We start from the raw sequence: 64490 nt of genomic DNA on the forward strand, positions 1-64490 counted from the left end.
CCGAGCGAAATCGAGAGAGACCATTATTTTCCCCCGAGAGAACTGACGTGTTTTTTCTTTTTTTTTCTCCCAAGGTCCGCCGAAACCTAAAGACACACCAGGCTCTTGAAGTCGCACCCTCAGTGCCTCTAAGTACGGCCGCAGCTTCGAGTCGTGCCAAAATATAGCTACGAGTTCGCGCCAAATTGCACTTAAGTATTCTCGCCAATATCGCACCGCTGCAACGTGCAGTTAATAAGAATTTACTGCATCAATTACTTTCTATTTTTTTTTGTGTCTAATTACTTTACATATATATATATATTCTTTTTTGTGCTTTGTTTTATTTCATTAAACACTTTTGTGAACAGTATATTTTGAACATTTCTTTATTCTTTATAATATTCTGGTGTTCGTTCCACCTCACTCTAAACAAAAAATGTACTTACAGTGCTGAGATGTAAATCGGAATTGATGTTGGCGTTGTTCCTTCTAGATCGAAGTATTCTTTCTACGGGCTCGTTTGGTTCGGTGGTCGCGTCCCCATAAAAACACACGTAAAGTGACAGCAAACACATAATTTCTATCAATCTTATTCCATCCATAATTAACAATACTAAACAGTAAATGAAAACAAACAACTTAAAAGAATTTTCTGGAGTATCGGGATATGTATTATCGAAAAAGAAACAGAAAACAAGTGAGCGAAATACATAAAGACTGAGCTGATTAACATATCCTGTCCATTATTTAATAATGCTGCATCAATGATTGTGATATTATATTAATGGAAAAAAAATGAATTACAGATTGATAGAAAGAGCAAAGGATGCACTGCGTTATTTACTACGTTTAGTAGATTCAACAGTTTAACAACAATGACAACGTAAATTAGTAGATTTTTTCATATATTATATACGAAGCTATAATATGTATATAATTTACTGTATATACATGTATAAAAAAAATATAAATTGATAAAATTATATTAATATAATATAATAGGCATAGACAACAAGCGAACAATATTTTTAAATACTTTAAATCACTAAAATATACAATATTATTTATTTATTTATTTACATATTATTTATTTATTTATTTAGTATTTATGTATTTATTTAATTTTTAAACACATAATTTACATCATTAATGTACACTGACCATCAAATGTACACTTACTTATTAATGTACATTGTTTGAATATTTCCCTTTCATGATCTTTAAAACTCTTTCGTACTTATACAATTACTATATACAATACAAATACTATATACGTACTTATACTTATATAATTCTTTTAAACTGCACTCTCAATTTATTCTAACTTTTTATACGAAACAATCTCTACTATAATATTATCTAATTATTATATGAAAAAATACGATAATACGAACAATCTGTACAATAATATTTTCTAATTAATATACAAAACAAACTCTACTATAATATTTGCTAATAATTCTCTTTTTTATAAATTTAAAGTGTAAAACAGGCAATAAGAGCCAAATCGCGGATGACAGTGCGTTATCCCAACGAAACTAAATTTTTTCGTTAGAATTAAATACCTGTGCACAAGGCACCAAATTTTACTTGGATAACGCACTGTCATCCGCGATTTAACTCTTATTGCCTGTCTTATACTTTATATTTATATTTATATTACAGAGCCTTGTTAAACTCTTAATTTATACACGCTGGCTTAAAGGCGTTTGTTTATCAACATTATATATAGCAGAGAAAAGTATAGAATCGAAAGGATCTGAATAACTCACAATCAGTTAAAAGAGCAGTCGCCCGGCAAGCGAAAGGTCTCGGGTTTGATTCCTAATTCTGCGACTTTCGGATCTATATTTTTCTCTCGCATGTATTTCCTTAGGGGAGAACAGGGGATGTATGGAATTAAATCTCTTGTAGAGATTATTCCAATTTTAAATCTTGGCCGTGACCAAGTAAAATTTGGTGCCTTGTGCACAGGTATTTAATTCTAACGAAAAAATTTAGTTTCTTTGGGATAACGCACTGTCATCCGCGATTTGGCTCTTATTGCCTGTCTTACACTTTAAATTTATATTTATATTACAGATCCTTGTTAAACTCTTAATTCTCTTTTTATCAACGTGTATATTTTGCAACGGGATTACCTGTATTCCTTACAATAGAATCGACAATCGTCATTGTTGGCATAAAATATTGCGATCGGTACCGTAATACTCGATAGATCATAATCAGGAGGTTCTATCGAATTATAGATTAAGAGATTTTTGTGGCACCGTAATTGTGTCGACGAAACTTGCTCGATTAAATTCCCTGAGTTATATGGCGCAGTGGTGCACTGCACCATTGTCTTATTCTAAAGGCTGACGGGTATGTGACCCACGATAACAGACACAAGGTTGAGAAAATTATCTATTTTGTAAAGTAATCGGATAAATAAATAAGTTAGAACACGAAAAGAAAAAAATCGTTTGCAATATTCTATCCGAATCTTCTAGTATATCTTTTTATATTGTTGCGTCCTCGGGACGCCTCTCGCTCAGTCACTCACACACAGTCACTCTCACTCGCGCGCGAAATAAAGACACTCGCATAATAGGAAAATGAACTTTAATATGAGGAACCAATACACGAAACCAATGAAATATAACAAATAGTGCATTCGTAATGCAAAGAAGCTCCGGTCTCGGAAAACGTCCGCACGATGCGACCGCTAGACCAAAACAGTCATGTCTCCCAAAAACAGAAGAAGACCCTTAGTTGTTTAACAACAACTCCCTTGACGACGATCTCCCGGAGGCGTAAAGAGTTGATCCCGCGAAAAGTATTACCCGATACAAAGATGTAGATCCAGGGGCGTAACACGGGGGCGCAACACTGCCCCCCTTCTTCAAAATTGTCGTCCCGACAATTCTCACGGAGATTGAAGACCTAGGACTCTGACGCTGCTATCAGGGCACCAATGATACTCCGCTCTCCCTTAGCTGCTGCTACAGGTTACCGAACGAAACGCCTGGTCCCTCTCTTTTTGCGTCTACATTGTCCGGACGAATCCTGCTCTCCCTTAGCTGCTGCTACAGGTTACCGAGCTTCGCCCTCCTCCTCTCCGTACTCGAACTGTTTTTTTGAAGAAAAATTGGCCAGATTTTTCCTATAACAGTCGAGTTAGAAGATATCCCTGCTATCTTCGCGGTTTCACTATACTCGCCGTCTCCCGGAAGGACAACGAAATGGTCCATAAATCTTCAGACAAAGGGGGGGAATATCTTCCGTAGATCCAACGTTCCTCGTGAACACCGTAAGTCTCTGTCCCGGCATTTGCCCTCAGTCTCGTGGGAAAACCACGGATCAAAACCACAGTCTTCAACGTGATGAACCAAATGACCAATCTTCTGAAGATGAGACGGTCTCCTCAATTGAAAGGAGCCAGTTGCCCTCGAGTAATGGTCGCAGGAACTTCCTCAGAGAATTCTCTTGTAACGAAAACTCAGGCAAGCCTCTTCTTAAAAATTTCCAACTAGAAAAGAAAACATTCCTTACGCAGAATAAATTTACCAATTAAAAAAAATGCACTTACAAATATACACACAAACACAACTCTCCAATTTCTAGCAATCTTTATTTGAGTTTTGTACTATTTCTAATTAACAATCAATATTTCTATCTAAAAATGGAGCTAATCTATCTGCATGCACTACTTTCTTCCGATGTCTGGGTGTCTTCTGAATGCAGTACACCACATCGTTGAATTTCTTTACAATAGAGAAAGGTCCTTCTAACACTACAATCAATGAGATCAACAAAATTGGACGTCGGGGCGTTTTCTGTAAGAATTGAATTTTCCCCGAAAAATTCAACTATCTCTAGTTTTTTCTTCGCCTCAGGACATTGAAAACGCAAATGCCCAATCTTCCCGCAAGACCAACATTCTTTCTCTTTGGCCGAAAAGTTGTTCGCTTGCGCTTCCCCTTTCGAGTCAAACCGTTCGCTTTCTTTTTTTCGGAATCGGTTCGCGCGTCGCTCCTCTCTCCTTTTTGATAATTTTGACTTATTTTGCCGTAATTTCCTTTATTACTAAAATTGTCTCTTTTTCTATTAAAACTATCCCCCTGAATTATTTTTATGGCCTTAGCTCTTTCTATAGCCAAATTTAAGGATGTAATTCCCTCCAGTTGAAGGGTTCTTTTGACAAACCCGTCGATTAATGCCGAGACAAATTGCGCGCATGCTATTTTATCGCGGACCGCATATGGACATTCGGGGTAAGCCTGACGCGACAGTCTCTCAAGTTCGGCTCCAAAGGAAGCGAAATCCTCTCCATATTTTTGTTTCCGTGTCGTAAAAAGATAGTAATAATTTTGCGTCAAGTTTCCGTCTTCAAAAAGCAACTCTGATTTTGATTTTAATTCCGCGAATGTTAATTCTTCAAAATTCTCGACATTTTCTAAAACGGACCGAGCTTTTCCCCTTAAATTTGCAGCGAGAGTAATCATTTTTGCTTTCTCATCCCAATTATTCGCGCCGGCTATCAAAAGAAATTGGGAGAGGAACTCCCGCAGCGGAACCCTTCCATCGAATGTATCGGGCTTCAGTTTTAAGTCCGTTTTCGCACGAAAGTCACCGGTCGTCTCGCCCGCGTTTATCACGGCACTCGCGGCTATCGCGGCACTCGCGGCACTCGCGCAAGCTAAATTCAGTCGTGTATCCCCAGAAGCTCTTATATTAGAAGGACTTAGCTGGTTAGCTTGCTGCGAGGAGATCCTCAATTCGAGCTGGTGCAGCTGTTCGTCCTTCTCTCGGAGAAAAGCCTCAAAGCGAGCTTGCTGATGTTCTCGTTCGGCCCGCATTTCTCGTAGTTCTCGCAGTGCGGTCTGCAACGCATCCGTCTCGTCTATCTCCTTCATCGTTGTTCGGGAACGCGTCGCTTTCGGCGAATGTTGAGTCGTCATTTTGGCGTTCTCTCAGGAAGATGCGATTCTTTCGGTTTTGATCCCGGACGAGCCCCCAAAATGTTGCGTCCTCGGGACGCCTCTCGCTCAGTCACTCACACACAGTCACTCTCACTCGCGCGCGAAATAAAGACACTCGCATAATAGGGAAATGAACTTTAATATGAGGAACCAATACACGAAACCAATGAAATATAACAAATAGTGCATTCGTAATGCAAAGAAGCTCCGGTCTCGGAAAACGTCCGCACGATGCGACCGCTAGACCAAAACTGTGTAACGGTTCACCTTTCCCGACGCCGCGGATCGGCTCGCCGGTTCCAGGATTCGGGAGGAAGGGGGAAATTCAGACTCGCTTATTCCTTAATATAAAAACAGTGAGTTTATTCAAATAAAAAGAACAACGAAAAGAATGTTTAACAGCAGGCTACAGGTCATCCTACGGGTTTAGCGGATCGCTGGTATACGTAGTGAACGGTGATCGCACGGAGCGTCCGGTGGCGTGAAGCCTGAACAAAGAACTTAAGAGCTACCCGGTATATGTACAAAGCGTGAGGATCGAACGGAGCGTCCGGTGTATTTACAAGCTCGGAGGCGTATAGCCTATAACGGTGTCCTGATGGGACTTTACAATTTACCCGGTATACGATACTGGAGATACAACAGGTGGAGGCGCATAGCCTATAGCGGTGTCCTGACGGGACTTACAATTTACCCGGTATACGATGCTGGAGATACTAGGTACGGGGCGTAACGCCTTTATTCAAAACGGGGAGCTGTGAAGCCAACGTACGGCGGCATATAGCCTTATAATGATGTCCGGAAACCGGGAAACCCAGTATAACGACGAGAAGCCCGTCGCCCGGATGTCTAGCAGGATGGAACCGGAAACGGGAAACCCCAGTGTAACGACGAGAAACCCGTCGCCCGGCGGATAGCAGGATGGACCGGAAACTGGGAACCCAGTGTAACGACGAGAAGCCCGTCGCCCGGCGTATTACAGGAGGAGAACGGAAACCGGGAAACCCGGTGTTACAACGAGAAACCCGTTGCCCGATACTAACGGTAGGAACCAGCGACCGAGAAACCCGGCACTTTCACAACGAGAAGCCCGTTGCCTGGTCTGGGAGATTTGGACGGGACTGGTCCGGCTCATCCGCCGGCCGGCTTATATACCCGTCCGGCGGTCCCTCACTCCGCGTCGAGTCCGTGGCGGGGGTACCGCGCCGGGATCGCGGTGGGCGCCCCCGGGGTGGGGCGGCCCGTGTGGAACGATTAGGGGCGCCTTTAGGCGCCAAAGCCTCACGTGGCGGGCGGCTGATCGGCCCGCGAGGCGTTAGTAACGGCTGCGCCGTTACATACACCCCCTCTCAAGACGGCGGATCATACGCGGCCGACCGAAACGGTCGAACCGGATGATCCACCGCCCGGAAGGGGGGATGGCCCGGAACTTCCGGGTTATGAGCGCGCAAAACCACGGGACCGTCACCACGTGCCCGTCGTCAAGGAGGAACCTTGACAGGGGGGGCCGCGGGAGGCGGTCCGTGGGTCTCCCGAGTGGGTGGTTGGGAGGAGGGTGCCGCCACTACAGTGACGACCCCCACCCCCGCCACCCCCTCGCGGAGGCCCCGGGTTGGCGGTGTTGGAGGGGCGGCGGGCCGTCGTGACGGTCCGGTCCGGACTCCCCGGCCGTGGTCCTCGGCGGTGGCGGCGGCGCGGACAGCAGGATAGCCCTTCGGCGTTCCTGCCGGCGTCGACCGCTGCACCGAGATCCCCGGCCGCGGGAGCCGGACCGGCGCCGCCGGGGCCTGGTTGTCGTTGGCCCCGTCGGTTCGGCGATCGGTCCGTCGCCCTCATCGGAGGACAGGTCTCCAAAAAGTGCCTGGATGTCAGCGTTATCGCTCATCGTGGCGGTATGTGCCGGGTCTTGACCCGGCTCCCTTATATACCCCTGCGGGGTTTTTCGAGTGCGCGAAACAAATTCCTCCTGCGGATCCTAGCGGCGGGGGGTCGGACTACGCGGTCCGTCGGTGAGCCGTCGCAGGTTGCGTCGGAGGCCGCGAGATGGCGGGGGGTTGGTGTGCCGGAGGGGTTTGTGCCCACGCTAGGCGGTCTTATTTTGTACCGGCCGAGTCGGAGGTTGTTATGGAGAGCCGCGAGATGGCGGGGGGGGGGGCAGGGCGGTGTGCTGGAGGGCTGCGGCTGCTGGTCCGGGGCTAAGTCCCGCTAATGTCCTCGCCCCTTCCTCCGGTGCCGTCTTGAGGTCCTGCACGTGGATGTGACGGTGCCATCGTCCTCGGGCGTCCTTCAGGTCGACGATCACCGGGGATATAATCCGTCGAACCGTCATCGGCCCGCTATATTTGGGGCTACTTGGCGTTAATGCGTCGGCCTTGTTGGATAGGGGCGGTCCCGCTTCCATACGCGGTCGCCCAGCTGGGTCGCCAGTCTCGTCGCCGCATGTTGTATGGTTTTTCTGTCGGTGGAAGGTCCGTGCGAGGTGGATCCGGACCACTTCGTAGGCGTCCTCCAGCTGGGTCTGGCGGGTGCTGGTCCTGGGGCCGGTGCGGTTCCCGGTCGGTCCTCCGGGTGCGGTCGGGCGAGCTCCCGGCCGTGTATTATGTAGGCCGGGGTGTATCCGGTGGCCTCGTGTCGGGCGGTGTTGATGGCGAATTGCAAGGCGGGAATTCGCTCGTTCCAATCCTTGTGCCGTCGGCCGACGTATTGGCTGATCATTGTTTTGATCGTGCGGTTGCTGTCTACCGGGTTACATTGCGGCGTGTATACGGGGGATGTCCATGCTGGATCCCATAAAAGGGTTAGCAAGGCCTCGACGCGTTCGTGCGATGAATTGGGTCCCGTTATCGGAACGAGGGTGGTCGGACATCCGTGTCGGTATATTAGCGGTCGGTAAGCGCTCGGGCCACCGCGACGGCGGTGGCTTTCCGGAGTGGGACCATCTCGACCCACTTGCTAAATCGGTCCCTGGATGATTAACAGCCAGGTATGGCCGCTATTCGATCGAGGCAGGGGGCCGATCAGATCTACGGCGGCTTGTTCCCACGGTGTTCGGACGAGGGTGGCCATCATCCGCCCAGCCGGTCGTTGTTGGCAGGCCTTATGCCGCGCACAATTAGTGCATCCTCGGACGTACCGGGTCAATCTCCCGAAACATGCGGGGCCAATAATAGAGTTGGGCCACCGAGCAAGTGTTTTAGAGATGCCCAGATGTCCGGCGGCCGGGTCGTCGTTCATTCGTTGCAGTAGCGCAGGCCCCTTTGATCCGTAGGTACGCACCGCTTCCACTGTTCCTCAGCTGGCGTCTCCCGGAAGTCCAGATCATGGAGGATGTGCCGATATAAGCTGTCGTTCTGTACCTTGTAGTCCGGGTGCTCGGTCGGGTGTCTTGTACCTCGGTTAATTTTCGGTGGTACCACCGGCATTTCGGCCGGGTCACGGCTAAGGCTTCCGGGAGGCGAAAGAGAGCGTCCGCCACTTGGTTGAGCGTACCTCGCCGGTACTGATGTTGAAGTCGTGCTGTTGCAACTCGAACATCCAGCGGGCCAGTCGCCCGGTAGGGGCCTCGATTCGTTGCAATCCATTTTAGGCTTGGTGGTCGGTCACGACGGTGAACCTGTAGCCCTCGAGGTAATCCCGCATTCGGCGTATGCCCCACAACGACGGCCAAGCATTCCAGCTCGGTGGCGCTATAATTTCGCTCTGCCGCGTTGAGGGTTCGGTTGGCGTATGAGATGACTCGTTCTCCCTCGCCGAGGTGCTGAGTCAGCACGGCCCCAACCCGTGGGTGCTGGCGTCGGTCTGGAGTACAAATGGTTGGGTAAAATCCGGACAGGCGAGGACGGGTGCGGTGGTTAGCGCCTGTTTTAATTCTGGAACGCGGTTTCTTCTTCCATGGCCCAGTTCCAGCGTGCCCTCTTTTTGGTGAGGCGAGTGAGGGGGCGGCGATGGTGGAGAAGTCGGCGATAAATCGGCGGTATCAGACGCTACCCCCAGGAACTGTCGTACCCTGCGGAGGGTCGTGGGGACGGGCCAATCGGTAATGGCCCTCACCTTCTCCGGGTCTGTCCGGATTCCGTGACGATCGATCACGTGCCCGAGGTACCGGAGACTTGGTCGGCAGAAATGCACTTCTCCGGGTTGAGGCGCAGTCGGGCGTCTCGCAGGCGACGAAAAACTTCGGCCAGATGGCCCAGGTGTTCCTCGAAGGTGCGTGATGCGATGACTATGTCATCCAGGTAAACGAGGACGTGGGGTTCCAAGGCAGGTCCCAGCACGGTATCGAGTAATCGCTGGAAGGTGGCTGGGGCTGAGTGCAGTCCGAACGGCATGACACGGAACTGCATCAGCCCTCTCCCTGGCACAGTAAAGGCGGTTGCGGGGCGGCTCTCCGGCGTCAGCGGTACCTGCCAATACCCGCTGCGTAAGTCCAACGTGGATAAATAGTGTGCGCCTCGCAGCTTATCCAACGTGGCGGTAATATGAGGCAGCGGGTAGGCATCTTTCTCGGAGGCCGCGTTTAGCCGGCGGAAATCGATGCAAAACCGGTAGGTCCCGTCCTTTTTCTTGGCCAGTACTATCGGGGAGCTCCAGGCGCTGGTGGAGGGCTCAATGACCCCTTCGGCCTCCATCCTTCGGACCTCCTGGTCGATGACGGTCTGCATGGCCGGATTGCGGGGACGGTACCGCTGTTTGATAGGCGGCCCCGGCTTGAGCCGAATTTGGTGGACGGCTTTGTCAGTCGGGCCGCGGACTGCTTCGAATTTTGGGAGCTCGCTACTCAGAAAGGCTTGTAGCTTTAGCGCTTCACTGGCGGTGCCTGGCCTGATGCTGGCCGTGGCGGCCCCCTCCTTGGTCGTGGCATGAGTGATGGACTTGGGCGGTGGGCGCAATTTTACCCCTAGTTTTGACCAGAGGTCCACGCCTATCAACACGGCATTGTCCAGTTGCGGGAGCACGGAGAAGCGGTGTCGATGCGATTTTCCTTGCAACTTAACCGTTGTCTCGATAGTCTCGACGATAGGGACCTGGGTCCCGTCGGCCAGGCGTATCTCTGTTGCCCTGGGGTCTGGACTCGATGATGTGCGGCTAACTCGGCGGGCTGTGTTGGCATTAAAAAATGATATCTCCGAGCCGGAATCGAGGAGGCCCCAATACTGCTGTCCGGCGATCTGGATCAGGAGGTGCGGTCTTGGATTATAGTTTAAGCAGAGTCGGGCTGGACGACGGCCGCGACGTCTCCGGCCCGCGCCTTGTTTCCCGTCGGGGGGTGACAGTCGCGGGTAAGGACCCCGTCTTTGCCGCATTTGGAGCAGAATTTCTTCGGCGGTCTCTTACAATTTATGCGGGTATGCCCTCGTTGTTTACACCGCCAGCAACATTCCTCCCGACTATAGGTCGCGGAAGCTACGACCGGGGTGTGACTCGGCGGTGTGTCCTTTCGCCGTTCTTGCCTGCGTCGGTCGACCTCCTCGTATTCGGCGGCTCGGAAGCTGAGGTCTCCGACGCTGAGCACGTCGGTTCGACGGATGTGCAGTTGGTACTCTGGGTCCATGTTTTCATATAACTGTTCTAATTGATCCAGGGGTGAATATCCCCCAGCCCGTCTCATCATTGTCAGGACCTCGGTAGCGTACCTCTGGAAGGACTCCTTCGGGCGTTGTTGTCGTCCCTGGATCGTTCTTTTCATTTGCCGTTCGTACCCGCTCGGCAAGTATTGCCGACGGATGGCTTGTCGAAAGTCGGCCCAGCTGGCTATGGTATCGCGGATGTTGCGATGCCATAGCAGGGCATCTCCCCGTAGGAGTTCTGGTAGTCCCAGTAGCATCTGGGCGTCGGTGTATCCGTACCCCAGGCACAGCTCTCTGTGCGTTCGAGGAACGCCAAGGGGTCTTTGCCATCAAAATGGCACCCCCATTTCCGGATCTGATTCATGACCTTGGCTGGTTCGATGAGTGTCGGGGAGGTAGGTCCTTCGTCCTTGGTTGGGCCTTCAGTGGCCATCCCGATACGAATAGTGGGCACAGCCATACGAGTTTGGAATAACGCGGGGTTTTGCCCGACAAATCGGCGGAGGAGTCGGCGGATCTCGTCAAGAGTCCCCTGACTCTCAAGCCCGTGCCTCTCGGGCCAAGGCATGGCTTCGGATTTTGACCAATCGGTTAATCCACGCGGGCATTTAAACAGGTCTAAGCGAGTCGGAATCTCCACTGGGCAGGTCACTGTTCGGGCGCCATGTAACGGTTCACCTTTCCCGACGCCGCGGATCGGCTCGCCGGTTTCCAGGATTCGGGAGGAAGGGGGAAATTCAGGACTCGCTTATTCCTTAATATAAAAACAGTGGGTTTATTCAAATAAAAAGAACAACGAAAAGAATGTTTAACAGCAGGCTACAGGTCATCCTACGGGTTTAGCGGATCGCTGGTATACGTAGTGAACGGTGATCGCACGGAGCGTCCGGTGGCGTGAAGCCTGAACAAAGAACTTAAGAGCTACCCGGTATATGTACAAAGCGTGAGGATCGAACGGAGCGTCCGGTGTATATTACAAGCTCGGAGGCGTATAGCCTATAACGGTTGTCCAGATGGGACTTACAAGTTACCCGGTATACGATACTGGAGATACAACAGGTGGAGGCGCATAGCTATAGCGGTGTCCTGATGGGACTTTACAATTTACCCGGTATACGATACTGGAGATACAACAGGTGGAGGCGCATAGCCTATAGCGGTGTCCTGACGGGACTTACAATTTACCCGGTATACGATGCTGGAGATACTAGGTACGGGGCGTAACGCCTTTATTCAAAACGGGGAGCTGTGAAGCCAACGTACGGCGGCATATAGCCTTATAATGATGTCCGGAAACCGGGAAACCCAGTATAACGACGAGAAGCCCGTCGCCCGGATTGTTAGCAGGATGAACGGAAACCGGGAAACCCAGTGTAACGACGAGAAACCCGTCGCCCGGCGGATAGCAGGATGGACCGGAAACTGGGAAACCCAGTGTAACGACGAGAAGCCCGTCGCCCGGCGTATTACAGGAGGAGACCGGAAACCGGGAAACCCGGTGTTACAACGAGAACCCGTTGCCCGATACTAACGTAAGGAACCAGCGACCGAGAAACCCGGCACTTTCACAACGAGAAGCCCGTTGCCTGGTCTGGGAGATTTGGAACGGGACTGGTGCCGGCTCGTCCGCCGAGCCGGCTTATATACCCGTCCGGCGGTCCCCTACTCCGCGTCGAGTCCGTGCGGGAGTACCGCGCCGGGATCGCGGTGGGGCGCCCCCGGGGTGGGGGCGGCCCGTGTGGAACGATTAGGGGCGCCTTTAGGCGCCAAAGCCTCACGTGGCGGGCGGCTGATCGGCCCGCGAGGCGTTAGTAACGGCTGCGCCGTTACAACTGTCATGTCTCCCAAAAACAGAAAGAAGAAGACCCTTAGTTGTTTAACAACAACTCCCTTGACCGGACCGTCTCCCGGAGGGCCGTAAAGTGTTGATCCGCGAAAAGTATCACCCGTTACAAAGATGTAGGATTCAGGGGTAACGTAAACACGGGGGGCGCAACAATATAATTTTAATTTTTTTTAATATTTAAATTTGAGATTTTTCTCTTAGATATTTTTTCAATAATGTGGTTTGACCGATAATATTGGAATATTTTTCGATGATTGACTAAAGAGTCCTACCGAGTGTTTTGCCGTTGTCAAAAGGGATCAAAACATTGTCATTGCAAAAAGCAACGTGTAGTAAAAATATAGGTGGAGATTGCCAATTGGGATGCAGTGTTAAAAAATAACCATCTTATGTCGATATGAATTAACCCTCCGCAGGATATATGACTCGCTTTTCTTATTATCTTCGGCTGAAAGAAGTTAAAATGAAAATAATATTTTCTAAATAATGGTGTTTTCGAAATAATAATAAAATAAAATTAAAACATTATATACAATATGTAATTAATATAAAAAATAATTACATAATAATAACAATAGTAAATAATAATTATACAATTCAAAATAAAACCAAATAAGAATGAATAATATCTAATCAAGTGTATACTTACAATATTAAAGAATTATAAGATAATTATTTTTACAAGGTAAAGTATAAAATTCAATAAAGTATTTAAAAAAAACTTGTGGATTATAATTTTCCACGTTTTTCTTTTATATTTTCGCAATTGAAATAATTTTAATGATTATTTCGTAATTACAAAATACATATAATTATGTATTTGTTTTTAATCACATTAAATATTGTAGATTACAACAAATGTTTTATTAGAGAGAGAAACAATTGTAGCACATATAATACATAAATTATATTCTAAATCGGCCATACTTCTGCTGAACATTGCATCAAAATATATTTAATTTGTGAAGTTTGCTCAAATTGAGCTCAAAACTTCTATGCTATGTCTAGCGATTTTGAAAAATTTCAAGTAATTATTTTGATTTGGTCGGTAATAGAAAATGGTCTTAAGTGTTTTCTTATTCAAATCTCTACTATTTCTTAAAGATAAAGTACAAAAATCATTTTCAATTTAATTTTGCTAACTGCATCCTAAACTGAAGAAAAACAAAATTATATATTTTTCTAAATAAATATATATTTAATTATTATTGATATCCACTTTAAAAGATAAAACTTTAGTGTAAATATTTTGAAAAATGTTCTTTTTCATCTTAATATAACTTCTTAATGCAGTAACATTAATCATATTCTGCACAAACATCTGCACAAATATCATTTGTCAATATCAGTTTTTAATGAGTTTTTAATGAAGTAGAAATGCGCATGGTAATATCAATCTTCTATAATGCAGTAGTTACTTAACATTATATCATTAAAAACTGATGTTAACAAATAGTATAATTATGCAGATTACAATTATTATTAATGTTATAGTACACACACATACAAGGTAAATTAGATTGAAAACTTGAGTTTTGCACATTATCTGCACATTATTCTAAGAAATGATAGACATTTTATAAGAAAATACTTATTATTAAAACCAAAACTTCTACTTGAAATTTTTTTTTAAAATCACCGGACAATATCAGTAACTAGAAAATAGCTAAAATAGCTTTAAGCTAAATTTTGGTATCTTCGCAATCAGCAGATAGAAATTCAATACAATTTTTAAGGGGTGGTCGATTTGACGTGAAATAATTCATACTTTAAAAAAAAGGTTTAAAAAAAGCAACAATTTTACGCATCCATGTGAAAGGGGTTATACAAAAAAACAATGTTTTTTAAATTACTATAAAAAACTTCTCTAAAAAAATCATTATAACTTTATACAATATATTTTTACTGCACAAAATTAAATATTTCAAAAAAAAATAATAATATCAAAAAATTGCGACAAATAAATAAAAATTTGTCCTATAAAATCTTTTATATATACAGGGTGTCCCAGAATTGATAGTAGAAAAAATAGGTATATTCTACAAGTCAAAAATAAAATAAAATTGTCCTATAAACATATGTCCGGAAACGCACCCTCTCTGAGCTACACCCCTCCAAAGTTTTCGCAAAAAACTCGAATTTTTCGTTATATTGTCTAAACTTGGACTTAGAATTTTATGAAATTGGTACATACACATTTCTTTTTATTGCGTTTTATCATTTTTATTGTCAAAAATTTTCTAACAAAATTTCGAAGGGGTTTTAGGTGGAAGGGGGCTACTTTTCAATTGACAAAACTTATGTGTGGATGCAATAAATTTGAAATACATTACAGTTTATTACGGAAAATACAAAAATAAGTATTTTTTGACTCTTTGATTTTTTCATACGACAAACCATTTTTGAGATAATCGACTTAACAATCAAGACAACCTGTATCTGTACCCTACGCCTCAACCTACGGGCAAGTTTTGCGCGAACTATGTAGTTCGCACGCAAAGCACTATCCGCTCAATCCACAATGGTAGATTACAAAAAATAAAAACAAACATAAAACAAAAATAGCACTACATAGTTCGCGCAAACTTGCCCGTAGGTTGAGGTGTAGGGATACAGATACAGGTGTCTTTATTGTTAAGTCAATTATCTCAAAAAACGGTTTGTTGTATGAAAAAAATCAAAGAGTCAAAGAATGCTTATTTTGTATTTTTCCGTCATAAACTGTAAAGTGTATTTCAAATTTATTGCATCCACACATAAGTTTGTCATATTGAAAAGTAGCCCTCCCTCTAAAAACCCCCTTCGAAAATTTTGTTAGAAAATTTTTAACAATAAAAATGAATAAAACGCATAAAGAAATGTGTATGTACCAATTTTCATAAAATTCTAAGTCCAAGTTTAGACAATATACGGAAAATTCGAGTTTTTTGGGGAAACTTTGGGGAGGTGTAGCTCAGAGGGGGGTGGCGTTGTCCGGACATATGTTTATAGGACAATTTTACCTTATTTTGACTTGTAGAATATATCTATTTTTTCTACTATCAATTCTGGGACACCCTGTATATATATAAGTATATATAGACAGGGTGACCCATTTTAACTTAGGCAGCCAATAACTCGAAAAATAAGCACACTACAAAAAAATGTTTAGAATCAAAATTTCGTCATTTCGAGGGGAACGTACAATAACGTTAACATCAGCCTCCTCACCTCTTCCCCTGGGCGGTGAGGGGGGGCAAGTTTGAAATCTTAAATGGAAACCTCTATTTTTTATTGCATATTCGGAATCTTTGGCTAAAAACACATACAATTTGTCTAAAAACAATTTTTTCGATTCATGATAGATGGCGCTGTAATCGACGAAATTCAATTTCTTTGATTTCTCTTACTGAGAACCCATGCTTACGATTCTGCAATACATTAACAATAAAATATACCACGTTTTCATTGTTAATACTCGAAATTAGTCTTAAAACAAACTTTTCATTATTTTATATTACTCATTAATTACTTCTCAAGAAACTGCTTTTAGCGTAACCCAGGAACAACAACGTGGACGTAGCAGTTTTCTATTACCTTCGGGGTGCTTGATTAACGTGAGTCCCCTCGCCTCTCACAATTCGGGGTGCTTGAACGTGTGGTAACCCAGCCAGTAAAGGCAAGGTCGAGTGGTAACCCAACCAGTTAAGGCAAGGTCAAGTAGTGACCCAGCCAGTAAAGGCAAGGTCGAGTGGTGACCCAACTAGTTAAGGCAAGGTCGAGTAGTGACCCAGCCAGTGAAGGCAAGGTCGAGTGGTGACACAACCAGTTAAGGCAAGGTCAAGTAGTGACCCAGCCAGTGAAGGCAAGGTCGAGTGGTGACACAACCAGTTAAGGCAAGGTCAAGTAGTGACCCAGGCCAGTGAAGGCAAGGTCGAGTGGTAACCCAACCAGTTAAGGCAAGGTCGTGTGGTGACCCAACCAGTTAAGGCAAGGTCGAGTGGTGACCCAACCAGTTAAGGCAAGATTGCATTGTTATCAGCTCTCTCCGCATGAAGGAGATGCTCAAAGTGTGCACCATTATTTTCTAAGAATAACAGTAATCGACAGCGAAAGTTACGTTGTACATTTTCTAGCATTATAGCTTCACAAGCTTTTCTTATTCTTTCATCATATTCAATCTTGTCGTTGGAGCTTCACTATACACTGCATCTTTAAGGTATCCCCATAAAAAGAAATCAAGGGGGTTCAAATTCGGTAATCTCGGAGGCCACAGAACTGGTCCACCCCGCCCTATCCACCGATTTGGGAACCTTTGATTCAAAAACATCCGTACAAGACGAGCATAATGAGCAGGAGCACCATCTTGTTGATACCATAAATTTAGTCTAACTGCAAGGGGAACATTCTCTAGGTATGCTGGCAAATCATTTTCGAGGCAGTCTAAATACATTGGACTATTAATTAAACGTTCAAAAAAATGAGGTCCAATAACTTGGCCATTGCAAATGCCTACCCATACATACAAACTCCAACGATGTTGATTAAGCACCTCACGATACCAATGTGGATTTTCTGGTGACCAATAGTGGCAATTATGCCTATTGAGACTACCATTGCTGATGAATGTTGCTTCATCACTGAAACAAATATTACTAAAAAAATCTGGATTCTGATCTAACATCTCAAGAGCCCATCTACAAATTGTACTCTACGTAGTCGGCCTCACTTAATTCCTGTACCAGAGTAATATGATACGGATGGTAATTGACTGATCGTAACAATCTATGTGCCGTAGTTTGAGGGATTCCCAGTTCTCGTTCTATTTGACGGGTACTAATATGGGGATTTTGATGAACCATAGCCAAAACTGCGAGCAATCTAGGGTCATTATTATTATGAAGTCTATTCCTTCGCCTTTCCGCGATGAAGTGGATTATTACGAGATCTTCTTTCAATGTTTATAATTTGTTGATCAGTAGGATGGCGGCGATTTGGGAATCGCTCCGCATAAGTACGGGCAGTAAGTCTGTAATTTCTACCACATTCACCAAAGGTTATAAGAATATCGACTACTTCTGTAGGAGTATAATTTGCCATTTTACCAGAATTTTATCAGAGTACAAATGTTAAAAAAATACATAAACACTTGTGACTTTGGCACTAAATGGAGTGCGCACTGAGTGTGCACTCGCCGCAGGTAATTGGGCGTTTCTTGTGCGGTACTTTGGACCATTCAAGTTGCCTAAAGGGCAAGTTACGCTAAAGCAATTTCTTGAGAAGTAATTAATGAGTAATATAAAATAATGAGAAGTTTGTTTTAAGACTAATTTCGAGTATTAACAATGAAAACGTGGTATTTTTATTGTTAATGTGTTGCAGAATCGTAAGCATGGGTTCTCAGTAAGAGAAATCGAAGAATTGAATTTTGTCGATTACAGCGCCATCTATCATGAATCGAGAAAAATGTTTCAGACAAATTGTATGTGTTTTTAGCCAAAGATTCCGAATATGCAATAAAAAATAGGGGGTTCCCATTTAAGATTTCAAACTTGCCCCCCCTCACCGCCCAGGCGGAGAGGTAAGGGGGCTGATGTTAACGTCATTGTACGTCCCCCTCGAAATGACGAAATTTTGATTCTAAACATTTTTTTGTAGTGTGCTTATTTTTCGAGTTATTTGGCTGCCTAAGTTAAAATGGGTCACCCTGTATATATATACAGGGTGATTCAAAACAACCGTTTGTCCTTAAAATGTCGTATTCCTGACTCAATTCTAAGACGATTTTTCCTTTGCCAAAATTTTATCCGAAGCTTAGTTTTTGAAATATAAAAAGAAATAGTTAGCGAATTACAGCACGAGTACAGGCGGTAATCAGGAGCGGCGCACCACATTATCCGACGCGGGCGATTACGTGGGCGCTCGAAGCGATCAGCTGTTTGTTACACGCGGCGTTTTGTGTGTGTGTGTGTGCGTGTGTGTGTACGCGTATACACACACACACACTCTCTCTCTCTCTCTCTCGCTGATTGTTACCTTGTAGAGATGTTTGATGTCCTTTGACGAATAATTGTTGCCTGACTGGATACAATCCGATATTGACACACTGTGACACACTGCATAATGAAATCATTTTTTTGTAATAAATTCTATTGACACTTTGACTCACGCACTTGATTAAAAATTATTGTAATAAATAACTGATTACAAATTACAACACATAATCACAATCTGAGAGAATTTTCTCTTAGAATTTGCCCTGAAAATTGTGGTAATCGTAGGATAATATTGTATGGAAAAAATTTTATTAGAATTCCTCTAATTAATATTTATCACATTCAAAATAATAATATCTATCACAATAAAATATGAAACATGTTTTATTAATTTTACTAAACCGTAAAGTAAAATTAATGAAATATATTTTATATTTTATTGTGACAAATATTATTATTTTGAATGTGATAATTATTAATCAGAGAAATGCTAATAAAATTCTTTCCATACCATATTCTCTTACAATTACCATAACTTTTAGGGTAAATTCTAAGAGAAAATTCCCTCAGTGTTTTGATTAATTATTAAAAATTACTTGTAAAAACGCGCGGCGCACACAGCACACGTTACTCGATGCGGACGGCAATAGTTTACACGGCAAGGACACGACAATCATAATCACAATCTAAGAGAATTTTCTTTTAGAATTTACCTAGAAAATTATGGTAATCGTAGAACATTATGATGTGGAAAGAATTTTATTAGAATTTCTCTACTATTTATCATATTAAAAATAATAATATGTATCACAAGAAAATATAAAATATGTTTGATTAATTTTACTATACAGTTTAGTAAAATTAATCACACATATTTCATATTTTATTGTGATAGATATTATTTTTAATGTGATAAATATTAATCAGAGAAATTTTAATAAAATTCTTTTCATACCGTATTGTCTCACAATTACCATAACTTTTAGGGTAAATTTTAAGAGAAAATTCTCTCAGTGTACCATTAATTATTAAAAATTACTTGTAAAAAGGCACACGTTACTCGATGCGGACGACAATTGTTTACACGGCAAGGACACGACAACAGACTGCGGCGACGGACGACGCGACGCGTCGCGACGCTTCGCGACACGTCTAGACGATAACAATCACGCGGCGTTGCCGAACATGTGATTGACGCGAGACATGTATTAAAACGTATAATAATTATGTTATTAAAAAAGGCATATTATAACGTATTATAATTTTTTACGTTATAATACATTTTTTTTAATGACAACATTATCCGCCCGTTTTGCCCTTTCTTTTTAAGCGAGACGTGAGAAAAATGATTATGTTTTGCGAACAAGATGTTCCATGTATAAATGTATTGGTCGCTCTGAAAAGAGCGGATTGACTTTGGTCGCTCTGAAAAGAGCGGATTGACTTTGGTCGCTCTGAAAAGAGCGGATTGACTTTGCTCGCTCTGAAAAGAGCGGATTAACTTCGGTCGCTCTGAAAAGAGCGGATTAATTTATAATAGGTGCTCAAAATGACCACCATCCATCCTTATGCAAGCTCTCATGAGTTTAAATAAATTTAATTGGACGTTCTCCATTACTTCCTCTTCGATATTCCGAATTACATATCGTAATCTGGTTTCTAAGTCGTCGACGTCCTCGGGAAGCGTCTTCGGGAAACGATTTACTTTTTTCAGAAAATTTTCAAGTACGTTGGAAAATAAATATCTGGGCTGGAATAATGGGTACCCAAATACTTGGGCCCGTTATTCTACCAGATATTCTAACTGGCCAGACGTATGTGGAACTTTTGAAAGAAAATCTGCCCGATTTTTTAGAAGAAGTGCCACTATTTGAAAGAAATAAAATGTTCTTTCAACAAGACGATGCTGGACCACACAACGCCAGGATTGTAACAAACTACTTGAACAAGCAGTTTTCTGGACGTTGGATGGGTCGGTATGGCCCGATACGTTGGCCCGCAAGATCCCCGGACCTTAATCCTCTTGATTTCTTTTTATGGGGATACTGTAAGGAATTAATATACAAAACGCTTCCCGAGGACGTCGACGACTTAGAAACCAGATTACGATATGTAATTTGGAATATCGAAGAGGAAGTAATGGAGAACGTCCAATTAAATTTATTTAAACTCATGAGAGCTTGCATAAGGATGGATGGTGGTCATTTTGAGCACCTATTATAAATTAATCCGCTCTTTTCAGAGCGACCGAAGTTAATCCGCTCTTTTCAGAGCGAGCAAAGTCAATCCGCTCTTTTCAGAGCGACCAAAGTCAATCCGCTCTTTTCAGAGCGACCAAAGTCAATCCGCTCTTTTCAGAGCGACCAATACATTTATACATGGAACATCTTGTTCGCAAAACATAATCATTTTTCTCACGTCTCGCTTAAAAAGAAAGGGCAAAACGGGCGGATAATGTTGTCATTAAAAAAAATGTATTATAACGTAAAAAATTATAATACGTTATAATATGCCTTTTTTAATAACATAATTATTATACGTTTTAATACATGTCTCGCGTCAATCACATGTTCGGCAACGCCGCGTGATTGTTATCGTCTAGACGTGTCGCGAAGCGTCGCGACGCGTCGCGTCGTCCGTCGCCGCAGTCTGTTGTCGTGTCCTTGCCGTGTAAACAATTGTCGTCCGCATCGAGTAACGTGTGCCTTTTTACAAGTAATTTTTAATAATTAATTGGTACACTGAGAGAATTTTCTCTTAAAATTTACCCTAAAAGTTATGGTAATTGTGAGACAATACGGTATGAAAAGAATTTTATTAAAATTTCTCTGATTAATATTTATCACATTAAAAATAATATCTATCACAATAAAATATGAAATATGTGTGATTAATTTTACTAAACTGTATAGTAAAATTAATCAAACATATTTTATATTTTCTTGTGATACATATTATTATTTTTAATATGATAAATAGTAGAGAAATTCTAATAAAATTCTTTCCACATCATAATGTCCTACGATTACCATAATTTTCTAGGTAAATTCTAAGAGAAAATTCTCTTAGATTGTGATTATGATTGTCGTGTCCTTGCCGTGTAAACTATTGCCGTCCGCATCGAGTAACGTGTGCTGTGCGCGCCGCGCGTTTTTACAAGTAATTTTTAATAATTAATCAAAACACTGAGGGAATTTTCTCTTAGAATTTACCCTAAAAGTTATGGTAATTGTAAGAGAATATGGTATGGAAAGAATTTTATTAGAATTTCTCTGATTAATAATTATCACATTCAAAATAATAATATTTATCACAATAAAATATAAAATATATTTCATTAATTTTACTTTACGGTTTAGTAAAATTAATAAAACATCGCCCGGCAAGCGAAAGGTCTCGGGTTCGATTCCCGATTCAGCGATTTTCGGATCTATATTTTTCTCTTGCATTCATTTATTTATTTTCCGTAGGAGGGTTAAAGGGGTATTGAAATTAAATCTCAAAATATGAGATTATTTCATATTTAAAATCTTGGCCGTGTCCAAGTAAAAATTTGGTGCCTTGTGCACCGATATTTAATTCTAACGAAAAATTATTTAGTTTTGTTAGGATAACGCATTGTCATCCGCGATTTGGCTCTTGTTGCCCGTCTTATACGTTAAATTTATATTTATATTACAGAGCCTTGTTAAAACTCTTATATTTGATACACGCTGGCTTAAAAAATGCGTTTGTTTACCAACATTAATATATATAACAGAGAAAAGTATAGAATCGAAAGGATCTGAATAGCTCAGCTGGAAGAGCAGTCGCCCGGCAAGCGAAAGGTCTCGGGTTCGATTCCCGATTCAGCGATTTTTCGGATCTATATTTTTCTCTTGCATTCATTTATTTATTTTCCGTAGGGGGGTTAAAGGGGTATTGAAATTAAATCTCAAAAATATGAGATTATTTCATATTTAAAATCTTGGCCGTGTCCAAGTAAAAATTTGGTGCCTTGTGCACCGGATATTTAATTCTAACGAAAAATTATTTAGTTTCGTTAGGATAACGCATTGTCATCCGCGATTTGGCTCTTGTTGCCCGTCTTATACGTTAAATTTATATTTATATTACAGAGCCTTGTTAAAACTCTTATATTTAATAAAACATGTTTCATATTTTATTGTGATAGATATTATTATTTTGAATGTGATAAATATTAATTAGAGGAATTCTAATAAAATTTTTTCCATACAATATTATCCTACGATTACCACAATTTTCAGGGCAAATTCTAAGAGAAAATTCTCTCAGATTGTGATTATGTGTTGTAATTTGTAATCAGTTATTTATTACAATAATTTTTAATCAAGTGCGTGAGTCAAAGTGTCAATAGAATTTATTACAAAAAAATGATTTCATTATGCAGTGTGTCACAGTGTGTCAATATCGGATTGTATCCAGTCAGGCAACAATTATTCGTCAAAGGACATCAAACATCTCTACAAGGTAAGAATCAGTGAGAGAGAGAGAGAGAGTGTGTGTGTGTATGCGCGTACACACACACGCACACACACACACACAAAACGCCGCGTGTAACAAACAGCTGATCGCTTCGAGCGCCCACGTAATCGCCCGCGTCGGATAATGTGGTGCGCCGCTCCTGATTACCGCCCGTACTCGTGCTGTAATTCGCTAACTATTTCTTTTTATATTTCAAAAACTAAGCTTCGGATAAAATTTTGGCAAAGGAAAAATCGTCTTAGAATTGAGTCAGGAATACGACATTTTAAGGACAAACGATTGTTTTGAATCACCCTGTATATATATATATATACCAAAAGTGTGGCAACCCCTAAATATCTCGGAAAATATACGTTTTACAGAAAAGTGTTTCGAACAAAAGTTGTAGGGTTTAAAAAGATCCACATACTGATTCTATCAGATTGACCTTGGATGGCGTTGTCAAGGTCAGGTCAAGGTCACGTTGATTTTTTTAAATGGCACCCCCTACATTTGATTGCATATTCTTATAGCTTAATTCAAGAGTTTTCCAAAGCACTATAATAATGTTTATTTTTATTACGTACTTTGCGAGTTATGAGGATTTAACGTTAGTGTACCGCCGGTTTTAACATTATTCAAGGTATACCACATGGAGGTTACTCGCTCGGATTTGCATCTGTTGTGTGTGTGATCCAGTCAACTATAAGGCAAGATCGGTCGTGGATCCAGCCAACTAGGACAAGATCGGTCGTGGATCCAGTCAGCAAAAGCAAAGACCCAACCAAATTACAATGGAGCATTTAAAGATTTGGAAAGTAATCGACATAGTAAACAAATTTGTGGATGCTTATTTATCATAATAATTGTTCGAAATGCGTGTGCGTGCGTGCGGTGCGTGTATACAGAGATTAGATTAAGTTGCACCAGACAATTGCAGATGTGTTTTAATGTGTTAAAGTAAATGCTGAAAGTGGCTGCCATTGATTTCCTGACAATATGCTAATCTTTGGTAGAATGTAGAAATGGCTTTACGATTCGTTTCAAAAGGTATCAAAGCCATTTCATCCCTTATTCGCTGTATCAATTCGCTAATGGTTTTAGGTTTTGTTCTGTAAACCTTACTCTTCAGGTATCCTCATAGATAATAATCAAAAGGAGTTAGATCTGGTGACCGAGGTGGCCAATCCTCTCCTCCCTCACGTTCCGACAACTCGCGAGCCATTTTTAAAACGTTTAATTTTAATTAATCGTACGTTGTATTTGGACGATAACAATTAATTTCTGCTTGCTCAAAGCTGCAGTTAGAAGGTGCTCGTTCTTTGATAGCTTTATACATTCTTAGTTGAATGTTAAATGCGAGTTAGACTGCATGTATCGTGCGTCACATAGCGGTAAATAAAGGAACTAACGAGATGTTTTATACACGTTTTATGGAGCAGTTTTTTTGGTAATTTGACTTCAGCGAAATATGAGGATATGTTGAGGAATCAGATACTTTCGGCAATACAAGCAATAACAGGTGAAAACTTCGATCAGATATGGTTTCAGTTGGGTCTTTGCTTTTGCTGACTGGATCCACGACCGATCTTGTTCTAGTTGGCTAGATCCACGATCGATCTTGCCTTATAGTTGACTGGATCACACACACAACAGATGCAAATCCGAGCGAGTAACCTCCATGTGATATACCTTGAATAATGTTAAAACCGGCGGTACTCTAACGTTAAACCCTCATAACTCGCAAAGTACGTAATAAAAATGAACATTATTATAGTGCTTTGGAAAGCTCTTAAATTAAGCTATAAGAATATGCAATCAAATGTAGGGGGTGCCATTTAAAAAAATCAACGTGACCTTGACCTGACCTTGACGACGCCATCCAAGGTCAATCTGATAGAATCAATATGTGGATCTTTTTAAACCCTACAACTTTTGTTCGAAACACTTTTCTGTAAAACGTATATGTTGAAGATTCGTTCTTTGGATCGAATCCTCGAGGACGATCGAATTTTCTAGAATGTTTTTTGTTAAATTCCTTAGTGTTTACGCCAAGGAAACACGTGAAACCAACGTGTACACTCGCCGCTAATTGGCGTGTGTACATCGCCTGATTTTCCGATGGTCCAATCGAGGACCCCGATCGGCTGCCGCCCTACGCGAGCTCCGAAATTCGCGCAGCCCTCGAGTCAGTCCTCGAGAGAGCGAGCGCCGAGAAACATAAGTCTAGGTACGCGACGAACTTGTAGAAAGTGAATAAACTAAATTAAACCGTTTCAAAACGCGTACAATTATTTGATCACGTTAACCTGGCATCCTACAACGTTAAATCTTATACATATAAAAATGGTCCTTCGAGCCGGATATTAAAAACCGATCGAGTGATAGTGAAATCGCGAAAAGAACGGGCTCCTTCGTTTCGTACCTTATTCGAACAATTGACAATTTCTGCCTCGTGTGCCTATATCGGGGCAGTAAATTTAAAAAACGCAGTGATCCGCGGCAAGAGAAATACGCTAATTACGCGTTCTCGTTTAGAGTAGAAAAACTCCGTGTGCGGGAGTGAGACCGCGCTACAAGACAACAAGCCGTCGCGCGCGCTCCGAAACAGTCTATCTCTCTCTCTCTCTCTCTCGCGCTCTCTCCAAGACGTGAAGAGCGAGAGAGACGGTATCACGCCGCGCGCTCCGAAGCTCTCTCGCTCGCTCTCTCTCTCTCTAGCTGCGGCTCTCTCGGCCGCGCGCCTGCCGTCGCTCCGGCCTAAGCCGCGGCGCTCCGGCCACGTGACGGTCACGCGCCCTCACGTACCCGGTGTACATCGAATTCTGCATTTGAGTAGACAGAATTTCGACGTTGAAGTGTCACTTGCAGTGCAAGCGCCGCTATCACGCGCTTTGCAATCTTGCATTCGGACGGCAGTTAAACGCCGTTCGAGATTAGTGACTGCACGTGTACTCCGCTACTCGCGCTCAGTGACTCTCAACTCCGGCGCCGCTATCACGCGCCAGTGATTTTTAATTGAGTGCGGTGAACATACGCGAGTTATCCGCAAGCGCCGCAAGCACGCGCTTTGCGTTACGGTATTCGCAGTGACTCTCAATGATCAATCGTGACTCGTACTGATTAACAGTGACTCTCAGTGAACGTGCGCCGCTATCACGCGCACCGCACCGGTGAATCTTAACCAGTGCATTTTTTTCACTGACTTTTGACTCTCGCAGACCAAAGTGTAAACGACCGCGAACGCCGCTATCACGCGTACGCGTCGTGCATCTCTCTGTGACTCTCTCGATCATCTTGGTGATTTTCGACGTTTCTAAACATTTTAAAAGGTGCGCGACTTGCTATTTCGACGCCGCTATCACGCGTACGCGTCGTGCATCTCTCTGTGACTCTCTCGATTATCTTGGTGATTTTCGACGTTTCTAAACATTTAAAAAAAAAGGTGCGCGACTCGCTATTTCGACGCCGCTATCACGCGTCCGCCGTCGTGCATCTCTCTGTGCATCTCTCGATTATCTTGGTGATTTTCGACGTTTCTAAACATTTAAAAAAAAAGGTGCGCGACTCGCTATTTCGACGCCGCTATCACGCGTCCGCCGTCGTGCATCTCTCTGTGCATCTCTCGATTATCTTGTTGATTTTCGACGTTTCTAAGATTTAAAAAACCTCGCGATTTGCAATTACGACGCCGCTATCACGCGCCACGCAATCGCTTCGTGTGAGAAAGACAGCCGATAACGGCTTAACGAGACGGTGCGCTAGCTCGCGCTCGGACTCTCTCTCTCTCTCTCTCTCTCTCGCGCGCGTCAATCAGCGGGCGCTTCAAGTCCGCGCACGCGCTTGAAGATTTCGCTTCAGTAGCGAATAATCGATAAACGATTCAACAATCCGGCATCGATAATCATGTCGACTGTCGTGAGTGACCTGCTCATCGAGCAGGGAGCTTGTATTGACGAAATCAAACGAGATCTCGTCAACTTCAAGAAGCTGGCCAAATCCAACGTGACACTCGCCAAGACGCGAAGTAGGCTTGCCAAGTTGGAGGAGCACTGGGCCGCCTGCCGCGGCCTTCATGTCAAACTGCTTCAAAAGACGACCACGGAGCAGCAAACGACCTTGCCGTATTTCACTCTGGAAGAGTTCCTGAGAGCTGAGGATGTCTACATCGACACGGCCGATCTGCTGCAAGATACGATAAGTCGATTATCTCCTAATACAATTCCGTTTACCGATCGTAGTTCCGATTCCTCCGTTCGCGAAACAAATAATCATTGCTTCCAATTGCCACGCATCGCGCTGCCAAAGTTTTCTGGGAAATTAACCGATTGGGAAAATTTCCGAAACATTTTCGAATCTCTTGTAGTAAGTAACGACGCTCTTTCAAATTCACAAAAATTTCATTACTTAAAAACGAGCGTAACGGGAGACGCTTCCTTGCTGATCAATAATTTAAAAATTTCCGATGCGAATTACGAATCTGCCTGGCAATTGTTAACCAATGAATACGACGATAAGCAAGCGTTAATCTATGCTCATTTACACGCGTTTATTAGCCTTCCGGTAATGAAAAGCGAGATTGTCAGCGATTTGCGAAAATTGCGCGACACAGTGTCTGCATCGTTAGCCGCGTTAAAAAATCTCGATCGTCCCGTAGAACAATGGGACGACATTCTTGTTTATACAATAACGCATAAGTTTAGCGCGAGAACACGTACCGAATGGAATTTAAGGCGAATCAAACGAAATGAGCCTTCTTATTATCAGGAGCTTAATGAGTTTTTAACTCTCCGTATACGCGGATTGTCGGACTTTGCCGATTCAAGCAAGGACTCCGGTTTTTCGAAAAATGATAAACCGCGTTTAACAGTAAACAACGTGACTGCCTTTAAATGTATTTGTTGCTCCGGTGAGCATCACGTTTCGAAATGCGAAGACTACGCGAAGAAATCAGCTTCACAGCGCTTTGCTCTCGCGCGCCAGCATAAACTCTGCTTTAACTGCTTAAAGTCCGGACATTTCCCGTCTAAATGCCCGAGCAAATATCGGTGCAGACAATGTCGTCGCTCGCATCACACATTGCTGCATTCAGCGGCAAATCAAAATGCCTCCGATAACTTGGCCAGTTCCGAGGCTACTATCTCCGAATCAGCGTCACAAGCCGCATCTAATGCGACTACTAATCAAACGGTCAATACGATTGCGGCCGTCCAGATAGTACCCCCCTCGCTTCAGGAACATCCAAATGTCCTTTTGGCGACCGCATGGGTCGACCTCCACACCGGGGAGGGTCGCTGCTTAAAGGTTCGCGCGTTGTTGGATCAAGGATCCACTTTTAGCTTTATATCAGAATCGCTCTCACAGGCGTTGCGCACTAAACGGCAACGAGCCGATTTACAAATTAAATGCTTCGGCGAAAAATACACGGGTACTGCGAAATCGCGCGTAAAACTACAGTTAACCCCGTGTGCTCAAGCCGATCCGAGCTTTCCTCTGACGGCTTACATTTTTCAACGCATTACTGCATACGCTGCCTCGCGGATTCAGCCCTTCGATGCGTGGCCTCATTTACAGGGTCTATCTTTTGCTGACCCTGATCCTTCCAGTCAACATCAAATTCATTTGTTGATCGGTGCTGACCTTTACGGCTCGCTTCTGAAGCGCGATGTCCGTCAAGGTCCTATTGGAACTCCGACAGCGCAATTGACCGCTCTCGGTTGGATCCTTTCCGGCCCCACAAATAGTAGGCCGACTACTACTGCTCAAGCATCTGTATTAAACTGCGTGTTGGAACAAAGCACGCACTCTCTTCTCCAGAAGTTCTGGGAAGATGAGGAGATCTCGCGGCCTGTCCCCCTCACGGAGGAGGAGGAGAGGTGCGAGGCTCATTTCATCGCCAACCACTATCGTACCCCTCAGGGACGCTATGCGGTTCGATTGCCCTTCAGGCATGATTTCCCGATAAAAATCGGTGATTCTTTGCACATTGCAACCTCGCTTTATAATAAAATGGAAGGAAAGCTACGGCTTCGTCCTGAACTTCACGCGCAGTACAACGAGTTCTTACGAGAGTACAATTCGCTCGGTCACATGAGGAAGGTGGAATTATCTGACCGCTCCGAGTTCGAGCCGGTATATATTCCTCATCATCCCGTTTTGCGCGACTCGAGTTGCACTACGAAATTGCGCGTTGTCTTCAACGCTTCGTGCAAAACGAGCAATAAGACTTCGCTTAACGATCACTTACTGATCGGTCAGAGACTGCAGCAAGACCTCTCCGCTATATTATTGCGCTGGCGTCAATGGCAATTTGTTTACACGGCGGACATTGCTCAAATGTTCCGCCAAATTCTCGTGCATCCGTCTGACGCGGATTTTCAAAGAATCTTATGGCGATCGTCGGCCGATGGGCCGATTGAACACTATCGCCTTCTCACTGTAACGTACGGGCTCGCCCCCGCTCCGTACCTCGCAATGAGGGTACTGAAACAGCTTTCTCTAGATGAAGGCGACAACTATCCCGCGGCCGTTCCAATTCTCAGCGAGTCCCTCTACGTGGACGATGCACTCTTTGGAGCGGACGATACGACTTCATTGATAGAAGCTCGTGTCCAACTAGTTGAGATCCTGCGAAAGGGAGGTTTTCAACTACGAAAGTGGGCTTCTAATGCCTCCTCTCTTCTTCAAGGACTTTCGGCTCATCAGCCGGAAGTCACCGATCATTTACTCGTAAAGGACGATAATCTCAAGGTTCTCGGGCTTTCATGGCTTGCTAAAGAGGACGCGTTCAAATTCGTGATAACTCCGTTGAGATCGGTTACGCACACGAAACGTTCCGTTCTCTCGTTCACGGCAAAATTATACGACCCACTAGGATGGGCTGCTCCGGTTGTTGTAACCGCGAAAATCTTGCTACAAGAATTATGGCTTCTCAAATGTGATTGGGACTCCCCTCTTCCAGAGGAGTTGCGCGATCGTTGGGAGAGCTACACCAACGATTTAGAATCATTGAACCGCGTCCGAATACCGCGTTGGACCGGTCGACATTCCAATAACCTCGCGTTCGAAATCCACGGGTTTGCCGACGCTTCAAACGCGCTTACGCGGCGGTCGTTTATATTCGAGTGCTTCCTTCGCCAACGAAGTTTCAAATCACTCTGCTCGCTGCTAAAACAAAGGTCGCGCCGATCAAAACCGTAAGCATCCCGCGCTTGGAACTGAACGCTATCGTCCTCCTCAGCCGGCTAATCAAGTGGACCTTGACATCATTGAAATTACCTCCGATTCCAATATACGGATGGACGGATTCGACCATCGCTCTCGCGTGGCTCCGTCAACATCCATCAAAATGGAGCACCTACGTGGCTAACCGCGTATCCGAGGTGCATACCGGTCTGGATTCCGTTTGTTGGAATCACGTTCCGTCTCGCGATAATCCGGCGGACTGTGCCTCGCGCGGCTTGACCGCCTCCGAGCTCGTGACTCACCCGCTATGGTGGAACGGTCCACGATGGCTTCAGAAACCATCAACTGCGTGCCCGATTCTGAATGTCTCAGCTCCGCTCGACTCTGTCACCGATCAGCAGGTGTCGGTGGAAAGAAGACGGCCTGTGACGCTCCATGTTCAAGAGGCCGAGGGTTGGGAGCTCCCATATAGGTTCTCCACTTGGACCAAGCTTGTCCGCGTGACTGCCTATATGAATCGCTTTATTCATCGTGTAAAAGAAAAGAGCGCGTCTCGCTCCCAACAATCCCCCTTTCTGAACGCCGACGAGTTTAGGAGGGCGGAACTCTTCTGGTTGCGCTATCTGCAACGGAGATTCTTCGAACGGGAAACGCGCTCACTAAAGAATAACGGCACCATACCGCATTCGAGCTCGTTGAGCAGATTGAGTCCTTTTCTAGGAGAGGACTCTTTACTCCGTCTTGGCGGGCGGTTGACGAATTCCGCGCTCAGCTATGACGAGCAACATCCTATAATAATTCCGAAACATCACTTATCCGATCTCTTAATTGATCGCGCTCATAAATCCACGCTCCACGGGGGAACACAGCTAGTACTCCGTGTGCTGCGTCAGCGATACTGGATCATTGGAGGCCGCAGCTCAGTAAAGGCGCACATTCGAAAATGTGTAGTCTGCACTCGTCAAGCGGCTAAATTGTCTTCTCAGTTCATGGGCGACCTTCCAGCCGCTCGTGTCACCCCTTCGGCGCCTTTTACTCATTGTGGGGTTGATTACGCCGGCCCACTCCACGTAATTTCATTCGTCGGCAGAGGGCAAAAGGCTAGAAAGGTATATATCGCTCTGTTTGTTTGTCTTGCTACAAGGGCGATTCACCTCGAATTAGTGGAAGATTACTCCACGCCCGGCTTTCTTGCAGCCTATCAGAGGTTCGCTAGCCGAAGAGGTCTGCCGCGTCACATGTATAGCGACAACGGCACAAATTTTCATGGAGCCAACCACGAACTCCATCGACACTTTCAATCCTTATCGAAGGATGCTGAATTGCGAAACGCGCTCGCAGGCGACGGAGTGAACTGGCATTTCATTCCCTCCGCCGCTCCACATTTCGGCGGCCTTTGGGAGGCCGGAGTCAAGAGCCTTAAAACGCATCTGAGGCGCGCTGTCGGTTCCCACACACTTTCGAGGGCTGAACTCGCGACGCTTCTATGTAAAATAGAAGCGTGCCTTAACTCGCGACCAATCGCTCCGCTTAGTGACGACCCGGGTGACTTGTCGGCGCTCACCCCGGGTCACTTTCTGATTGGACGGCCCCTCGTAGCCGTTCCGGAGGAATCGGTACTCGCGATCGACCCGCGTAGGCTCTCGCGATGGCAACTAGTCCATGCCATGCAGGAAACCGTGTGGCGTGCCTGGTCACAGGATTATTTACATTCGCTTCAACAGCGAAACAAGTGGTGCAAGCAGTCTCCTAACTTCGCAATAGGCGAATTAGTATTAGTTAAAAGTCCCGTGCTCCCTCCGAGCAAATGGGAGCTTGCCCGAGTACAGCAGATCCATCCTGGATCTGATGGACTCGTTCGAGTTGTGACCATACGCACCGCACGGTCCACATTGAAACGACCTATTGCGCAATTATGCCGACTGCCAATACGTGATAACTCTAACGCGTCCGCAACGGATAAAGCCGCTAACTTGTAAGAGTTATGTAATCTTCGAGACGACTTTCTCAGCGCGAGTCGTCTTCACCTGTATGTTTTGTAATCATCTTCCTCGACGATTCGTTCCCGCTTCGTTTAACTTTATTTCGCATTCGTTCGCATACGAAACGGGCGGTATGTTGAAGATTCGTTCTTCGGATCGAATCCTCGAGGACGATCGAATTTTCTAGAATGTTTTTTGTTAAATTCCTTAGTGTTTACGCCAAGGAAACACGTGAAACCAACGTGTACACTCGCCGCTAATTGGCGTGTGTACATCGCCTGATTTTCCGATGGTCCAATCGAGGACCCCGATCGGCTGCCGCCCTACGCGAGCTCCGAAATTCGCGCAGCCCTCGAGTCAGTCCTCGAGAGAGCGAGCGCCGAGAAACATAAGTCTAGGTACGCGACGAACTTGTAGAAAGTGAATAAACTAAATTAAACCGTTTCAAAACGCGTACAATTATTTGATCACGTTAACCCGGCATCCTACAACGTTAAATCTTATACAGTATATTTTCCGAGATATTTAGGGGTTGCCACACTTTTGGTAAACTCTGTATATATATATATATAGGTATATATATATATTATAGTAGTAGCAGTAGTAAAATTTCATTGATCCCCTTGGGGTTTCAATTCCCTTACAATTTTAACAATACAACAGCCGCAAATACAAACAAAAAAAAATACAAAAATAAAAAACACGCTACAATGATCTTCCTATTCTTAACCTAGCTTATTTCTAACTTATCTTTAACTTAACTTAATGTCCTAAGGGGTTGGACTTCCGCCTTGGGTCGCCCGTTGCCCAGGCCGTCTCCCCATGGCTTCTGCCCAACCCCATGCACACACACACACGCTTTTGGGACTTCCGTTTCCTCTTGCCTTTTTTTCTTTTTCTTTTTCTTTCTTCCCTTTTGTCCCCCTCGCGTCACTCACTCTTCCATTCATTCTTCTTCTCTCTTAATCTCCCCATACACTTCTCTCTCCTCTCCCCTCTCTTATCACTCTCTCTCTCTCTCTCTATCTTCCTCATCCATCCTTCCCCCTCTCCCTTTTCTCCTAATATCTCCCTCACCACTTCCTGCCAACTTTCTTTCCTCTCTCCCTTCAATCCACACCTCTCCCATACATGCTCCCATGACTCTTCCTCTTCTCCACATATCCTGCATTTCCTCTTTTCTGTTTCTTCCCAATACCTGCTTTTTAATATCTCATTTCCTAATCTAAATCTTGCTACTCTCCTCCATCTACTTTCTCCCCAATCCTTTCTTAAGTATTCTGGCACTCCTTCTCCTCTAACCTCCTTGTACCATTTGTTAAATTTTGACCCCTCTATTCTCTCTTCCCTCTCCCTCCTCTGCTCCTCCAAATCCCTCCTTATTATCTCTCCAAACCATCCCTCTTCCTCTCCTCTTCTCTCCTCCACCTCCTCTATCCTTCTACCTCTTTTCCTAAAATACTCTTCCCTTTCCCAGTCCGATCCCACCCTTCCTACCTTTGCCCTTTCTCTCATTTCCTTCCAACATTTTCTCGCTAGTTTGTTTCCTCTTCCTTCCTCCATTCTCTTCTCAAAATTCCAAGCCCTCTTCCCTGCTCTTATCCTCAACTTCTCTCTTCTCAATTCCTCTCTTACCATATATCCTGGTGTCCTCCTTTCTACCCTTAGCGTCCATCTTAAGTATCTTTAAAATATGTGATATAATAAAAGGCCAACTTAACGAGCTTATATGCTATTAATTGAAAAATTTTTGTTTATTAATTTACTTCATACTATACAAAAGTTCAGATAAACGTTTCGACTGTACGACAGTCTTTCTCAATATCCTAATAATATGTTAAAAAATTAATTTAGTCATTTCGACATCATAAATAAATACAACAATTATAAGATTATATGACGAACGCAGTACAAATTCATGTATGTTGGCATGAGTTAGAGCGTCAGATGCTGTTATATTATGTAATCACTGTGAACAAATTAATATATCCGCTTAAATATTACATTTAGACTTTTAATAAATAGTATTAACTTACTTTTTTGTCAACGAACATAACACTTTTTTAAAAAATTATTTCTTTTTACTTAACATAGTCACAATGTGTACTTTTTTAAAAAACAAATCGATATCTGTATCTTACAATGTCGGCGCGCTGTATATATACCCAATTTTTAAGATGACGTAGACAATTTTTTTAGAATATCATAATAAGAACCGTCAAGACGCTCGGTGTCCTTTTTTAGGTTGATACTGTTGTTTTCTTCTTTAATATATATCATTTCTGATATCAACCTTTTATAATAATTCTTTTCATAATCTAGGATTTTTGTGTCGTTCCAATTGAAATTGTGTGTAAATTTTACAATATGATCAGAAACCACCGAGTGCCTTGCTGAATCTAATCTAATATTATTTTTATGTTCATTTACTCTTGTACCTAATTGTCTTTTCGTCTGTCCTACATATGTAGCATCACAATTATTACATGAAATCTTATATATGACCCCTGAATTATTTTGGAGCTTATCTCTGTCTTTTTGCGTTTTTATGACTCTGTTTAATTTCTTTAGACATCTGTATCCTACTGTTATATTTGATTTCTTTAATTCTGATGATGCTCATTTTCTCAGAAATCAATAATAGACTGAAGTTCCTTATTGTTAATAGATTAAACAAAGAAATGACTCAAGATATAAATAACGAAATCATAAATAATGACAATAATAAAAAATTCATAGCGATACCTTATATTGAAAGAATCTCGGAACTAGTAGCATCAGAATTAAAGAAATCAAATATAACAGTAGGATACAGATGTCTAAAGAAATTAAACAGAGTCATAAAAACGCAAAAAGACAGAGATAAGCTCCAAAATAATTCAGGGGTCATATAAGATTTCATGTAATAATTGTGATGCTACATATGTAGGACAGACGAAAAGACAATTAGGTACAAGAGTAAATGAACATAAAAATAATATTAGATTAGATTCAGCAAGGCACTCGGTGGTTTCTGATCATATTGTAAAATTTACACACAATTTCAATTGGAACGACACAAAAATCCTAGATTATGAAAAGAATTATTATAAAAGGTTGATATCAGAAATGATATATATTAAAGAAGAAAACAACAGTATCAACCTAAAAAAGGACACCGAGCGTCTTGACGGTTCTTATTATGATATTCTAAAAAAATTGTCTACGTCATCTTAAAAATTGGGTATATATACAGCGCGCCGACATTGTAAGATACAGATATCGATTTGTTTTTTAAAAAAGTACACATTGTGACTATGTTAAGTAAAAAGAAATAATTTTTTAAAAAAGTGTTATGTTCGTTGACAAAAAAGTAAGTTAATACTATTTATTAAAAGTCTAAATGTAATATTTGAGCGGATATATTAATTTGTTCACAGTGGTTACATAATATAACAGCATCTGACGCTCTAACTCATGCCAACATACATGAATTTGTACTGCGTTCGTCATATAATCTTATAATTGTTGTATTTATTTATGATGTCGAAATGACTAAATTAATTTTTTAACATATTATTAGGATATTGAGAAAGACTGTCGTACAGTCGAAACGTTTATCTGAACTTTTGTATAGTATGAAGTAAATTAATAAACAAAAATTTTTCAATTAATAGCATATAAGCTCGTTAAGTTGGCCTTTTATTATATCACATATTTTAATTGTATACGAGCCGAAGTTTAATTTATAAAATATATATATTTAAGTATCTTTCCTCCATCCTTTCCATTCCCTCTCTCTCCTTCCACTCCCATATTTCCACCCCGTAGCTCATTACTGTCCACACTAATTTATCTAACATCCATAATCTTTTCCCCCAATCTTTTCCAAACCTTCTCTTTCCTATTCCCCATACTTGCCCCATAATAGCTGCCGCTCTCCTCATCCTTTCTTTCACCTGCCTCTCTTGTCCTCCATTCCTCTGTATTATGTATCCCAGATATGTAAACTCCTTCACTTCCTCCATTTTCTCTCCCTTCCATCTCCACTCTCTTTTCTTCCATCTTCCTCCCTTTCTCCTAAACCTCATTATCTTCGTCTTCTTTTGCGTTCAACTCCAATTTCTTTTTGTCTCAATATTCTCCTAGTCTTTCTATCATACTCCTCAGTTCTTCTTCCTCCTCTACCAGCAACACCATGTCATCCGCGTACGCCAATGTATATATTCTTTTGTCTCCTATACTCACTCCTCCCCTTCGCACCTTCCCCATTTCTTCCTCTAAATTCGCTATTAAAATGTTAAATAGTATTGGGCTCAATGAGCAACCCTGCCTTACACCTTTCTCAATCCAAAATTTCCCTCCAACTTCCTCCCCTATCTTTATCCTGCACGTTGTCTCCCTTATCACATCATCTACCCTTCTTCTTAGTCCTTTCCTTATTCCTCTCTTTTCCATTGCCTCTATTAATTTCTCCCTGTCCACTGAATCAAATGCTGCCCTCAAGTCTACAAACATTGTCGTCATCCTTCCGTTTTTTCTTTCCAGTTGCCTGTTAATTAGATAATTTATAACGTATATGCTATCTATCGTTCCCATTCCTCTCCTAAACCCCATCTGATTTTCCGGCACTATCCCTTTTTCCTCCACCTCTTTCCTCAATCTTTCTGTTAATATCATTGTATATACCTTATACAGTGATAGTATCAGGGTTACTCCCCTGTAATCTTCCATCTCTTTTCCTTCCCCTTTTTTCATTATCGGAACTATCACTCCCTCCTTCCATTTCTTCGGCCATCCTTCTCCTTTCCAAATCCTGTTGCAGAATTCCAGTATCCATTCCTCCACGTTCCCTCCTCCGTACTTCCATACCTCATTAGGTATCTCATCTATTCCTGACGCTTTTCTTACTTTCAGCTTCTTTATTGCCTCTCTCACTTCCTCTCTACTGATTTCCTCTTCCTCCTCCTCCTCCTCCTCTGTCCTGTTTCCCTCCTCTCTTCTCTCCTTTCTTACCCTTCTCTCCTCTGTTTCTCCTAGTAGCTTCATAAAATATTCTCTCCACTCTCTCATCTCAATTTCTTTATTTATTCCTTTCCATCTTCTTCTCTCTCTGTTTACTATTTCCCATACCTCCGATTTTCTTTTCACCTCCGCTGCCTCTTTTTCCCCATTTCTCGTTCTCTTCCTTTTTCTTCCTCTCGCACAATCTCCTATAATCTCCTCTTCTTTTCCTATATTCCTCCCCCTTTCCTCCATTCCTCCTCCATCTCCTCAGCTCCCTCCTTACCTTCCTTTTCTTCTCTCTACATTTCCCATCCCACCATCCCCCCTTCACCTTCTTCCCTCTCCTCCAGTCCTCCTCCGTTGCTCTCAATACTTCCTTCATCCTTTTCTCTATTCTTTCCCATTCACCATCTATCTTTTCTTCTCTTCCTCCCATTTTTCCTATTTCCCCCAATTTTTCCTCAAATATCCTCCGACCCTCCTCATTCCATACTCCTCTCCTCCCTCCTCTTGTCTTTCTTCTCTTTCTTCCCTGTCCTCCTTCTATCTCCACTTCTATTGGGTGATGATCTGAGTCCATCTTGTCTCTTATCCTTAACCTTCTCACCTTCTCTCCGCTATCTTCATTTCCGATTACATAATCTATTACCGTGTTCCCTCTTCCTCCTGTCAATGTCCATTCCCCCTCTTCATCTCTCTTTGAGTTACCGTTTATTATGCTCCATCCTCTTTCTCCTATGAATTCCAGTAATTTTCTTCCTTTTGCATTGATTAGGTTGTCTTTCGACTTTCTTGTCTTTTCCCATATCCTCTCCTCTCCTGTATTCTCCTCACCTCTAACTCTTCCCTCCTCCTTTCCCATCCTTGCATTAAAATCTCCTTCTATTATCGTTTAAACCTCCTCCTCCCTCTCCTCTCTCCACCTCTCCATCTCCCTGCATGCCTTCTCTATTCCCTCTCCTACGTATACTCCTATCACTCTCCATTTTTCCTCCTCTATCTTTACTCTTCCTACCACAAAGCCCACCTTATTCAACTCCATCTTTCTTTCTTTCTCTGCAATCTCCTTTCTTATTCCCATAATCATGCCTCCTATCGCTCTTCCTCTCTTATTCTTTCTACTTGCTCCTTGAATTCCCCATACGTATCCTTTTGGTAGGTATCTTCTCATCTTCTTCCATCCATGTTTCTGATAACACTATTACGTCCCATTCCTCTAATCCTTTCCAAAACTCTGTATTCTTGTTCCCTATTCTCGCTACGTTCCAGAAAACTAACTTCCATCCTTTTCCTCTCTTCTCCCTTTTCCTCTCTCTATCTGTCTCTACTTCAGACCATCTTCCTTTCTCCTCTCCTCTTCTCTCATTACCACTTTCTTTATATTTCCCTTCTCATCTTTCAAAACTTCTTTCTCCTTGTCCCATCTCCACCATTTTTCTCCTATTCTTATCTTGCCATTACTTACCCGCGTCCTTTCTCCTCTTTTCTCTTCTCTCCTTGCTATTTCTCCCAACTTTTGTCTTATCTCCCTTCTTTCCACGTTAAATCCGTGTCTATCCTTTCTTTTCTACCTTTCAATTTCTTTTTCTTCTCCATCACCTCCCATTTCTGTTCTTCCTTCTCCAGTTCTACCACCACCATTTTTCTCCCCATCTCTCTATCCTCCCCTATCTTCCTTATTTTTATTATCTTCACCCTTGCCTCTATCTCCTCTAATAATTTTTCCACTCCCTCTCTTCTTTCCCCTCCTTGACTACTAAGCCTTTTATTACTATATTCCTTCTTTTTTCCTCCTTTTCTAATATCTCCCATTTCCTTTCCATTTTTCCTACTCTTTTCTGTATTCCATTCCCTGCGTGCTCCCCTTTTTCTCCTTCTCCCTTTTTTCTTTCCTCCATCTTCCTCTCCAGTCCCTCTATCCTCCTCTTCATACCTTCCATGTTCTCTTTTAATTCTTTCTTCTCTTCTCTCCATCTTTCCATCTGTACCTTGTAGTCTCTCCTCATCTCCTCCATCTCCTCTCTTATCTTCTCTCCCTGTTCCTTTATTTCCTCCCTCATCTCCTTCACTTCTTGCCACATATCTTGCAACATCCTTTTAATCTCTCCCTTTTCTCCATCTTCTTTACCTCCTTTTTCCGGTGATCTCGTTATCTTGTTGCTTCTTTTAAAAATCTCTCCGCTCTCCTCTCCGTTTATTTCTTCTAATTCCCTTTTTTTCTTCTTCAGTAGCTCCTCTATATTTCCTAGGCTTCCACTTCTCTCTTTTCCTTTTTTATCTGTCGTCCCTAGTATTCCTCCTCCCTTTGCTCCCTTGTTTCCTTCTTTCTTTCCGCTCAACATGTTTTCTAAGCCCTTATATCCCAATTCCTATCCACTTTTCTCTCTATATTCTTCTTTCCCCTGTTTTCCTTTTTATCTGCTTATCACCTCTCTATGTTCTCCCGCTTCCTTGCCTCTTCTTTCCTAAATTCCCTAGCTATTCCCTAGCACCTGTACTCTCTTTTTCTGCATCCTGCTTTCTTTTTATATGTCTTATACTCCCTGCCTACGATCAGCTGTCATCCAGCTTCCTAATTCTCTCCTTCCTACCCGTCCCTCGTCCCACTATTATCTCCCATACTACTTTCTCACCCTCTCACTTTTCTTCCTTTTTCTCCTCAAACTATCCTCTCCCCTTTCTCTGTCTTCCCTACTCTAAATCTTCTATTCGCCCTCAACTCTTCACACACACACTCCACGTGTACACTACTTCTGCACCGGAAACGGAAGTCTTCTATATATATATTATATATATAGGTATATATATATATATATATATATATATAGGGTGAAATGGTAGACCAGTGGGTTAAATCATAAGACAGTATGCCCAAGGTCCCAGTGTCGAATCCAAATAGGGCCAATCACCCCACATGTCTGCCAGGAAAAAGGAGGAATTGGTGACAAGGGGGAAGGAGACGGAAGAAGGAGGAAGGGAAAAGGTGCGAGTGGATCAAAAGGGAGCGTAGAGATTTGGGAACGCTCCTATCAGAAAAAAGCGCCAGGGGAAATGGATATGAAATGGTAATGAAGTAGTAGATGAGGATTGTAAAGGTTCGGGAACGCTCCTATTAGGAAAAAGCGCCGCATATGTAACGTATTGTAACATATAGCTAGAGGAATAGAGGAGGAATGTAAAGGTTTGGGTACGCTCCTTAAAAGCGCCTTTAATCCCTAAGGGGGCAAATAAAACAATGAATGAGGTATATATATATATATATATATATATTATTATTATTATTATTTTATTATATTTAGTTCTTTTAATAAAAACATTTTTACCAAGAAGAATTGTAGTTAAAAAGCTTGGCGCTGATTAACTTCGAAATTAATTTTAGCACATTTCGTTTATGACGTTGTTTAATTTAGCAGCGCCAAGTCTTTTTAACTAAAAAATTTTTTGTTAAAATACACTAATCAAAAAAATTAGAGGTGAGCTTAAATTCCCTTTCTAAAAAAAGCATGTTATTGATATTGTTGTCACTTTCCCGCGATGGCTGTCTCGATTTGCCGTTGTTATACGTTAGGTTCATAGCATCGAGCAGCTGTTGAGAAAGTTAACAATTATCAAAATAAAATTTATATATAATTTTTATATAAATATATGAATATATTAATTATTTTTTTCTGCATTCATTCGCGTATTCGTACACATTCGGAAAATCATATTTAATTTTATATGGAATGTATTTGCTGTCATTCAACCTAATTCGATTGCCAAGAAGACAGCAAAGCATGTATAAGTAAGCGAATTTCCATTATATACATAATTTTAATTTGCCGAATTTTTATTATGTACATCATAGAAATTCGGCGAATTATTACATAATGAAAATTTGACGAATTAAAATTATGTTTATAATATAAATTTGACAAATTAAAATTATATTTGTAATTAATTCGACAAATTAAAATTATATACATAATAAAATTCGGCAAATTAAAATTATGTAATACATAATAGAAACTCGGGATTTAAAATTACGTCCATTTTTTAAAAAGGCAATCTTGCAAGTATTGTTGCCGCTTTTCTGTGCTGCTGATTGTTTATCTCGATTCGCTTTGTTGTTAAATTGAAAGTATCAAGCAACTGTCATCGCGAAGATTAACAATTTGACAGTTATAAAATAAAAACAATATCAAAGCGCGCGCTTGTGTTGTCTAGTCCATTTCTAAAAAAGGCATGTTATTTATTTATCGAAGTCTCGAAAATCTCGAGGTGTATTGTTGCCTTCAATCCGCGATGCCGATTGGTTCTATTGTTGCGTTTACTTTATGAGCCGCTGTTATTGCATATTTTGACAGTTGTATGTATCAAGGGGTTAGTGTAGTGATAGTGATGTGTATTAAAGAATTTAGTGTATATAATAGTTAAAAACTGATAAATAAGTGTTTATTAATTTTGTGATTAAGTGGTTTTGACTACAGTTTCTCAGTTAGAAAAGGAAATAGAAATTCGGTGAATTAAAATTATATGTACAATATATATAGAAATTCAGTTAATTTAGATTATGTACATATTTCTATTATAAAATATAATACCGAATTTGAAATCAATATTTACTAATATTACAGATGTATTATCTATAGTAAATATAACAACAAAGGAAATCAATAACAGTAACTGACAATAAGATTTTGAAGGAGATAATTGAAAATTTAAATAATAATATAGAAATAATGAATAATAGAAACACAAAATCGCTATGTACGATTAGCAATAATATTAATACTGAAAACAGTTATATTCCGAAAGAAGTTTATAAAACGCTTGATACTAATTTAACGAAACTTGTAGAAAGAGATAGAAAGTACAATTCTGGAATTCAATCACCATGTCAAATCGATCGTTCTTTCGAGAGTAATAAGAAAAATGATAGCTTCGTGAATTTAGAAAATAAGTTGGATTTCACATCAATAATATAAAGTCTAGCACAAAGATTATATCAGTTAAAAAATATACTCCTGAGTTGAATAAGTGCACTGACAAAAAAGTAGAGACTTTTGAGGGAATATTTGGCTTTAAAATCACGTATGAGCTGTTTGCTAACACTTAATATTCAACGTTAATATAACAACGTTTTAGTTATTCACAATCAAATAACGATAGTTTACATTCTGAATCCGGCGATGCAAAAGCTTGCTTGTGGGGTAAAATACTTGCAGAACTTTATAATTTATATGATGATTAGATACCCAATTTTATGTATTATATCAGTCGATTGTTTTATTTTAGGATTATTTTTTAGAGACTAAATATTTCCCTTTTCTAATATTTTTGTATTAATAGCATAAATGTGCAGAACGAAAATGTTATTCTGTTTTTCTTTTGTTTATCTTTTGTTTTTAAAGCTGTGTAAAGGAGAATTCTAACTAAATAAAAAAAAAATTAATTTGGAATAGAGGAATTTTAGAAAATAGAAATAATTGATGATTAAAATTCAGGCTTAATATGCCTAATAATGAATTATAAAGATCAAATGTTTAACTCATATAAAGGCAATAAATAATATATATATAATAATTATTTTTGCACCGTTGTGAGTTATCATGACAGGGAAGCGTTATTTTTATTTTAATTCGCCAAAATTTTGTTATGTACATAATTTTAATTCTATATTTTCATTATGTACATAATTTTAATTAGCCGAATTTCCGTTACGTACATAATTTTAATTCACCGAATTTCTATTATGTATGTACATAATTTTAATTTTTTCATTTCTATTATGTACATAATTTTTATTCGTGGATTTCTATTATGTTCATAATTTTAATTTGTCGAATTTCTATTATGTACATAATTTTAATTTCCGAATTTTTATTATGTACATAATTTTAAGAGTTTAACAAGGCTCTGTAATATAAATATAAATTTAAAGATATAAGACAGGCAGTAAGAGCCAACTCTCAGATGACAGTGCGTTATCCTAACGAAATTAAATTTTTCGTTAGGATTAAGTATCTGTGCACAAGGCACCAAATATTTTACTCGGTCACGGCCAAGATTTAAAATATGAAATAATCTCATATTTGAGATTTAATTTCAATAACCCTTTTACCCCCCTACGGAAATAAGTAAATGCAAGAGAAAAATATAGATCCGAAAGTCGCTGAATCGGGAATCGAACCCGAGACCTTTCGCTTGCCGGGCGACTGCTCTTCCAACTGAGCTATTCAGATCCTTTCGATTCTCTACTTTTCTCTGCTATATGTAATAATATTGATAAACAAACGCGTTTTTAAGCCAGCGTGTATAAATTAAGAGTTTAACAAGGCTCTGTAATATAAATATAAATTTAAAGATATAAGACAGGCAGTAAGAGCCAACTCTCGGATGACAGTGCGTTATCCTAACAAAACTAAATTTTTCGTTAGAATTAAGTACATTTACTTATTTCCGTAGGGGGTGAAAAGGTTAATGAAATTAAATCTCAAATATGAGATTATTTCATATTTTAAATCTTGGCCGTGACCAAGTAAAATATTTGGTGTCTTGTGCACAGATACTTAATCCTAACGAAAAATTTAGTTTCGTTAGGATAACGCACTGTCATCCGAGAGTTGGCTCTTACTGCCTGTCTTATATCTTTAAATTTATATTTATATTACAGAGCCTTGTTAAACTCTTAATTTATACACGCTGGCTTAAAAACGCGTTTGTTTATCAACATTACTACATATAGCAGAGAAAAGTAGAGAATCGAAAGGATCTGAATAGCTCAGTTGGAAGAGCAGTCGCCCGGCAAGCGAAAGGTCTCGGGTTCGATTCCCGATTCAGCGACTTTCGGATCTATATTTTTCTCTTGCATTTACTTATTTCCGTAGGGGGGTGAAAGGGTTATTAAAATTAAATCTCAAATATGAGATTATTTCATATTTTAAATCTTGGCCGTGACCAAGTAAAATATTTGGTGCCTTGTGCACAGATACTTAATTCTAATGAAAAATTTAGTTTCGTTAGGATAACGCACTGTCATCCGAGAGTTGGCTCTTACTGCCTGTCTTATATCTTTAAATTTATATTTATATTACAGAGCCTTGTTAAACTCTTAATTTATACACGCTGGCTTAAAAACGCGTTTGTTTATCAACATTACTACATATAGCAGAGAAAAGTAGAGAATCGAAAGGATCTGAATAGCTCAGTTGGAAGAGCAGTCGCCCGGCAAGCGAAAGGTCTCGGGTTCGATTCCCGATTCAGCGACTTTCGGATCTATATTTTTCTCTTGCATTTACTTATTTCCGTAGGGGGGTGAAAGGGTTATTGAAATTAAATCTCAAATATGAGATTATTTCATATTTTAAATCTTGGCCGTGACCAAGTAAAATATTTGGTGCCTTGTGCACAGATACTTAATCCTAACGAAAAATTTAGTTTCGTTAGGATAACGCACTGTCATTCGAGAGTTGGCTCTTACTGCCTGTCTTATATCTTTAAATTTATATACATAATTTTAATTCCCTTTTTATTATGTACATTAATAAAATATGTACATTATAAAATTATGTATATGTATAATAGAAATTCGGGAATTAGAGTTATGTACATAATTGAAATTTAACAAATTAAAATTATGTTTACTCGCGGAGTAAAAATTTGTTTGGCGCGCGCGAAGCGCGCGCTTGTGTTATCTAGTTTTCCTAAAAAATAGGCAAAATTCAATCAGCTGTAACTTCATTAAAAATAAACAAAATTCAAATTTAAAAAAAATGTTTTAAAGCTCGAAATCTCTACTTTCCAATGCTCTCTACTTTTTTAAATTTCTGTTAGTTTTAGTAATTTTTACATGTAGAAAACCACGACTTTGATAAAATTAGAAGATTTCTGCTCATCTTGCCGACTTAAGGCGTGTGTAAAAAAAATTTACAAAGTTTTTCACCTCTCTGGTGTGAAAGCTTGAAGCTTCCTTAATAAAATGTTTTTTAAAAGTCTTTCTACGAGTTTTAATTACTGAGTTATCGCTGATTAAATGAAAAATGAGCATGTTGAAATCGTTCATAACTCAATTGAAAATAATCGTATCGCAACTTTAAAAAACGATTATTAAAGCCGAAACTTTGCTCTATCGAAAGAAATAATTACCAAAATTTTCGCAGAAACATAGGGACTGGTTACAAATAAATAAAAATAACGCAACAATTATTGATTTGTTCTAGCTTTATTTTGACCTAAAAACAATTGTATAATACAATCAAATTTGTTCGTTACATTTTTTCTACTTTTGAGTACTCTGGATATGACAAAAAATCGGCAAATAGCTTGTGACATGGTCTTTTTGAGCCCGTCACAAGGGCGAACGCGCCCGGCCGGAAAGCGTCTGAGAGCGTTTTGAATTTTGCGTTTCGTACGGGTGAGCAGCGACCTTTTCGCTGGCTCGCCCTCACTCGGTAGCGGGAGTCGAGGTGGTGGGCCAGGAGAGCTTACATTGTTTTAGGGAGAAGAGGACCCAGGCGAACAGCGGAGGGACGACCCCGGACAGGGAGGAACGGAGACTGAGCGACTGGCCCGGTGAGTAGTAAAGAGCAATCAGGTATACGCGGTACCGAGAATATAAGAGAGAGATACTGCAAGTGAACTCGTTACAGCCTCGGGTGGACGAACAGAAGCAGTCCGAAACAGGGAAGGAAAGGCGCCTGCATCCCTCCACAGGGATGATTACCTCTAAGGGGCCCGCCATTACACGTCGAAGGAAACGCGGAGATCGTCCGGGACCGATCACCCCGAGACGATCTCCCCCAGCGGATTAAGGCTGTCAAGAACACCCTCATGCAGCCGTGCGAAGTGTGGACGGGACCGCCAAGAATGGACCTACAACATCGTCACTCCCGAGGGCTGACGTTCGAATTTGGCGGCGGAAGTCTGCGACCAGCCGCGACAGACGGAGATCAATACGAGGATCGATTTCGGGCCTGGCGTGGGGCGCAACGCTGCCGCGAAACCTGGCAACCGGGCTGGGGTGGCGCGCAGTGTCTCCCCCTTCCCCAGCGTACCTCCCGAGGTCCTGCCGGCCCGAGGCGAAGTCACTGTTCGGCGAGCCGGTGTCCTGAGAGCACACGAGGGGACAACGACCCGCATCAACCAACAACCACGACGCATTATTGTAAGGCCACCTCCTCGATCGTCCGGTAAGCGCGGATTCGGCGGAGACCCGTAGGTTATTAGAATATTATCGCGATACCGAGCAATTGTGCTTGTAGTAATTTAATACCGAGCTTCCGAGGCTGAGCCGTCGTGTCCGCTAATTAGTTGTAACGGGGCTCCTTTCCCGACGCCACGGATCGGCGGTGCCAGGATTCGGGAAGAGGGGGGGGGGGAGACTCAGGTTCGCAATAACCACGCCAATCGTTCTGGTAAAAACAGAGTTTATTGAAGCCGCTCTGCAAGAGTGGGCTTATTATCTAGTCTACGCGTACAAAGGAGAATCGCAGGAAGTGCGGAACGCGACCAAATCATACGGACGCGGGCACGACTTATAACTAAGGTTTACAAATAATAACGCGACGGACGAAACGCGACCAAACCATACGGACGCGGGCACGACTTATAACTAAAGGTTTACAAATAATAACGCGACGGACGAAACGCGACCGAATCATACGGACGCGGACACGACTTGTAACTAAGATAGTAGCGTGGCGGACGAAATTTACCCAACGCGGCGTGGATACGAGCGCCCTGAAAAAGGCGAGCTCCGTAAACCGCCTTGGATTCGGGCGCCCTGAGAAGGGCGAGCTCCGCAAGATGTCGGTGGCTCTCGGAGGATCCGGTGACCAAGGAAACTCGGCCTTCCCGACGAGAACGCTCGTCGGCCGAAGTGATGTTTGGAGTGGATCCGGTGCCCGAGGACGCTCGGCCTGCCCGACGAGAACGCTCGTCGACTGGGGTGATATTTGGAGAGGATCCGGTGTCCGAGGACGCTCGGCCTGCCCGACGAGAACGCTCGTCGACCGGGGTGATGTTCGGAGAGGATCCGGAGACCGAGAATGCTCGGCCTGCCCGACGAGAACGCTCGTCGACCGGGGTGCTGTTCGGAGAGGATCCGGTGACCGAGGACGCTCGGCCTACCCGACGAGAACGCTCGTCGGCCGGGGTGATGTTCGGAGAGGATCCGGTGACCGAGGACGCTCGGCCTGCCCGACGAGAACGCTCGTCGACCGGGGTGATGTTCGGAGAGGATCCGGAGACCGAGAATGCTCGGCCTGCCCGACGAAAACGCTCGTCGACCGGGGTGCTGTTCGGAGAGGATCCGGTGACCGAGGACGCTCGGCCTACCCGACGAGAACGCTCGTCGGCCGGGGTGATGTTCGGAGAGGATCCGGTGACCGAGGACGCTCGGCCTGCCCGACGAGAACGCTCGTCGGCCGGGGTGATGTTCGGCGAGGATCCGGAGACCGAGAATGCTCGGCCTGCCCGACGAGAACGCTCGTCGACCGGGGTGCTGTTCGGAGAGGATCCGGTGACCGAGGACGCTCGGCTTACGCGACGAGAACGCTCGTCGCCCGGGATGGTTAGGAGGTGAGGAGTGGTCCTTGAGTACGCTCAAGAGACCAGGACGGGACTGGTCTCGAAGTCTCGGCTGCGCCGCTTTATATACCCGTCGGTCAGCCCCCTCCAACTAGCTTGGAGTGGGGCGGTCCGGTCGGGTGGGGCGAAAAGGCAAATTCCCACGTGTTCGATGTGTGGTGGCCCCGACAGGGGCCGTTTATATGAGCGCGGGCGGACGGTCGGCCTCGTGCTTGCGCGGCTTCTAGTGACGACAAAACGGGTCGTCACATCACCCTCCCTTTTTACGGGGGGTGAGGTAGTCGGCGGATCATCCGTGGCTGACCACGCCGATTGAATCGGATGATCCAGCGGCCGTCCGGGGTGCGCACTTTATATCGCCGCGAGATGGTGGCGGCCGTAAAACGGAACGTCGACCGTTCGTCCGTTCCCCAGGGTAACCTGCACGGGGTGCGGTTGGCCCACCGCTGTAGGGGGCGCCGGTCGTTGCGCGATGGTCGGCGGCACGGCGGTGGAGGGTGCCGGTGGACGCGTGGTCGATCGGCACACGGCGTCTGATTGAGGTGTCGGTCGTGATGGTGGTCGGGCTGGGCGGCGTGCGTCGGTCGGTGTCGTTGAAGGCTTGGTGGCGGCGGCGATGGTGATGACGGCGGAGGCTGGCGAGTCCGAGAGGACCCGTGGTCGTCGACGGTGGCTCGGGGGTGGCGGAGGTGCTGCGAGAAACGCCATTTTCCGGCTCCGTTGTTCCACGTCGGACCGTTGGATGTAGGTCCCCACCCGAGGCACCGGCCGGTTGGTTCGTCCGGAGACGGACGGGTTGTTTCGTCCGGAAAAGGACGGATTGTTTCGTCCGGAAACGGACGGTTGGTCTCCTTGAGACTGGTCAGCTTTTGGGCTTCCCATCGTGGCGAGGATAGACTCGGGGCTGAGAGCGCCCGTCTTTTATACCTCTCCGGAGTATAGCGCGGACCGTGGAGAGTGCCGCTCTCGGTGTTCGGTCGGACAGCCACACGAAAAAAAAGCGCGGACCATGAAGAGTGCCGCTCTCGGTGCTCGGTCGGGAAATCACGAACGGGTAGCGAAAAAGCGCGGACCCTGACGAGTGCCGCTCTCGGTGCTCGGTCGGGAGCTCGCGAACGTGTAGCGAAAAAGCGCGGACCCTGACGAGTGCCGCTCTCGGTGTTCGGCCGAACAGCCACGCAAAAAGAAAGCGCGGACCATGAAGAGTGCCGCTCTCGGTGCTCGGTCGGGAAATCGCGAACGGGTAGCGGAAGAGCGCGGGCCATGAGGAGTGCCCTCCTACGGTTCGTCCGCGGGCGGCGGTTCTGAGGCTGGCTTCAAATCTCGGACGTGGACATGTCGGTGCCACCGACCTCGGTCGTCCTTCAGGTCCATGATGACGGGGGAGATGATGCGGCCAACCGTCATCGGGCCACCAAATCTTGGTGCCAGCTTGGCATTAAAGCCACGCTCTTTGTTCGATAGCGGGTGTTCCTTCTTCCACACCCGGTCCCCAATTTTTGGACGCCAGTCACGCCTGCGCAAGTCGTAATTTCGCTGCTGGTGTTGGAACGCGCGAGCCAGGTTGATCCTGACGATTTCGTAGGCGTCTTCGAGGCGGCGTCGGACTGCTCCGGGGGCGGCGTTGGCGGTTACCGGACGTCGGTCGTCAGGGTACGGCGACTGTAGCTCCCGGCCGTATATCAGGAAGGCCGGGGTATATCCCGTGGATTCTTGCCGCGCGGTATTGAAAGCAAACTGGAGCTGGGGGATGTGCTCATCCCAGCGGCGGTGCCGGCCCTCCACGTATTGCGCCACCATAGTTTTTATGGTGCGGTTGGCTCTCTCGACCGGGTTGCACTGTGGGGCGTAGGCGGGAGCGGTCTGGTGTTTGATCCCGAAGGATCTTAACAACCCTTCGAGCTGGTGCGATCGCAATTGAGTCCCGTTATCAGAGATGATGGTGTCCGGGCAACCATGGCGATATATTATGCGCCCGGCGACTTCTCGTGTGACGTTGGCGGCGGTGGCCTGGCGGAGGGGTGTCATCTCCACCCACTTTGAGAACCGATCCTGCATGGTTAGCAGCCAGGTATGCCCACTGGTCGACCGTGGCAATGGTCCGACCAGGTCAATCGAGACCTGTTGCCACGGATGCGTGACATTGGTGGCCCGAAGTTTCCCGGCTGGCAGGGTTTGTGCGGCTTTATGGGTGGCGCAGTTCCGGCAGTCACGGACGTATCGAGTGACGTCGCGGAACATTCCTGGCCAATAATATAAGCGGGCCACCCGTGCGATGGTCTTTGTGATTCCGAAGTGTCCGGCGGTCGGGTCGTCATGTAGCCGGCGTAGTATTTCCGCGCGTTGGGGCCTCGGGACGCATTGCTTCCATTGCTCCTCACTGGGCGAGTCGTGAAAGTTGAGATTGTGCAGCAGGTGCCGAAATAGCCGGCGGTTCTGTATCCGGTAGTCCGCATGGTCGGCCGGGTGTTGTTGCACCTCGCGATACATGCGACGGTACCACCGACAATCTGGGGCGGTCTGGAGGACACAGGCCTCGGGTTGACGGGAGAGAGCGTCGGCTACGATGTTCAGTTTTCCTTTTCTATATTGAATCTCGTAATCGTACTGCTGGAGCTCGAACACCCATCTCCCTAGGCGGCCGGTGGGAGCCTCCAAACGTTGCAACCATCGGAGCGACTGATGATCGGTGACGACCGTGAAGTGATAGCCCTCTAGATAGTCGCGCATTCGGCGAATTCCCCAAACCACCGCCAGGCACTCCAATTCTGTGGCGCTGTAGTTTCTTTCGGCGTTATTTAGGGTGCGACTGGCGTAGGCAATGACGCGTTCGCCTACGGGCAGTTCTTGGGTGAGTACAGCCCCGAGCCCACAAGCGCTGGCGTCGGTCTGGAGGGTAAACGGTCGGCTGAAGTCGGGACAGGCCAGAACCGGCGCGGTGGTGAGTGCCCGCTTCAGCTCGTCGAACGCCTTCTCTTCCTCCGGTCCCCAAGTAAAGCGTGCCCTTTTATGGGTCAGGCGTGTCAATGGTGCGGCGGTGGCGGAAAAGTCTGGTACAAAGCGACGGTACCAGGAGGCGACTCCAAGGAATTGGCGCACTTGACGGACAGTGGTAGGTGCTGTCCAGGCGGCCACTGCACTGACCTTATCTGGGTCAGTTCGAATGCCGTCTTTGTCCACTATATGCCCCAAGTATTTGAGGCGACTGCAACAGAAGTGGCACTTCTGTGGGTTGAGGCGGAGGCGCGCTTGTCGTAGCCGTCTGAAGACTTCGGCCAGGTGTTCCATATGAGCCTCTAATGAAGGACTGACCACGATGATGTTGTCGAGATAGACCAATACATTGGGCTCCAATTCTGGGCCGAGGACGCTGTCCAGCAACCGCTGGAACGTGGCCGGTGCTGAGTGCAACCCAAAGGGCATGACTCTAAATTGATAGAGTTCTCGCCCGGGAATCGTAAAGGCGGTGGCGGGGCGGCTGGCCGAGTCTAGTGGCACCTGCCAATATCCGTTTTTCAAGTCCAATGTAGATAAATACTGGGCCCCACGGAGCTTGTCGAGCGTAGCGAGGATGTGCGGCAGTGGGTAGGCGTCCTTATCAGAAGCTTGGTTCAGTTTGCGGTAGTCCACGCAGAACCGGTGGCCCCCATCTTTCTTTTTTACGAGGACCACGGGGGAACTCCAGGCACTGCCGGAGGGCTCGATCACCCCGGCGTCTAGCATCTTGTTAACCTCGCTATCGATGACGGCTTGCATGGCTGGATTACGCGGTCGGTACCGCTGTTTTATCGGGGCCCCGGGTCGTAGTCTGATCCGGTGTTCGGTGCGGTCGGTGGGTCCCCGCACGGATTCGAATAACCGAAGCTCGGTGTCCAGAAACTGCCGGAAGCGCTGGTCCTCTTCGGGCGAACGTGGAGAGATCCCGGCTGATAATCGGCCGTGGATAGTTGCCAAATAGATTGGGGCCGTCTCTTTCGGCCGATCGGGTGGCGGAGGCGGCAGGGTGAGGCGTAATCGAGCCCACAGGTCGACCCCGATGAGGACCTCGCTGCTAAGGTTATCCAAGACCTGGAAACGGTGGCGAACAGAGCGAGGGCCGATCCGGAGGGCGAGTCGGACTGAGCCGGAGGTGGATGCCCTGGAGCCGTCGGCCAGGTTGACCGGTTCTTCGGATGGCTGGATCTGGAGGCCGTGTTCGGACAGGCGGTCGGCCATGGTGGCGTTTATGAAGGACACCTCCGATCCGGAGTCGAGAAGCGCCCAGGCGGTGAGTCGGCGGATCCGGACTAATAGGTGCGGCCGTGGCGTGTACTCTAACTGGACGCGGGTCGGGCGGTGGCCTCCTCGGTTCCGACCCGCTGACCGTTTCCCGCCGGAGGATGGCAGTCCCGTGTTAGAACGCCATCCTTCCCGCACTGTGAACAGAACTTTCGTGCTAGGCGGCGGCAATCGAGTCGGGTGTGTCCTCGCTGCTTGCACCGCCAGCAGCAGTTCGAGCGGTCATATGTGGCTGCAGCAAGGTTTGCCTCGGTAGATCTGGAGACCTCGCGACGTTGTTCTTGACGGCGCCGGTGGATCTCCTCCCACTCAGCGGCGCGGCTACATAGTTCGGAGACGGTGTGCAGTTCGTCTAACCGAATGTATAGCTGGAGCTCTGGGTCAGCGTTTTCGTACAGCTATTCGAGCTGGTCCCTGCGGGTGTAACCGCCGGCCCGACGCATCATGGTTTGCACGGCAGTGGCGTATCGAGTAAAAGCCTCCCCTGGCTTTTGTCGCCGGCCTTGTATTTCTCGTCGCAATTGTCGCTTATACCCGGGCGACAGGTATTGGGCGAGGAAATCTTTTCGGAATTCGGTCCAGGTGGACCACTGTTCTCTGGTGTTCCTCCACCACAGGAGGGCCTCGCCTTTTAGCAGCTCGGCTAGCCCGATTAAGAGATGGTGGTCTTCCAGACCATAGGCCACACTGAGTTCCTCTAGATGCTCGAGGAACGCGAGGGGGTCTTTACCCTCGAAATGGCAGCCCCACTTGCGTATCTGGTTAAGGGCCTTCGCCGGGTCGGCTTCGGGTGGTTCGGGGGTTCCTCGTGCACTCCGATAACGTTCTTCGCGGGTGGGTACTTGGAGTGTTACGGACGCTCCAGTGTCGGCGTGGGTAGCCATCACGTGGTTTCTGATGCGGCGGCGGAGGTCGACTAATCTCCCTTCCGGGTCGAGGTCGCGGTCGGCGAGATAACGGGCGGCTTTCTCTTTGTCTAGGTGGTAAATCCACCCAAGCATATGGATTGCGAACCGGAGTCTCAGACGGTCGAGTCAGGTCCCTGTTCGGGCGCCATGTAACGGGGCTCCTTTCCCGACGCCACGGATCGGCTCGTCGGTGCCAGGATTCGGGAAGATGAGGGGGGAGACTCAGGTTCGCAATAACCACGCCAATCGTTTTGGTAAAAACAGAGTTTATTGAAGCCGCCCTGCAAGAGTGGGCTTATTATCTAGTCTACGCGTACAGAGGAGAATCGCAGGAAGTGCGAAACGCGACCAAATCATACGGACGCGGGCACGACTTATAACTAAGGTTTACAAATAATAACGCGACGGACGAAACGCGACCAAATCATACGGACGCGGACACGACTTATAACTAGGGTTTACAAATGATAACGCGACGGACGAAACGCGACCAAACCATACGGACGCGGGCACGACTTATAACTAAAGGTTTACAAATAATAACGCGACGGACGAAACGCGACCGAATCATACGGACGCGGACACGACTTATAACTAAGATAGTAGCGTGGCGGACGAAATTTACCCAACGCGGCGTGGATACGAGCGCCCTGAAAAGGGCGAGCTCCGTAAACCGCCTTGGATTCGGGCGCCCTGAGAAGGGCGAGCTCCGCAAGATGTCGGTGGCTCTCGGAGGATCCGGTGACCGAGGAAACTCGGCCTGCCCGACGAGAACGCTCGTCGACTGGGGTGATATTTGGAGAGGATCCGGTGTCCGAGGACGCTCGGCCTGCCCGACGAGAACGCTCGTCGACCGGGGTGATGTTCGGAGAGGATCCGGAGACCGAGAATGCTCGGCCTGCCCGACGAGAACGCTCGTCGACCGGGGTGCTGTTCGGAGAGGATCCGGTGACCGAGGACGCTCGGCCTACCCGACGAGAACGCTCGTCGGCCGGGGTGATGTTCGGAGAGGATCCGGTGACCGAGGACGCTCGGCCTGCCCGACGAGAACGCTCGTCGACCGGGGTGATGTTCGGAGAGGATCCGGAGACCGAGAATGCTCGGCCTGCCCGACGAGAACGCTCGTCGACCGGGGTGCTGTTCGGAGAGGATCCGGTGACCGAGGACGCTCGGCCTACCCGACGAAAACGCTCGTCGGCCGGGGTGATGTTCGGAGAGGATCCGGTGACCGAGGACGCTCGGCCTGCCCGACGAGAACGCTCGTCGGCCGGGGTGATGTTCGGCGAGGATCCGGAGACCGAGAATGCTCGGCCTGCCCGACGAGAACGCTCGTCGACCGGGGTGCTGTTCGGAGAGGATCCGGTGACCGAGGACGCTCGGCTTACGCGACGAGAACGCTCGTCGCCCGGGATGGTTAGGAGGTGAGGAGTGGTCCTTGAGTACGCTCAAGAGACCAGGACGGGACTGGTCTCGAAGTCTCGGCTGCGCCGCTTTATATACCCGTCGGTCAGCCTCCTCTATCTAGCTTGGAGTGGGGCGGTCCGGTCGGGTGGGGCGAAAAGGCAAATTCCCACGTGTTCGATGTGTGGTGGCCCCGACAGGGGCCGTTTATATGAGCGCGGGCGGACGGTCGGCCTCGTGCTTGCGCGGCTTCTAGTGACGACAAAACGGGTCGTCACATAGTTGTCGCGATATTAATAAGTGGTGCGGCCTGACCGTACCTGGCGCCCAATATTCGATACCGAGTAGCGATTGAGAGAACGGAGAGCGGCACGACGAGGTTGCGCAGCGGTCTCTCTCGCACTCTCTCTCTTTTGACGAGAGAGGACGGAGAGACGGTCGCAAGCTGTAAATCTTTTTTCATGGTGGCTACTATGTTTTTATGTGCAAGAAGTTGTAAAATTGCTTAATTTCAGTAAAAATGGCAAATAAAGTCAATTAATATTAAAAAATTGATTTCCAGTGACACTATACATTGTCCGTATTTACAATAATTATTACAGTAATACAGTAATTAAATTACACACATATACATTTGAACTTAATAATTACTGTAAGTAAGTACGGATAATGTAATGTCACTGGAAATAAATTTTTAACGGGTGAAGCAATCGAGTTTGTACTAGACTTAATCAATAGATTGAATTCAAATTATATAATGAAAGTGTCTTTATTTCTGCTCTATGTACTTTGTAAGCGAAAATATAATGCAAAGTCTAAAAAAATGAAAAAATTCCTTTAAGAAACGTCATCATCATTCGCGCATACATAGTAGTATCGTGTACACGTAAATCACACGTATATAATACATGCATACACGTACATCACACGTAAACAACACATGCAATAGATATACATGTAGTGGTTTTGTCCATTTTTCACGTTTTACAACAGATGGCGTTCGTGCTCTACAATACTAACCATAGAATTTATAAATATGGAAGGGGAATAAGAGCGCAAAACTGTGTCCAAGATGACTTTTTCTCGAAGTGCGCATGAACGGTAGACGTGAGATTGTATTGGTTAAATATTGTATACGTGTCTTGTGCATTTTCGTGTGTCGAGTATGTAAAACCATGGTGTCGAGTAAGAATAAGATTAAATTAATAAGAAAAATATAATTTAAAAAATGGGAGTTTATTGTGTACTGTGTAACAATCGCAACAAAACAGTTTCATCTCACCGGTAAAGAAACTAAAAGTTATTCTTATATAGATTATGTATATTTCAGAATATATACGTTAATTTATTGTGAAATTTAATAGTTTTGGCATTGAAAATTGAAATGCTTATATATTTACAGATTTCCCAAAAATACTCATGATCGAGAAAAATGGTTATTCTTATAAGATTAAATTTTTATTAGGCCTTTATTCGAGCAACGAAGTTAGAATAAAATAAAATAAAAAAGACAAAATATAAAATGTAACATTTATTAGATGTGGAACGTTTCGTACTTTTACTTAAGACTTCTTCAGCCGCAATATACAGACGCTATAAACATATAAAACTTAAATTTAACAATTTAAAGAATATCAAATATAATGTGGGTGTTGTCTACATAATTAAATTAAACTCACCAATCGTTTGTCCAAGTTAGAATAAATAAATTTTACAAATTGTCAAAAAATAAAGACTATTCTGTATGTATACGTGTCAAAATTATTCGGTGTACAATAATCACGATTACTTAACAATAACTATTGAGTTATGTACAGACAATGACATCAAAACTAAAGCGACGGTATTATATATATTAAGCAAAACAGTGGCAAAAGGACGATGACAATCATGTTATATAATTTTGTTTATTAACAAAATCTAATAACGGAAAGTATGCAGAATCTAAATATTCGCTATCTTCTGTCGCATTTAGACCATTGTGTTGTTGTTTTATGTGGATAGTCTCCGAGATCAATCTTTTATTATAATTTCTTTCGTGATCTAATATCTTGGGATTATCCCAGTCGAAATTATGATTGGTTTCCATAATGTGCTGAGACACTACCGTGTGTTTTGTCTCATGTTGTTTTATATTTGTCCTATGTTCTCTTATCCTAGTATGCAACTGTCGCTTAGTTTGTCCAACATATAATGCTGAGCATTCTTTGCATTCGATTTTGTATATAACGTTATTATTACATTCTTTTAGAGGAATGGTTATCCTTCTGCGGAATCAGGGAGGTCCTTAATACTGCTACTTTTCTATGTTCTAATCATTTTAAGAAAGAGAATTTAAAGAAAAAAGTGAATTGTGTGATAGTAAATCTTGAAACAATACCATCCATTAAAAGAAAGAAAAGATACTTTTTAGAGATTTTAATAAAATGATATAATTTTTATATGCAAACTTGTTATTCTTGAAAATATCACAAGTATACAAGTATAAAATAAAAACATACAAATTTATTGAAATTTCGACCTAACTGGCCAGTACAATTTAATTAGAAACACTACGTTTCGACCCTTAGGTACGGGTCCTTTCAAGTGTAACTTTCAAGATGTTGATTCGACAGCAGTAAAATTACTAATGTTGCCCCGTACCTAAGGGTCAAAACGTAGTGTTTCTAATTAAATTGTACTGGCCAGTTAGGTCGAAATTTCAATAAATTTGTATGGTTTTACTCATCACTGGCGACTTCATTAATTTTATCATTATATAAAATAAAAATATATTGTGTTCGGAAACTGAACAAATGAGTGGCTTGTATCAAAGGTGCGACAATCAGGCAGGAAGTTCGTCGTGGCAAAAAAACGGAGCTCTCAATTTTGATGTCACAGAACAAATATATTTCGTTTAATTGAAATTATAAACTGTTGTATAACGCTAATTCACTGGAGGCGAAAAGCGGTATGCGTTATCGCAAAATTGATATTTCAAAAAATAAAGACAATGATTCGCGACTCTGGATGTGAATAATTATATAAATAATTGATTATTTAAATAATTGATTTCGGAACATATTGATAAATGTGATTCAGACATAATATACAATGTCTGTGGGTGATTTCCAACAACAATATAATGAGACACAGAGTATCATTTTATTTATATTGTTTACTGGTTGTTCAATACTGTCTATTATATTGTACTTACATAATTTAGATTTAAGATAATTTTAAGTTGCATTACGTTATAATTTAAGAAATTTAGTTTATATATATTATTTTCATATTCCCGTGTTTGCATTGTATTGCCCTCAGGGCGTTGGGCGTAATTAATGTGATATGATCTCGCGAGAGAGCGCTGAAAGATGATGCGTCTAGCAAGCGAGTCAGGTAGGGCAGTGCAAAGTCAGCCATTGTAAGGAACGCATGTAAACGTAAAAGAATAAAGGTTTTGAAGAGCACATTACAGTGAATTTATGTTAGTCAAACCCGTTAACTCGGGAAAGAAATTATCATCCATAGGGTAATAAACACTGGTATTAAAGAAGATAGAATGACACTCTATATCGCATTGTGTCGTTACAGGAAAGCATCCTGTATCAAGTGTGTCTATAATACGGCAATTATTGTAGTAATATAAGCATTCAGTTTAGCTATGTATAATTTTAGATCAAATACAACAGATCACAAGTGCCAGTCACCAATCAAAAGACACAATTTTAATGAAATTGTATCCGTTGTAAAAGTTGATACATTCAATTCTCAGACAGAAACTAATACTGTAATTTCATTGATTCAAGATTCTCCGACAATAACTAAGACTGCATCTACATTTTGATAGAAGGTAATGATTTATATTAACAATGCAAAATTAATACCTAATCAAACCATCACATACCAATGTTCAAGCTCGTATGACAATAAAAAACAATGATAAATTATTAAATTAAGGCCATGTGTAACGAGCAATACGAAATTATTTTATTATTTAGAAGAAAATTCTTAATTTGACATAATAATTATACAAACGTTTCGAGCTCTACTTGCTCCTCTTCAGTGCGCAAAAAAATAATGATAATAAATACCCATAATAAATAAATACATACATAAAGTTCTAATAAAAAATCCGCAATACATAGTCAATATAAGTTATATAGTTAAGTCATAGTTAAAACGCAAAATATATTTACAATGAATTGAAACCATTTAAAATAGTTCAACAAAGTAAGAACCCAATTAGAAGCAGAATGATTCGTCCGGTTATTCATAAAATATTTTAGAATTATTAATAAAAACTCGGAGTGACACTTATACATTGCTCCAAACGAACCACTTATCGTTATTTGACGAAAGTCCCTCGATCTGGCAATGATTATGTCCATCCTCTCCAAAATTATTTGATATTTGTTAACTGAATTTAGAGAATTTATTCAATTGTAAAATAGGATTCCACTAATGTGTATGTAAAAAAAAATTAAAAATTACAAATTAAACTAAATACTAAAATATTGAACCTTTATGCTTACAAATTGTTCCGAATAACTTGAGATGACGATGCTTCTAATTGTTGTTGGCCTTATTGTTAGTACTTGACTGTTGTCTAGTCTTTTAAAAAGTCGAATAAATAGGTGTCAGATCTCACAAAATAAACATTTACATAAGTCTAAAAATTCGATATTTCTTCTAGAATGTCGAAATACGCGTTGTTAAGCAATTCGGTGTCTGTGTTATTATTTATACCATGCCTTTGTTCCTTGATGTGTATCATTTCCGAGATAAGTCTTTTATAATAATTAGATTCAATATCAAGTATTTTAACGTTTATCCCAATCAAAAGCATGTTTTTTATTATAATATGTTCAGAGACCACAGAATGCTTGGAGGAATCAAATTTAATATTATTCATATGCTCTTTTAGTCTAGTGCGTAATTTTCTTTTGGTTTGCCCAACATACGAAGCTTCACAATCCTTACAATTAATTTTGTAGACAACATTATTATTATTGTTATGCACGTTTTTGTCCTTGTGGACTTTAATAAATTTGTTAAGATTATTTAGACAACGGTATCCTACTCTGAAATCTGATTTTTTTATTGTCGATGCTATTGTCTCAGAAATGTTATTAATGTATGGAATGACGAAAAATTTTTTCTTGCTATTATCTTCTGTAATTTCTTTTTTTCTATTGTTGTTAAACTGTCCATTGTTTAAAACTCTTATTCTCTTATTTATTTCTTTAAAGATCAAATGAATAGGGTAACCGTTGTCCAATAATATTTTAATACACAGTTCTAAATTTTTCTTATGATATATGGGATGAGATAATAACAATGCCCTATTAATAAGATTATAAATTACTCCTATTTATGGCACATAGGGTGACTCGATAAAAAAGATAGTACTCTACCTGAACATGTCTTTTTTTGAAACCAATCTAAGTGTATGACGTATTTATTATTTTAATGTTTAAATCTAGAAAATTTATGCTTCTATTAATTTCGTATTCAATCGTAAATTGTAGTCGTTGATTGTAACTATTAAACTTAATTCAGTACACTATCAATTTTATTCTTTGGTGCCCACCATAATAATGTCGTCTACATATCTATAATATTATTCCAATACCAATGTCCAATTCATTAATTATTGATTCTTCAAGATCTGCATAACAATATTAGCAATTATTGGCGACAACGGGGACCCATAGGTGTGCCATAAACTTTGCTTGTATACACTGTCCTTGAATGTGAAGTATGTTGCGACAATATAAATTTAACCATGGAAATGAATTCATTTTTTGGAATTAATGTATGTGTATGATTATTAATTACATCTATTTGTCACACTTCATTGCCAAGATCTATCGGAATGTTTGTAAATAGTGACATTCCGACGATCTTGCAATAGAAAGTGTGAGAAATAGATGGATTTATATCAATACAAATACATAATTAAAAAAAATGAATTCATTTCCATGGTTAAATGATATGGTCGTCAACCATACGTCCACATTCAATGACATTGTATACAAAGCAGGTTTATGGCCAACCTAGGGGTTCCCGTGTGTACGCCCAATAATTGCTAATATTGTTATGCAATCGTGCAGAAGACAATCAATAATTAATGCATTGGGACATGGTATTGGAATTAATATAGAGATGTAGACGACATTATTATGGTGGCCACAAAGATATAAAATTGATAGTGTACTGAATAAAGTTTAATAGTACAATCAAACGACTACCAATTACGATGAATGAAATAATAGAAGAAAATTTAGCAGATTAAAACTTAAAAATAAATACGTTCATACAATTAGATTGGTAAAAAAAGAATGTTCAGGTAGAGTACTCTTTTTATTCGCGTACTGTGCATAAAATAGGAGTATATCATTTATAATAGGGCATGTTTTATCTCAATATATAAGGAAAAAATTTAGAACTGTGTATAAAAATCTGGCCCAGGTCTCTCTTCTCCCGCAATCCAGCGACCAGAGTTTCCCCCGGCAGTAACCACTCGACCCACAGCATTCCGCTTCTACTCGCCGCACCAATTTTTCTCCATACCTTGCAGCCCTGTACGACACTAACCCCAGATTCCGTTCGGCGTTCTGCTAACATGCTCGAATATCTCTATCATTCACATGCTGTTTCATATGTCCACTTTCACCTCGGCTTCCCACTTGACCTCCGTTGCCTCACTCGTCTCAATTCCCGACTGAAATAATTTTGGTTCGTTTTTTTCCCATGTATTTTGTGTACCACTGTGATGTGACCAGCCCGTGTCTGTTGTTGTGCCACCTGCGACGTTATAATTCCATTAATTTCCACAGACTTTAAATTCCACCCTCCTTTTTCGCCTTTAGCCTGAGCCACCAAGAGAATGTTATGACATCTCCCCCTTGTTGATTTAAATTTGCATTTCCTCACCCAAGAACATCGTTTGTTCATCGGCCTCCCCCCACACTCATCCGAACACCTTTATTTCTCCATCCGCTCCCAACCCAAAACTATACATTGCTTTTTGCATTGGCGGATCATTTCGTTACCCCTACCTTTGCTATGCATCTCTTCCCATAGCAGAACCGACATCCCTATCCACGGTATAGACCCTCCACAGTTCACCACCTCGGCAACACCCGGTTATGGTATAACTTGATTTTTTCTCATAACAGACCACCCACCGACGCTGCTCAACACATCACGGTTTATATTTCGACTCCTTCTGCAGCAATCTGCCTTGGTTCTTTGCACTCGGCCCTTTTCATAGACTCCTGTGAGATCTTTTCCCCCACATACCCCTATTCTTGTAGTGTTTAGCTTTCGCCCTCTCCTATTTCTTCATATATTGTTGCTCGACAACAGTCACAGTTGTTTCATTTCTATAATAATACGGCCCAACAAACACTTAGAACGCCCATCGCCTCCTCTCCAAGTTTTCGGCACAAGTTGTCAGCATAAAGCGTCAATCTCCTTAGTCTATTTGTTTAGTTTTGTAATTTCATTCTCTTCTTCATTTACCCTTAGGACTCCTATTTACCCCCTTGCTACCATTCTCATAATTCCGTCACCTCTCCCAATACTTCGCGGCAGCGGCGGACTTCCTCCTTGCCGCTTCCCCCCCTTTTTACGGGGGTGAGGTTCGGGGGATCCCGGGGCTGCCCAGCCGATTGAACGATTCCAGGGGCCGCCCGGGGGTGCCACTTTATTCCCGCAGATGGGCGGCGAAAAAAGGGAACGTCGCCTTTGTCCGTTCCCCAGGGAAACCTGCACGGGGGCGTTGGGCCCCACCGCTTAGGGGCGCCGGTTTGCGCGAGGGTCGGGCACGGCGGTGGGGGGGTGCCGGGGACGCGTGGTCGATCGGCACAGGGCGTCTGATTGATTTGTGGGTCGTATGGGTCGGGCTGGCGCGTGCGTGGGTCGGTGCTTTGTGGGGTTTGGGTGGCGGGGGCGGGGGGATACGGCGGAGGCTGGCGATCCGGAGGACCCGGGGTCGTGACTGGGGGGTCGGGGCTCGAAAAACCCCTTTTTCCGGCTCCGTTTTTCCCGTGGGACCTTTGGGTTTAAAGGTCCCACCCGGGGCCCGGGCCGGGTTGGTTCGCCCGGAGACGGCGGTTGTTTGTCCGGAAAGGGACGGATTTTTTCGCCCGGGAACGGGGGTTGGGTCTCCTTGAGACGGGTCCTTTTGGGTTTTCCCACGGGGCAGATAGACTGGGGGCTAGGCCCCGTCTTTTATACTCTCCGGGTAAGCGGGGACCGTGGAGAGTGCCGCTCTCGGTGTTCGGGGGGACAGCCACACAAAAAAAAGCGCGACCATGAAAATTCCCTCTGGGGGCCGGGTGGGAATCACAAAGGTAGCGAAAAAAAGGGACCCTGACGAGTGCGCTCTCGTGCCGGGCGGGACTCCAACGTGTACGAAAAAGCGCGGGCCCTGAGATGCCCTCTCGGTGTTCGGGGGCCCCCCACGCGAAAAGAAACGCGGACCCGGGAAAATCCGCTCTCGGGGCCATAGAGTCCCCCTCCTACGGTTTCGTCCGGGGGCGGCGGTTCTAGGCGGGCTTAAAATCTCGGACTGGACATTTGGGTGCCACCGACCTGGGTCGTCCTTCGTCCATGATGACGGGGGAATGATGCGCCAACCGTCATCGGGCCCCCAATCTTGGGCCACTTGGCATTAAAGCCCCGCTCTTTGTTGATAGGGGGTTTTCCCTTTCTTCCACCCCCGGCCCCCCAATTTTTTGGCGCCAGTCACCCTCCCAAGTCTAATTTCGCGCTGGTTTTTGGAACGCGCAGCCATTTGATCCAGATTTGTAGGCGTCTTCGGGGCGGCTCGGATGCTCCGGGGCGGCTTTGGCGGTTACCGGACGTCGGTCGTCAGGTAGGGGCGACTGAGCCCCCGGGCCGTATATCGGGAGGCCGGGGGTATATCCCGGTTCTTGCCGCGCGGTATTGAAAGCAAACTGGACGGGGGGATTCTCATCCCAGCGGTGCCGGCCCCCCCGTTTGCGCCACCAATTTTTTAGGGTGGGGGTTTGGGCTCTCTCCCCGGGGTTCACGTGGGGCGTAGCGGGAGGGTCGGTGTTTGATCCCAAGATCTTAACAACCCTTCGACTGGTGCGATCGCAACTGAGTCCCGTTTCAAGGATGGGCCCGGGCAACCATGGCGATATATTATCGCCCGGCACTTCTCGTGTACGTGGGGCGGTGGCCTGGCGGAGGGGTGTCATCTCCACCCACTTTGGAACCGCCTGCAGGGTTACACCCGGGTATCCCCAGGCGACCGGGCAATGGTCCACCGGGTCAATCGAGACTTGTTTGCCACGGATCGGACATTGGGGCCCGAATTTTCCCGGTTTCCCGGGTTTTGGGGCTTTATGGGGGGCGCATTTCCCGGCATCAGGGACGTTCGGGACGTCGCAAACATTCCGGGCCAATAATATGCGGGCCCCCCGTGCGATGGTCTTTGTGTTTCCCAATGTCCGGGGGTCGGGTCGTCATGTCCCGGGGTTATTTTTTTCCGCGCGTTGGGGCCTGGGAGATTGCTTCCTTTGCTCCTCACTGGGCGGTCGTAAAAGTTAGACTGAGCGGGTCCAAAATCCCCGGGGTTTTCTTTTCCTTCCGCGGGTCGCCGGGTTTTTTTTGCCCTCGCGAACATGCGACGGTACCACGACAATCTGGGGGCGGGCTGGAGGACCGGCCTCGGGTTTCGGGGGAAAAGCGTCGGGACGATGTTCGTTTTTCCCTTTTTTATATTTAATCCTAATCGTACTGCGGCTCGAACACCCTCTCCCTAGGCGGGCCCGGGGGGAGCCTCCAAACGTTGCAACCATCGGAGGACTGGGTCGGGGACACCCGGGAAATGATAGCCCTCTAATGTCCGCATTTGGGGAATTCCCCCAAACCACCGCCAGGCACTCCAATTTGTACGCTGTATTTCTTTCGGCGTTATTTAGGGTGCGACGGCGTAGGCAAAGAGCGTTCGCCTTCGGCAGTTTTGGGTGAGTACAGCCCCGAGCCCACAAACGTGCTCGCTGGGGGGTAAACGGCGGCTGAAATCGGGACGGCCCCGAAACCCGGGGCGGTGTGAGTGCCCGTTTTAGCTTCGAACGCCTTCTCTTCCTCCGGTCCCCAAGAAAACTGCCCCCTTTTTTGGGTCAGGCGTTCATGGTGCGGGGGTGGGGAAAAATCGGTACAAAGCGACGTACAGGAGGCGACTCCAAGGAATTGCGCATTTTACGGGCAGTGGTAGGTCGTCCAGGGGGCCACTGCACACCTTTTCTGGGGCAGTTCAACCTCTTTTTCCCCTAATGCCCCAAGTATTTGAGGCACTGCAAAAAGAAGGCCTTCTGTGGGTTGAGGCGGAGGGGCCCCTTG

General features: G+C 44.1%; 1 protein-coding gene across 1 annotated transcript; it reads left to right on the forward strand.

Moving 5' to 3' along the window:
* Window positions 1-26725: 26725 nt before the first annotated feature.
* On the forward strand, window positions 26726-31983 carry LOC146720965 (uncharacterized). Its single transcript, XM_085487565.1, has 2 exons — window positions 26726-29836; window positions 29998-31983. Exons 1-2 carry the CDS (start codon window positions 26726-26728, stop codon window positions 31981-31983), a joined length of 5097 nt encoding a protein of 1698 aa, XP_085343691.1.
* The last annotated feature ends 32507 nt before the right edge of the window (window positions 31984-64490 follow it).

Source organism: Nylanderia fulva, unplaced genomic scaffold, assembly GCF_048542155.1.
Source record: "Nylanderia fulva isolate GAGA-0341 unplaced genomic scaffold, ASM4854215v1 Scaffold575, whole genome shotgun sequence".
Lineage (NCBI taxonomy): Eukaryota > Metazoa > Arthropoda > Insecta > Hymenoptera > Formicidae > Nylanderia > Nylanderia fulva.

Bases quoted from the DNA above. Each gene is read 5' to 3' on its own strand.
- LOC146720965 (XM_085487565.1), top strand. From the start codon at position 26,726: ATGTCGACTGTCGTGAGTGACCTGCTCATCGAGCAGGGAGCTTGTATT. The intron at 29,837-29,997 runs GTCCGAATACCG...GCTAAAACAAAG, and splicing joins ATTTAGAATCATTGAACCGC to GTCGCGCCGATCAAAACCGT.